The 72,089-nt window shown below is 39.0% G+C and overlaps 2 protein-coding genes across 2 annotated transcripts; one reads left to right on the forward strand and one right to left on the reverse strand.

Annotated features, from left to right (window-relative positions):
- Nucleotides 1-1,275: 1,275 nt before the first annotated feature.
- On the forward strand, nt 1,276-32,662 carry SYTL5 (synaptotagmin-like 5; the record flags this gene model as incomplete). The annotated part of the gene is made up of 14 exons (XM_010015856.1): nt 1,276-1,408; nt 3,318-3,443; nt 8,060-8,216; nt 9,828-9,957; nt 11,707-11,813; nt 15,326-15,418; nt 19,553-19,618; nt 20,538-20,716; nt 21,549-21,651; nt 23,783-23,944; nt 27,133-27,241; nt 29,153-29,288; nt 31,696-31,904; nt 32,520-32,662. Coding segments are annotated over 14 exons (1,853 nt in total), but the record flags the coding sequence as incomplete, so codon positions are not given.
- A 10,098-nt stretch (nt 32,663-42,760) lies between these two features.
- Nucleotides 42,761-62,803, reverse strand: SRPX (sushi-repeat containing protein, X-linked; the record flags this gene model as incomplete). Its single annotated transcript, XM_010015857.1, has 9 exons — nt 42,761-43,315; nt 46,289-46,410; nt 47,342-47,475; nt 47,931-48,110; nt 48,796-48,917; nt 50,009-50,135; nt 55,651-55,827; nt 56,434-56,625; nt 62,744-62,803. Coding segments are annotated over 9 exons (1,295 nt in total), but the record flags the coding sequence as incomplete, so codon positions are not given.
- Between the last annotated feature and the right edge of the window lie 9,286 nt (nt 62,804-72,089).

Here is a 72,089-nt window from a genome sequence, read left to right on the forward strand (position 1 = left end):
TTATATATATAAAAATAGATATAAAATCTTAATTTCATATTTGGGTATTACTATACAGTGATTTGTGAATGATTAATACATAGGAAAAGTATAGTTGAATGAAGTATTTGTGATGATAGAGAGCTGCTTAAAATTTTACTGTCGAAACAGGTGGGCAATATTATTCAGCTGCAAAGCCTGCAGCAGAGGTTCTGAAAGCTCTTTCTCAGTTCCTGCCAAGAAGTTTGGCTATACACAGAGATCTAAATCCAGCATTTTTTTTACATTAGCTCTCTTATTCGAGATGGTGGTGTGTAAGAACTATTCAATTTATCTTTTTCAAATCTGAACAAGATAGATAGATGTTAACTCCTGTACTGTGTGTATCAGCATGGGCTACATCCAGACTACTTGGTATTTCTCAGTTCTCACTTGACTTTCTTTTTGCCTAGATAGCTCCAGTAAATTGTTATGCGCACTTTGAGGTGCAGTAAACAGTACAGCTGTTTTGACCAAGCACAGCAAGTGTAAAATGTCTGTGAGCTGCTGTGGTACCTTGCATGGTACCACAGGACCACTGGTTTAAGAAAAACAGTTTTTCCTTAATGCTTCTGTCTTCGCTTAACTACTACAATCTACACACAGAAAGCATTATTTAGATAGTCTGTTTTCAGATGTAGCATTTACCACTTTCACCAGGAACGTGATGAGCATGAGCACATTGCAGGGAGAGGGACCAGTCTACTTCCATTGGAAAATGCCTGGTGCAAATATATTTGTCATTTTTGCTTGGCAAAATGCTGATCTTCCCAATATCGGCATGCTTCAGAAGCTATTGTGCAGCTTGTCAACTTGGGTATTTTGTGATTTGTTATTTGATAGAAGAATTAAAAAATATGTTTAAGCCATTTTCCTCACACCTTGCTCCTAGTTAAACAAGCATTTTGATTAGGAAAACATTTTTTCATTTACCACAAAAATTAATGTACACTGCAGAATTGTATTTCAAGTCCTTTGGTTATTAACTGTTGTCAGTGATAAATCTGGAAGGATAGTTCAACACAAGAGTTGATAATGAGAAACATTTCAACCTACTTAAAGTCTTTATTCTCTTTTAGTAACAGGAAAAGCAAAAGAACCCTCAGTGGTGTTGTTTGTGGTTTGGTTTTTTTTTTCCCCCCCATGATATTTTATTATAGGGTTTTATTTAGCATTGAAATTTTTTTTGTACATGGTTTCATATATACTGCCTTTTTTGTGCATTCACTTTTTTTCTTCTTTCCCCATCCACTGAAGATACAGCTTCCAGTAAGGATGAGGGAAGAATATTTAAAGATCAAACCCAAGAGAATGAAGAACAAAGGTCAGATGTACAAGTTTCCTCCACAAATGGGCATAAATCAGTCTTCAGTGGACCTAGAAAGATAGGGTAAAGTCTTTTCTTTGGGAAAATGATTAATCACACAACAGCTGTGTATTGATGAATGCATTTTCTTTTGTTTCTTCAGCGTTCCACATCTGCCTCATACTTTCCAGGGTTAGAAACAGCTTTCATTTAAAAGCATACTTACTGTAATTAGACTGCTGTTTCCTAGGAAATGCAACAGTAATTACTCTTCAACTATAAAGGTATCAGAAATAAGGCAATTTTACTCCTGGATTTTTCTTGTTTATACTCTGAACTAACAGAGTGTCTTTAAAGGCAGGCTTGCTCAAGAAGCAAATGCAAAAAGTAGTATTTGGAGGGGCTGTTTTTTATGTATATTGGTTGGTTCTGCTCATAAGTCAAGTTTTCCTTTTGCTTCCAGCTGTGCAAATGCAGCCTAATAGTCAAGCAGTGCCCCTTTCTTGTGTGTGTGGCAGGGAATAAACAGATAAGTTGCTGGTCATTTTGCAGTCTCAGTGATGTGTGTGACACCAGTTTGGCTGTGTCCTTAGAGGAGCACTCACTCTCAGGGGACATGGGCAGATGCACTGAATATAGGATTTCATGAGTGGTGTTTGGAGACAACTTGAGGATATTGGGTGAATCCGATGAAGGTTCATATCATGGCTGGAGCTCCATGGACTGGCAGTTAGAAAACTTTGTTTCTGTTGGAACAAGAACACATTTTATTATGGATCCTAAGTACAGGGTAGGTAGATAGCTTTCTATAGTTTGTTTACTTCTGAGAAGAGCTGAGTATGAAATTACTTGTTCCAGTGACTCCAGAAATTAACATGAGTGATTTATTTCTAATGTTGGGAAAAAGAGCATCAGATCACCTCTGGCTTCTCAAATTAAGGTGAAGAAACAACCAGCTTAGGTAATCTATTATAATAGGACCTAGAAGTTGCTCTAAATCATTCTAATTAATAGGTATAGTAAGAGTGCACTGAAGTTTACTTTTCTAATCCTCTTTTCATTTAAACCCTTTGTGAAAATCCATTAGTTGTATTCCCTTATGAGAAACAATTATTTTTTTATGATTATCTGTTTATTTTAGTGGTTTTCAGTGGCTTTTTTCAGTTTGTGGCCTGAAATGCTTTCTGGTGGTAACATGCCCCATAAAGGCAATTTAGTCTTGCAAGAATTGGGCTTGCTTTTTCTAATATATTTTATGGCCTCTCCTAGAAGTAATTCATTATTCCTCCTCTTCCTTCCTTGCTCCTTCTTCCTGCACCAGGTTCCACATTCATATATCTCATGAATGGATTTGTTTTAGAAAAGCCGTTTTGGGGCCAACTGCTACTGTCATTTAGTGTCCTGCGATAACTTAACAGTCTATCATTGTTTGTAAGTCTGTAAAGAATACTATTACTTCTCAAAACTTCATTTCTTTCATTTCTCTGTCTTATTAGGCCACTTGTTGTAGGATAAGGGGGTGATGTTATGTTTTTAGAAACCAGCATGTTGGGGGCATTGATGCATACAATTGTAGGAACTGCAAAGAAATCTGTAAGAGAAAATAAATATAGTGTAATTTCCTAGGAGAAAATACACATACTTAATAAAAATACTTTGTGTATAAACTATAAAAAAATAAAATTGAGAGGAATTTACACAAAAGGCACTTGCGTTTCAAAGGTTGAAACTCCTTGTTAAGTAGGAGGAATGTTTTAATGTTTTGTCTTAAAAAGCAGTTTATAGGAAATATGATGCTTTTTTTTTTCTTTTGTTCATAGAAATAGGTTTGATAACCAGGTTTGGTGTTGTATTGACTCTTATGTCCAGAGCTGTCCATAGGTCAGATAGATGAAATTAACAAAATGCACACATCATGGTATTCCAGCGAGGCTGTTATTTCCTGGGAAAAACCTTACAACTTCTAAAATCTTTTATTCCCTGTTTTCATCAGGAAGCTAATTAGGGCAATTACCAAAGGAGAAATTACAAATGCCAAAGATGAAGGTGAAAGGAGCACAGGCTCAGAAGCTGAAACCCGAAGTCTGCCCAGTGGCAAGTCAACACCTTGCTCTGAGAGGTGAGCAGCAGAAATCTGGTACAGCTCACGCTGAGATTAATGTAGCGGGGTGTGTCAGTCCTCTGTGTTGTGTTGTTTCTTTGAATACTTGGCATTAATATTGCCTGAGAAGCAGAACTTATGTTTAAAAGACCCCACAACAACAACAAAAAAAAGAAACCAAAAAATCCTAAACATTTTCTCCATCCATCTTCCCTTTCTTTCCTTGTATTTGGTTAGTGATTGGTGTCAGTACGTTGTTGTTTTTTTTTTCTGGCTTTTAATTGATAAGCTGCGTACATGTTGCAGAACTGAGGCCCTTTGTTCCAAAGCTTTTCTTTGGTAATGACATGATAATTGATTATAATTTATATTTTCTTCTTCAAAGACTGTTTGCCCTTCTCTTTCCATGATTATTGTCTCAGTTATCTCTAACAGAGTTCCATTTATCATTCTTCTGTGCTTAAGAGATCTCTTATTATTGCTTCTGATAGCATTTTAAAAGGCCAGATGCAACATTGCTCTCATGTCCCACCTTCAAAACAAAACCAAAAATAGCTCACATTTTTCTTGTTCGGTTGGATAGTCTATGCTGGATGTAGATTCTTTGCTCCTGTGCACACACCTAGAAATTTTACAATCTAGACTGAAAATAATATTCTGTTTAAAAAAAAAAAAAAGAAAAAAAAATTCTGTAAGATCCAATAGAAATTTCTAACTCTAAAGCAGTGCTCCTGGAACACTCCAAGTAAGTATACAGGAACACAGGATATCAGATAAAATGAAGGTCATGAAGTTTAATTCACCTGCAGATGAACCTTCCTGTTTAAGCAAGAACTTGCTTCTCTTTGTTGCCTACAATTCAAAAGCCCAATTGCTGGACGTTCTGCAACATGCCTAAAGTTGATAGTGATAATTCTCTTGAAAGTGATAGATTTATTTTCTTTTTTCACTGGAGGCTGAAGCATTTACTAGCCAAATCAGCTTTAAAACTAGTTTTCTTCTTTAATCCTTAAACAGTTCACTAGGGTGGGTTTTTTTCTTCTGACCTAATTAGGCTTTCTGTATCTAACCAGATTCATACCTGACTTACATGAAACCAGTAGTATTTTTGCTGTTTTTCTAGATTTGTTTTGCTTTTCATGGAATAGACATGGGTGAAAGATCTAAGAGAAAAAAACTCAGAGATCTGGTGTCTGTGCTGCAGAGCTAACACCAAATACAGCTGACACCAAACAAGATAACTTGGCTGGTATCAGCTCTTTTAAACTTGGGTGGTTTTCATTTTTTATAATGTTTTTTTTTTTTTTTTTTTTTTTTTTTTTAGCCCGAAATGTATGCAGAAGACAGGAAGTTTCATCCTTCTACTAAGAAATATAAGCTATTCCTCAATCCTTCCACAAACTAATATTTAGAAAGTGCCATACCTTCCACTGTAAAATAATTCAGCCCCCCTATCAAAAGCATCTCCTAGCAACGCTGCTGGGTTACTATGTACTTTGACACAGGGCACTGATCTGGCCAGGTGAGGATGAGATGACAAGCAACTCAATACCCCTAATTTAATAAATCCAGCACCCTGGCTCTGAGCAAAAGCTAGAAATTGATGCTTTATGTGAAAGTCAAGCAAGGCAATCAAACATAAAGGCTATTTTTGTAGACTACTTGATTCTGTTTGTGCTTCTAAAACTGTACACAGCCCTTACCTGAATTCTATCACCCCAAAAAATTATTTCGCTTCCTTTATGGTTAGCTGCACAAGAACTTTCTTGCAGTCTGGCACATCAAAGCAGCTGCAAGATCTCCCACAAGCATCCTTGTCCTAATTCTGGTGAAGTCTTAGAAAAATTTAATATTGCATAAGCTTGATGTTAAGCAGCAGAACTGAGTAGTAATTATTAAAAATAATAGCAAAGCTTCCCATGCCACCATCTGTAACTGGTTTGAGTTTCAAATTAAAAGAATTTAACAACATCTTGTGACACTGTAGCTGTCCTAGATTTTCATGCATGTTTCTGAGTTTAATTGCCCTCATCTTTTTAGCTGCATTGCTGAAATTGGTAGTAGTTCACCTGCCAGCAAGGAAACTGAAAGAGAATTTTCATTCTTTCTGAACATTTCTGTTTAAGAGAAGACAAACTGGGCTGAGAACAGGGAGTTCCAGGCCATAAGTTCATCTCTTCAACTGATTTATTTTTAACTCCAGAAAAACTGTTTACTGATTTTGCAGCTGAATGAACTGGGAGTCTGCATCAGGATACTTCTAGGAGAAACAGTATAGGAATTTCAGGCTCAGCTACACAGGCGCACTACCCCATTGTACAGAGGTCTTGTCTACCACCTGAAAATGCCTGACAGGGTTATTTTATAACATTTTTCTTTTTTTGTCTACTTAAAATGCATACAAAATGTGCTGAACCTCTCTAAAAGCAGACTGAAATAAGGGATAAGTACAGGAGATGTCTGTTTAGCAGGTTTGATGTGCAGGGGCTTAGTTTGACTGATGACTCCTGCAGAACGCTTTGTAACATGTTTTCAAATCTTTTATCCCAGTCCACTCTTACTTCTGAGCATTCCTGTTGATTTATATTAGTTTGCACAGTAAGGAAAAAAAAAATAATCTGTAACAACAATTTTTGTAACAGAAAGTCATGACAGTCCATCAAAAGTGGAGTGACATGCAGTAGAAGTCAGGTTTTCAACATTCTGGCTACTTTCCGTACACTGGTAGGCTTGGAAATTAAGGTGTGTGCATCTAAGTCCAACAGCTATGCTAAAACACAGATGACAGCCAAGTAACCTTGACTTTTCTTTGCAGCACCAAAATTGCATCTTTATGTAAACAGATAGGACTAAAAGTCGATCACAGCATATTTAGTAGGATTTGTTGATCACTGTCTCAGCAAATTAAAAAGTAGCAGGGCACTTATGTATGCGAAGTTCACATGCAGAAGAGTGTGTTCATTATGCATTATCTACTGTTATCCATATACTGCTGAAACTGGATAGAAATTGTTAAAAAGTTACCATATGCTCACTAAATTACAAAACAATGGTTGCACCATGTCTGTAGACAGCCCTGGTGTTTTGGGGTTTCTTTTATTTTCCTTGTTTTCAGTAACTCCACCAATGTGGATTCAGAGCCTGTGCTCACTGCTTAACGTAATGGTGAGTCAGGAGCCGTTGTGTTTCGGAGTGGTTTTTCTCAGATCGACAGTAGTTCTAATGAAAATTTCCATTGTGGTAAGAAGATTTTTACTTCAGTTGCTCTAAACATGATATGACAGCCTAAACCAAGCGAGGCTGAAATTCAGCTGTTGTTCAGCACAGTGAAGATGCCTGCAAATATGAAATATTTATTAAGCAAGCCTCTTTTGGCTGAAAATATACTGTAAGTTCCAAAAATTTTCTTCAGTAAATTTGCACTGCTGTTGTCCTCTGACACTGTATTTTCCATATGAATAGGGTACAATTCCTCCATCAATCCCTATTTACCAGTTTGGGTTTATTTTTAAGTAGTAAGTAGGACTGTGTGCAGATCTGCTGGGGTCTGCAAGACTTCTTGAGATTCCTGTGAATTGTTAAGAAAAATGATAAAGTTTAAACTGATGTTGTAGGAGAAAGAAGAGTAGATCAGCCAAGATCTTGTATGTTTACTGCAAATTTCAAATGTAAAGAAAACTTGAATGGGAAATGTGTTGAAATACATTTAAAAATAATTTTCCCTGTCAAGAAAGTGCAACAGCTTACCCTTTCTAAACCTTCTCGATGTTCACATTGAGTCAGTATTTTCTAATGGAAAATGTCCCATGGAAAAAATTCTGCCTGTTGTGGTATTAGAAAGTAGTTGAGTTCTGGTATACTGATCACAGGTGCTTATTTTTATTTTTTAGTCTCTTTTACTAACACAAAATCTGGCAAAAAGACTTTTCTAGCTTTCCTAGCTTTCCAAGCTGGTGAAACAATTGACTTGGGTCAAGAGTCATTATTGCAATACAAATAGGACAGCGAACAAGTTGTTTTTTTTCTGGAGAGGATGGAGAGCAGATAGGCAAGGATTTTAGACTTTCTGGAGACAGTGCTGACATTAACATTGGCTGTGGAAGTGGCCAGAACTGTTGTGTCACCGTCGTTTTACTTTAAACCAAGGAGCAGCCTGGTAGGAAGTGTTACATGAGTCATCACAGCTACTGTTGGAATGCAAATACAGTGCAAAATGAACATAGAATCATAGAATGGTTTGACTTGGAAAGGACATTCAGATCATTTAGTTGTAACACCACTGTCATGTGCAGAGACACTTCCCACAAGACCAGGTTGCTCAAGGCCCTGTCCAACATGGCCATGAACACTGCCCTGTTCATGGAGGAATGCAGCTTCTGCAGCCTGGACAAGAGCCGCCCATTTGGGCTTTTTGCAGTTATGGTAGAGGTGCTGAAAACACCTACATTACTTGTATGTATAAAACACAGTGTTTTTCTTTCCAGGTGACCATTTCCTTGCAGTCACACAGTTCATCTGGGGCAATGTTATTCCAGTAAACCGTTACCATGGCTGTTTTCTTGCAGTGGTTTGCTAAATGGGTTGCTTTGGTTTGCTTAAAGCAATAACACTCGAATACACTCTCTCCATTCCAGAGGGAGTACTCTTTCACTGAACAGCAGTGATGCAGAGGCCACTGCAGGGCATATGAAAGGCACTGTGGGTCCCATGAACAGAGGCAATATTTCCATACCTTCCCTTCCGAGGTCTCCAGCACTCAGCATGCGCAGCATGACTGCAGATTACAGCAGGGTAAGTACGTTGTTGCAGAGCTAACACCAAATACAGCTGACACCAAACAAGATGACTTGGTTGGCATCAGCCCTTTTAGATCAATTTTTAGCCTGGAAAGGACAAGCCTTACAGAGAAAATTTTGTTTATTCCTTAATTCTGCTGGGACCAGTGAAGATCTTCACTAGAACAAAATGCGTCATGTTTTATCAGTGATGTGGGTTTTGGTTTCACAGACATTTTTGTTTTGTGTAAGAATTGCAGTCAATGTCCAGCATTACATAATGAGTTACAGATTCTGAACTGGGAAGCAGAAGGACGGAAGTGTAAGCATTTTGGCACTTCAGGGCCTTGAGTAAGTGCTGTGGATGCTAAGGACTATAAACATGCAGAGTTTAAACATGCAGAGTCCAGCATGTTCATGCTGACTTCTACGGAAATCTTTGAAAGCTCAATACTTGCAGAAGATCAGGCCATACTGACTTGAGGTTCTTTTGGCTTTGGGCACTGGGCTCTGCATTGTTTATGGCATAACACAAAATGCATGCTAGAAGCTTTATCAAAATGGAAGGTGGGCTTCCTCTACCTGTTGTTAGGCTTCTTGTGATGTAGATGGGCATGAGTGAGCTAGCTGCCCTTGGCTGTTTCATAATAAGCGTCTAGCCAGAAACCAGAATCAGACACTTTGTTCCCAGACAGCCTGCCTCGTTGTGAAGCAGCTCCTCCTTGCTATGCACTGAGATATCCATCTCATTTCAGTCACCCCCTTAAGAAATCAGGATTGAACTAGCAAGTTATTCTAGTTGCCATGACTTAAGAGTATAAGGAAAGTGAAATTTATAGTCCGAGTAATGTCTTTTACCATTAAAGTTTGGAAAAAAGTATGTAAGCATTTGAGATCAGAGCCCTATTGAATGCATAAACACTTCTTTTCTAACTTCCAAATATATGGTCTAATATAGTGTCTTTCCTAATGAAAAAATAAGTTAGTTATATGAAGGGCAGTTTTGGGAACTGTAAATAAATTAATAGTTGTTTTATTTATATACTTGGTGGCCCAGAGACTGTCTTGATTTCAAGTGCATTAGATTTGGTTGAAAAAGGCAAATCCATTTAATTTAGATGGAGTTATGTTGTTAGCTAGTCCTTTAGAGGAAGGTAAAAAGCCATAATGATATCAGGCATACCGGTTTTATTTAGGGGGTAATGCTGGCGTAATTTAATTAGTTCAAATACATTTGGGTTTACTCTGAGTAAAATCATTATGCTGGTATAAAAAAAAATAGGTTTTATCTTTTCTTGACTTTTTTTCTTCTCCTTTTGATTTCCAAGCTAAGTAAACTTTTAATAGATTTGAGTGTTTCATTTCCCTCCTTTCACTCCTGATGCGTTGCTCTGATTCTTCAGTTGCAAACTCAGAATGTAGGCATGAAGCACATCTTTGTGCAAATTTTATGCATGATCTGTGCTAAGCAAAGCACATTAGATTGTAATATAAATACATTCAGTAATAGACTGAACGCTAAAGTAGCTTTAGAGTTTTGGGAGCTGATAGAAATGATGCTTTTAAGCTGATAGTGAATAAGCTTGTTTTTTGTATTTATGGGATGTGCATTTTTCTTATTGGTCAGGACGCTGGCTTAGACAATGGCATGATTATTCCAGCAAGTGAAAGTGTACCTGAAGATTTAGTAAAGAAGCATGGTAGGAAAGCATCTGGAGCACCTTCCATTGCTGTTTCTAGGGTATCTTTGTCATCAGGCAAGTATTAAATCTTTTCCTTTTTTCTGACAGCCTATATCATCAGGGGATTATTACATTTCATAAACATCATATTCACTCTGAAAACTGTTCCGTTTTCAAAGCAAGTTTATACCACTTAACAAGCATTATATTTGAAAATATAGTAGTCTTAACCCCAGTAATGTTGGCACAAAGTTAGATTAGGTAAATTATATGCTCTTAGAATTGTTATAAAATTTCATTCATAATTGCACATTGTTAAATCATTCTCTGTGTGGTCAACTCTGTGCAGATACCACCTATCTGCCATTACATTTCACACCTGCTTTTCCCAGAAGCATATTTGGAAAACAATGAACTGCCAGAGAACAGTTCCCTTATAGACTTCATGTTCTTTTATTTTTATATGTGAGGCACTGAACCAGTCAATTCGTCTGTAATTTACCTCATTTCATTGGAGGCTGTTAGTTAAATGAAGCTCGCACAGGAAGGTGCTGTGAGGTCTACTTTGCAACAGTGGGTGGAGATCCTCCTATCTGAAATAGGAGGCAGGAGCACCCTGAGCTCTGAGCTCTTCTGCTCCTCGTAGGCAGTCAGTCAACTTCTTACAGGGCTAACAGAGTGGGTTCAGATATACAGGTTTCTCTCCAAAACACAACCAGGCTCACTTTTATTTCACCTGAATTTAGCCTAAAGCAGAAACCTAGTGGTGTATTGCATAGAGCTAATCAAAAGACATAATGTTCTTCACCTTAGATTTTAGAACTTGAAAGATTTGGAGTTGATTTGAGAATATTGTATGGTGCAACTTCAGGCAGAGATGTTACAGACTTCTTTAGGAAGTGAAAATTCTCCTGTTTCTACCTGCAGGGTCTATCTTTCTTTCACAATATATTGAACAGTCACACAGAAGATTTATATGGAGAGGACAAAGATTTTTCTCCAAGACGTCTTACATGTTTTATGCCTATAGAATGGCTGAGAGACCTGTAGGACTTGAAAGAAATTTGTGCAGGTCTTGAGACTTGTTTGCTGCCCCCTCCTTTCTGCATAGGGAACACCAGTAATGGCAGGAGTACTTTCTATGTCCATCCCTAGTTGCTTTATTCTGAAGCAGACACTGGGGAGAGTTTGGTGGTGGTGGTGATGTGTTAATCACCATGAACACTTGGTCTGTAAAATTTGCAATATTCCAGGCTGATAGGCCTACCAGAGAAAGCCAAAAACTGAATCTGTAGTATCATCCGCAGGAGTCAATTACAGCAGATACAGAGGCAGGAGAAAAAATATTGGCCAGAAGGCTGAACAGCATCAGAAATCGTATTTTTTCATAGAGCCATAGAATAGTTAGGGTTGGAAAGGACCTTAAGATCATCTAGTCCCAACCCCCCTGCCATGAGCAGGGACACCACACACTAAACTATGTCGCCCAAGGCTCTGTCCAACCTCGCCTTGAACACCTCCAGGGTTGGAGCATCCACAACTTCCTTGGGCATCCTATTCCAGTGCCTCACCACCCTCACTGTGAAGAACTTCGTCCTTATATCTAACCTAAAGTTCCCCTGTTTAAGTTTAAAGCCATTACCCCTTGTCCTACCATGTCATTCATCATGTTGTTCGGTTGCCATAGCTTGTGACAGATACCTAAAATGTTGTTTTGATTTTTTTTTTTTTTTTAAGATAAAAACCAGTTGGGTTTGTAGAAGATGAAACTGAATGTTTTTTCTACAAATTATAGTAAGCATTTTAATTGCTTTTATATTACAGATCGTAGCCGATCTGAGATAGATTTGAGCGAATCTTTCTCTGAAGGAAATGGGGATACTCTGAGCGTAAGAAGCAGATCTGTACCTAGTGCCTTAGATCAGGAAATGGTGAGTTATAAATACGTAAATGTTTATCAGGTGGAAATCCTGTTTGCTTAGACTAAGAAATCGGCACTGTATGTATATGTATGTATCTATGTCAGGGATATTTGATGAGTTTTTAAATAGCTTCATTTTCTGAGTATGTTGGCTATAGAATGATTCCAATGAACAGTCATGGTTAGAGTTTGTTATTGATTTGCTGGTTTTTGAGTTCACAGGTGAAAGATATCTAGCCTGAAAAGACATTTTAGGGACTATATTACACATGCTCTGAAGTTTTGTTAATTCATACTTTCTTAAATTTTAATTTTGATGCTGAGAAATACTATACTTTAAAGGTTTTTATCTTTGTCTGGTTTTGATTTTTCCTTATATATCTTTTTATCAAATGAAGCTCACCCTTTTAGTTCTGCCACTGTTTCTTGGTGGTTTTTTTCCAGTTCACTGTTTTCTGCCATACGTCTCCATGCATTTTTCCATGTATTCTAGGCTGCTTTTCCTGAAGTGATTCATAACTTCCTTCTTTTCTTCTGCACATATCCAAGATAAACAAGTTGCAGATGTGCATAATTGCTGTAAAAGAATTTCCAAACTTACTAAATATGCAGGGAGGGGAAGAAGAGTTATTAAAAAAGTTCTTCATCTAATTATACTCTTTTCTGAAGTTCCAGAAATTGTGCTTATAGCTCAAGAAAACCAATAGTCCTCTGCACTATGGTTTATACGCTTTGTCTGTTGTCATAGTCTTTCCCTGCCATTTGCTCTTTTCCAGAAGAGCATTAGCCATGGGAGATGTCTTCCCTTCTTGTAGCCTTTGATGCCAACCACTTGTGGCTTGGTGAAAAACAACAATTTGGGATTCCCATCTGTTTCTTGGATTGTAAGTGCTCAGAGAATTTTCCTGAAGCATTGCTTTGATTGGGTTAATCTGTAAAGCAACAAAAAAGGCCATTCCTGTGTGTCTGATTTCTGTGGAAGAAAAACTTTAAAAATAAGTGGTTTATTTTTTAATTGCAATAAAAAAAAAGGATGTGTTCTTGGTTAAGAAGCTGGAAAATGTTGCAGAAAAAAAGCATAAAATAAGAAAATAAAAACTTTAAATATGTTTTTATCAGTTTTCTGCTCTCATTGAAAATGGTGGGATAGTTATCACTTAGGGATTTGTGAGGTACCAGAGACACTAAGTGGTTTTCTCTTCTTTGATTTTTGTCTTCCTCTTACTCAGAGGGGTTTTTTTTTTTTCTTTTCTTTTTTGTTCTTGCTGACTCTGAATGAATTTTCAGATTGCACCTCAGCAACTCTGTAGCTTCTTTGCTAACGCAGATCTCTCTTGTGGTATAACCTTGATTTAGTTGCTCCAGGGTCTGAGAGAGTGCTAATTCCCCTTTAAATTTAATTCATAATGGGGTTCATAGATCTCTTGTAATAATAAATATATAATATATCATATCCTCACTTGCTGTGTCTTAGGAAATAAATCGATTGCGTTCATCAGCCTCAGTGTTACCGTAATTTTAGAGTGTTTAATTATTCAGCAGTAAAAATGTAGTATTGCTTATTTTAAAGTCTACAAGAACGTGTACAACAGTGCAAAGGAAGGAGTTTTGCGTGTGTTACGACAGGAAGAAGCAATTCTAGTACAGGCAAGAAAGAAAATGGTGTATTCCTATACCAGGTTTTAAACTTGAGTACCTCACCTGAATTCTGAAGTCAATGAGGAAAGTAGAAGTGAAGGATGGGTTGGGGTGTTTTGTTTTTGCTTTAGGGGTCTTGGGGGTTTTACTTTTGGGGGTTCAGCTCTCTGTCTCCCTGAAATAGTTTGCTCTGTTGTGCCTGGGTCTCCATGGACTTTTTCCTTAGAGTATAAAATATGTGACTTCTTTTTTGTGTGGGGTGGTAACAGTGCCCTTGAATAGATAAGAAAGAAGAGATCAGCAGAGAAAGCTCATTTTAAGAACATAAAGCTAAGAGAAATATTTGCTTTAGTATGTAAATTTTGGTCCCAAATAGAGTAGTGGCTTGTCCTGATTTTCCCCTGCTCGATATTAAATATGCAGTTACAGTAGGAAAGTAGTAATAGAAAATTTTGCATCACTTTCAGATGCTTTTATTTCAATTCAGTCACTGGAGCAAAGGAGAAGAGATGCAACATCTAGTTCTATGTCTACTAATGAAAAACGCTCTGCAGATCTTGACATAAACTGTGACAGTTCAGCATTCCAGCAGCATTTCTTCCCTACTCGGTTTTTCCTGAGTAGCTTAGAACTCTTCTGAGTTTGAATACAGTACTTCGCTGTTTAGATTAAGAGAATGAGAGCCACAAAGCAACAGAGAGTGAGGTAGCTTACCACATGAGATTTTTATGGTTTTAAAGTGGATATGAGGCAGTTGAACATTTGACTTCCATTACAACTAGAACCAGAGTCTTTCAAAATACCTGCCATAAGGTTTAAGGAAATGCTTGAAATTTCCAAGCTACATTTAATAGCATGATCGTTGTCTGTTGGAGTTTTTTCCTGTAACTTCTACTTAAAGTGAATGGTCCTATTAGGACGATCTCTTAGATTTTAATTTACTTTTTAGATTTTACTCTATTGCTGTGTTTAAATATTTTCTTTCTGTATATGAGCTAGAGATGTTACAGTTCTGTCTTGTCTATTAAAACTCAAGCATATATATGAAGCTATGCAATTACTGATTCCCCCCCTTTTTTAGTTATTCAAGTAATACAGGGATTTAATTATTTTTAAAATATGCACATCAACTGGATTTTTGTTTACACCTTAAATATATTCAGTACATATGATGGCAGAGCAAGCTTTTTCCCATGTCACTTGACAATAACCCAGGGCTTTCAGCACTGCCTGTTAGAAAGTGGGTCTGTGTTAATGATAGTGTTCATGAAACCAAAGAAAGCGGGAAGAGTGTAAGCATAATGCAAATTGTGTCCCGTAAAAACATAGAACCTGGACGGTAACCAAGATATGAATCATCTAATGGCATTTGGCTACAAATGTCTTTGGGTAAACCAGTTTCAATGATCTCCTGGCCCCTGGTATTGGACCTTAAATCAGTCATCTATTTTGTTAAGATTTGAAAAATTCTCAGTTTCCCTCTAAGATTTCCAAACCTGAATTCCTGAATGCAAATAGTAGTAAGTAGAATAAGGTATTTCACATGGGATTCTTAGTAGGTATGGAAGTGGGTTTTGTTTATATGCACAGTTGCTGGCTAAGCAAAGGTATGCATGTCCAGAATAAGATATAAAATACATCTTTAAAGTTTTTCAGTTCTTAAGCAATTGAACCCTAAAACTAGAACATCATCTTTTCCCCTTATGCTCTGTGGCTGTGCAAAGATGTGGAAAATCTAAAATGAAATTCCTCTAGAGATCAGAATTTTGAATGTATTCTGTACTGTCTTTCAAAAGTGAAAAATATATGAAACAAAACTACATGGCAGAGGCTGACCAAATACAGAGTAGAACATGATGACTAAAATGCGTGTTTGTCATTTAGGATTATCTGGATGAAGCAGAAGAAGATATTGATGACATAGTGGCTTCTAGTTATTCAAGGAAACATGAACATTTGACAAGTGGATTATCAACAGTAAGATCTTGAGTAGAAAACATATGCTTTTTCTTCCACAAATAACCACTGTTCCTCCAAAAAGGAGTTTAGCTTCATACTAGTTAGCAGCAGATCATCTTTCATCCTGCACTTGAGAAACATCCTTTAACATGTAGATAGTTTTTCTGTTATGTTTTTAATGCTGTTCTGCGTAGCACATCAAAGAGAAAACCACTTTGCATACACATCAGCAGATTTCCTCAGATGCTCAAGTTACTACCAATCTGACATTTGGAGAAGGCAAAACATAGGTGTTTGCAGTATGTGACTGCTCAGCTTTGGAGAGGAACACTTAATTTACTTGAAATGAAGAGAACAATGCTGTGGTGGGATCTTCCATCTCAAACCACCTTCTGGTTGTTTGGGTTCTTAGGACACAAATACTTGCCTGTGTGTTTGCACACATACCACTTCTGTGGCTTGACTGTCCATCCCCCAGCCCAGCTTCTCCCACTCTTCATTACATGATTGCTATGCCACCCACATCTGAAAAGTATTTTTCTTTATAGTGTGGAAGGCAGTACTTGGCAATTTCGGTTGGTGATGACTTTTCTTCCTTCTGCAATAATTGCGGTACTTTTCTGATATACACTTTTGTTTCTTGTCATACCCACAAGCTATAAACTGTAGATCAGATGCCTGAGTCTTGCAATTGTCTAACTGTTGCAACTTAATGTTAGCTTTAAAAGGATGGGTACATTTTCAGGTTGCTTGAGATGCAGCAAAATGGATAGAACAAGCCATATGCAGTTGATTATGTAGTCTGTTATTCATTGGGAAAGAAATCAGATTATAAAAGTAGCCTTTAACATGTATAGTCTATGACTGTGTCCAGCATTTTTGGTATCTGACACTTACGATGTGGGCAACTGATAACATCTTCAGGGAAGTCATGGAGCCCTCTCTGGACAGTATTCTTTGTGTCTTGTGCCTAAGAGTAGATCTGGTCATCATACAGAGTATCAGAAAAGTGTAACAGACTCCAGATAGAAGATGAGAGGATTGAAGAGGATGAAGAAATGAGGAGTCTGTATGCTAAAAAGGAAGAGAAAATTTGGTCTGTGACAATAACCAATGAACTGTCCTTTCTAGACTGCATCCCCATTAGTACCTATGCAAGCAGGGCCCAGGAAATGCCTACTTAAGTTCTTGATCCCAAAGAGATGGAGCTTGGCTTACCTGGGGAGGAGAAAGGGCTGAGAAAATTGCTGACACAGTGCATTTTGGTATCTTAGATCTGGCCATATCCAGACCCTTTTCCTTTCCGGAACATGTAGTTCACAGACTCAATGGATGCGGCACTTAATACCAAATCAAACTTGAGCAAATGTAGCCTGTTGACACTGATCTAATTAGACCCATTTACCTGAGGTTGGCTATGACTCTGTCATATGACGCTCCCTCCAACGCTTGCTGGTGCCATGTATTTTATAGGCAGACTTATTTTTATTTCCTCTGAATATTGGTATAAGGGTTGCAGGTGCTTAAGTGCTCTCTCCATTTAGGCCACTAATAGAGGAACGGCATTTAGAGAGCCTTCCCTCTATGTGCTGTAGGCAGCATTCTGTCTATGCATTGGGTTTTGTCCTTTGCTGTAGATTTCCCTTTGACCTTTTTCTTAAGCAGAGCACAGCTTTTCCAGTGCTGTGGGTTTGAGATAATCTCACATCTCTGTGCACTCATTTCTCTGTATTCACCATGACATGATTTTTAATGTCACTGCATGCTATATTAATGGTAAAGTTGCGAATGGCAAGCTGCTTCTCCCTGCAAGAACAAGTGAATTTTACAGGTTCTTTTTTTATTCCCCTTTAGTGTGTGTTACTATTTACTAATGTTCCCTCTCTCTCTTATTTTTGCCTTTAGCCTGCTTGTTGTAAGCCTTTGAGCCTTCTGCACTGTATAGATTTTTTTTCACGTACTTATCTGTCAAATGACTGTGTACTATTAAGTCGCACTGAAACAACGTTATTAACAGTAGATTCTAACTGCACGGGGGTTTTCTTTGGGGTGTTTTTTTTCCTTTTTCTTTTTTTGAATATGAGAATTTAGAGTATAGCATGGGTACTCTGACAATGAGCATTTGAGGTAAAGGAAGAAATATCTCAAAGGATAAAAGTATTTGAAATCTGCCTGTAACATGAGGGAGCTAAAATGGAAATGGAAATTACATTGAACAGGAACTGTATCTCAGCATTAGATTATTTTACTTTGTGGTTTTCCAAAGCTCATATATGAACAGTGTATTTAGTTTTCCCTGCATCCTTCACTGATTCCTTTCCTAAACATATTAATGTGTTGTCAAGAACCATCATATCAGTAATACTGAATTGTTCCAGTGCCTTACTGCAACAGTAAGATATAATGCAAAACAAATATAAATCTTAGTGAGGTACTAAAATAAGGGTCCACATCCTCCATATTTGTTAGTTGTTTACTACTTATGAAACTGGAAAATTAATACATCTCATAAGAACATTACATTTAGCATATATAATGTCCAGTGTAAATGCCACAGAACAGAGTCTGTGGTGAAAAAAGTGAAGTATATAAAATACTTCTATTAAATTTGTGTTTTGTTTGTGGTTTGAAAGCAATTTAGAAATTGTGTTTGGGATCAGAGGTCATCTATTTGTTTAGGAGTTTCTGGGTTGGTTGTTTTTGTTTTCCCAGTTGTTTGTCCTTCATTGCCTGCTTACCTAAAGATCAAGAAAAAGAGTATTTGGATTCAGCAGAGAAAAACTCGTCCACCTTCTCATGTTGGCATAACTTTATTCGTTTTCTGAATGGGCACACAAATTTTTGCTTTTCTGTTATAGGGATAATTTAGGCATGTTGGAGCACATAGTGTGACTGTTAAGTTCACTAACAGTTTCCAAGTATGCACACTTTCATGTATGCTAGAGTTGGAAATACATAAATGGTAAAGGCAGGAATTCAGCTCAAAGTTTGAGGAATAGGAGGAAATATGACATCTTTGTTGGTGTGTGTGGCTAATTCTCCACTAATCTTAACCAGTTCTGGTCATGGAATTTCAGCTAACTACACCAAGGATTAAAAGGACAAGCATTTTATTTTTTTCTTCTATTTGTTTATTTATTTAAATTGAAGATAAAGAAGACCAGCAGAAATAAAAAAAAACCAAAACAACAGCCCCCCCCCAACAAAATCCCCAAAAAACCCAAAAAAACACACAAGAAAAAAAGAAAGGGCAAAATAACCCCCAAACCCAAACAAAACCGAAACCCACAAACCACAACATTTTTTCCTGTTTTTTATTCCTACATGATGTATAAAATGAAGTTTATGGGTAATGACTGCTTGTTCTGTTTTTCATGTCTGTGTCATATTGACACAGGCCTGCTTATCCCTCCAGCTTTCTGTGCTGCAGGGCCCTTAGGCAAGGTCCTGGGAGAACTGAGTTTTGCCACAGACCAGTTCTTTTTGTGTGGCTCTTCCCCTTGACTTTGCTCTCCCTTCCTTTCTGTGACTGATGAAGAAGGAGGGAGATCAAGATGCAGTTTTGCTTCATATCACTGGTGAGATTTCCAGATACTGCCCTAGCAAGCAGAGGGAGAAAAGTGATCCCTCCAGTATTCTGTTACTGTATTTTTTCCCCAAAGAGTGACTTGGTTTAATATTTTTGTGTGTTTTTCATCTGTTCTTACAAACTCGACAGAGAAACTGCAATTTCTTACAAAGGTGCCAATCCAGCAAATACATGAACGCTTAGCTTTTGACTGGCTTGAGAGGATTGACTTCATAGACATAAATGAGGACAAATCCAAATACAATCCAATACAAACCCAAATCTGTGGAACTGGTGTTCTAAAATATAATTTGTTTTGATACAGCAAATAATTAATTTCTGTTTAATTACCACATGTTTTAAATTTCTATTTAAAGCCATGTGTCTTTTGATTCTTGAAGTATATGGAAAGCACTTAACATTTCTCTGATACGGTGATACTTTTTCCTTTCTTGCTATGGCTTTGCAATACAAACTTCCGTTATCTGTCTGTATAGGTAAAGATTTATTTCTGTACTTATTCTTTCTTACTGCAGCTGTCTAATGCTTTTTTCTCTTGATGTTTTGTACTACCTACTTTAAAGATCTCCCCAGAAGGCTCTGACAGAAAATGGACATATCTAAATGTTCCTGAAACAGATGGTGATACTGTGAGTTTTCCTGAACTGTCTGCTTAGCTTACTTTTAAGGTTTCTCTCTCTTTTTTTCCCCTTTTTTTGAAGACTACACCTGTGTGTCTTGCAACGTTCCTGTGTCTTAGGATTTACATAGCTACATATATTTTTGAGCAATTTCACTCAATGACTCAAAAGAAAACATGTGCCAGATTTCACAAATGCCTTTTGGCAATGTGAATATTGCTCTGGTTTTCTTTAAAAATATTTAGTTCTTTCTTAATTGTAATCTTCTGGAAGAGGAAATCCTCATAGCAATACTCTGCATGGTATGAGTGAAAAAAGAGATTGAGGGGTGATACGTTACTTTGCAGTGGAAAAATTTGTGGGATTATTGCTAAACTTTTTTGGCTTTAGGGAAGTTGCAGAAGTGCTGTCTATTGAATTTTGCTCATTCTTTTAGAATTGCTAATGAGAAGTAAGTGTCGCTTTAGACAAACATAGTTTTATACTGTCTCCATATATGGGAAGCTTCCTTACAACTTTTTCTGATGGTTCTGTCAGTAGTTGTCCTATGAGACTCAGTAAAAATTCGGTGAACAGCTGAGCCAAAGAGGTGATTTTTTTTCTGCTTGGAACTTATGTGAGCTTACAATTTATGTAGCCTGTCTGCTCTTCAGTTCATGCATGAATTACATGGTGGTGATTTAGATTTAGTCATGTTCATAAATAGGTTTGAGTCCTGCATGGAAAAACATCAACTGTCTAGACATTAATTCTAGTTCTTATTCCCATTTACATCAAATAGTGATATTTCTGTTCTATGGTATATCTGTTTTCACAGCAAGTCCTAACAAGTGTGATAATATTGCAAGGCTGTTTCTATGAAAAAAAGCAGATTCTTGAAAAGACTAATTCGTTTAAGCCTCTAAGTCCTTTTTCTCTCCCCCTCCAGACTAGCATTAACAGCATGCTGAGTGTATATAGTGAAACTGGTGACTATGGCAACGTGAAGGTCAGTGGTGAAATCCTTCTCAACATCAACTACAGCTACAAAACAGGTGCCCTCAACATCCTGGTGAAAAGTTGTAGAAACCTGGCTGTTGCAGATGAAAAGAAACAAAGGACCGATCCGTAAGCACAGAGAACTGTTTCCTTAAGCTCTGCTAGGACTACTGCACACACTGTAGTCTGGGGTTGTAATATGAGCCTAAGAATTCATAGGATCCAGTTGCTACAAGCACCATTCTGATGATGGATGGTTTGGGATTCCCTGTGGGAAATGCATTTTCAATATGTTTCTTAAGGCAACATATGCCTGTTCTGGTGAAACAATAAGATTACTTAAATTATTAACCTGTTTGATAGTAAAAGGGCAAAAAATGTGAAGGATTGGGGTGGCTGAATTGTTTTCTTCTAGAATAAAAACTAAAGTATATGAGAGGAATGATGGTTTGGAGGGAGAGAGGGATAAAGATAACTTTGGTTTCATGCACCCATAGATTCACTTTGTAAGGACCATGTTTTCTGAGCTTCTCATTGTAGTTCTCAGTATGATAAGTAAAATTTCTCCTCAGAAAATAATAATCAGTGTCTCTAATCATGTATAATGCTGTAGTATGCAAGGTAAGAAATGTTTCGTTCTCTTTTATCATGTTGTCATACGTAACCAGTCAGTAATCATATGCTACATAAAGCAAAGTGTTAGGAAAGCTTTCCGCATTTCTGAGAATGAGTAAAGTAATTTAACTGTCTTCAGTTATTCTGATCCTATCTGACTAACATTTCTATGTTTTTAGATAAAGACTATATCTTTCTATGTTTCATACATTCTCTGTTACATGCATACATTGTTTAGACTGCAAGAACTAATTTCCTTGCATGTGTTGCTGATGCAGCAATGTCAGTGCTTTGCTCAAACTGGTCTTTTCGATTCCTTTCTAATAATTTCCTACTTGATCTGCAGATATGTCAAAGCGTACCTTTTGCCTGATAAGTCCCGCCAAAGTAAACGCAAGACCAAAATTAAAAGTAACAGCACCAATCCAGAATTTAATGAAACACTGAAGGTGAGAACAGTGTCTCTCTCTCAAGCTGTAATGAATGTTCCACTTGTGCTTACAGGCATTTTCTATATGTGTTCCAGTACGGGGATTAGAATCTGGGAGAGATACCTCAAAAGGAAAGGTATTTAAGCAAACACATCTAGCAATCCTATGAGTTGTAATTCCTGGCTTTCAGCATTGAGGAAGTGTTTTTGTTGGTTCTCCCCATTATGGGTGAAACTTCTATTAGTTTCCACAGATTTCCTTCAAAACTGTTGATGTTCCCATTGAACCTGAGCTCAGAGTTGCTAAAAGCACCTTAATGATTTTGTGCACCCTAAGTTAGCAACTGATGCTGAAGTAAAACTAGCTTAAAACTTCCCATCTAACTGGTTTTGAAGAGACAACAAACGCAGTAAGATCTGAATTCCTCTGGAGGCTCCAATTTATTTTTAAAGCAGAATTGATTTTGGTAAGAAAATGCCAACAGTGGCTTCACTACTGCCTTCCTAAAAGGCTATGGTGAAGTTCATTTTCTGTTGCAAAAGGCAATGACGGATTACTTCCTTGAGAACTGGTGGCATGCAATGTCCCAGGCTCTTTCCTTCCTTAACTTTTACCCATGTCCACTACAGAGGCAGAACTATTTTGAGCTCTTCACAAGCTGATCATTCATCTCCTTGGCTCTGTGGTGCAGGTGGGAACGGCAGAGTTTCTGCCCAGTTCACTGCCTGTTCAGCACCTGAACCACAAGGCTTCTGGTGATTCCCCTTCCTGTCAATAGATGAGAGTTATCTCAGCTGGCAGTCATGAGGCTTTAGTTTGTCCTGACTTTTTTTGCTCCCCCAATTTCAGTGATGTTTTAAATAAGTTTCTTAGATGCTCCCTGGCCAGTATACTTGGCTTAACCTGGTTACAAAATCATTTTGCAGACACATACACTTGGTCTGGCCAGACTGTGTGCCAAGGGAGAGTCTCTTGTACAGCCCCATTTTTAAATGGTTTATAGTAAAGTTCACACTTGCCTGAACTAGGTTAAAAAAAAAAAAAAAAAGAAGTGTTAGACTCTATTTAGCAACAAACATAGCACTAAACATGTTTGCTGGTAGGGAACTTGGTGAGTATAGGACCTAGCAGTTTGCTAAACATGTGAATTGCACCAAAGAGGGCTTACTTGAATTGTGGGTACGTAAGCAAGGGCTACATCTGTTCATCCCAACTGTAACTACTGTTAAAAGTAAAATAGAATTAAAACAATTAAATCTGTCTGTATCTGCCCTCTTTCCATTGTTGCTGAATATGACATCTCTCACAGTGGAACTGTTGGCATTTAGATTAAGCATTATAGACATATCTATACATGGCTTGCCAACTGACTTGACTGTTTCAGCTTTTGGAGAATATGTGTCTGTGTCCAGATGTTGTTCCTAATGCAAAAGAGAAGACATCTGGGTCTCTTCAGCTAACACCAAGAGAAGGGTGAATTTCAGGGAATTAATACACCTTTTGCTAAAAGCATATTATGCAGAGCTAGAATTCCAGATGTTTATAATTTTCTGTGTATTTGCTAGAATATGATTTTTTTCAGAGGAGGTTTTTAATAGCTCTCGAAACCAACAACAGTTACAAAGACTGCTATGCTTGGTGTATGCTCTGCAGATGCAGTTTTACTTCGTTTTGGAACAATTTTTCATGTTACAAAAGTACAATTGAAAAGGAGAGGATACTATTTGTAAAAAGTTGTGTACAGCAGACTGTCTTTGTAGAGATGAAAGAATCAGTGGGGTTTCTTCTTATAAATTAAACTTTAATATTGATCTACTGCTTTTATATAACCTTATCAGTAATTAACAGGATCATAGTTATACACATCATAATTTACTTTATAATTATAAATACCCAGTAAGTAATACAGAAAAAAACACAGTCATGATAGTAACATTAACAACCATAGGATGCATACTGCAAAGAAAATAGATTTAACATTTGCATTATGAGCTTTCTGGCTACATCGATCTTGTTTGCAAAGAAAACCTCTCTTTCATGCTTCATTTGTTAGCTGCTGTGGGCTTCATGAAATTGAGCTAGAGTTGTAAAAGGCTCCATGGAAACTATTATTTCTGCTTATTCTGAGAGTTTCTTTTTCTCTTGGTAGTATGTCATCAGTCACACACAGCTAGAAACCAGGACCCTGCAGCTTTCTGTCTGGCACTATGACAGATTTGGACGCAACAGCTTCCTTGGGGAGGTGGAAATTCCATTTGATTCTTGGAACTTTGAAAATCAGGGAGATGAGTGGTTTGCTCTCCAGCCCAAGGTAAAGGATTCCAGCGGCCGGTGAAAGTGCTGCAAAGCAAATTTAGCAAGACTTCATTATTTTTCCTTTGGAATGTGTTTATAGAATGGGACATTATGAGTTTCTAATATGGCAATAAAAACATTATCTTTGTTCTTTATTCAACCAAAACACACTGGTTTTAAAGTTTGCATAAAATCTTTACACATGATTGGCTACTTAAAAGGTGGTTTTTTGTTTGTTTTATAACTAAACTGTAAGTTCTTTTTGGTAACAAACCACAGCAGAGACATGACCTAGTAAAGAAATTAATTTTTAAAAATAGCATATAAAACTTTTCTACCACTCCCCCCTATCCAATCCTTAACAGTTTATTAAAGAAACAGACCTTTTTTGTTTCTGGTCAAAGTGCTTTACACCTTTCAGCTGTGACAAAATGACTTCTCAATCTCTTATTCATCTTAACTAGGAAGGTACAAGATAAGGCTTATCAACAAGCAAATCAATAGGATGATTTCTGTGTCTAGGGTACTCCCTGCTTTGACAAAGGTGTGGTCTCCTCTTTAAACACACACCTTGCACTTTATAAGTGGCAAAGATCCTTCCCAGTTTCCTAGTTCAGCTTTGTTAATAAGGGTGACCACCAGCTCTTCCTTTGTGGTCCAAACAAGGTGAGACCTGAAAGAGAAAGTGGATAATGATTGCAAACATGTTTCAGTCAGCACTGTGTCCAGGCCAGGATGCCATCCTCCTCACAAGCTTGCTTCATGTAAGTTACTTTTTGTTGGGTCTGCTCTTGAACTGGAAAAAATGTCTACTACATCGCTGTCATAGCTCTGACTGGTGTCAGATGTTGCTCTTATTTAGTACCCACCCGTCCACAACAATAAGATACGCATCTAGTATTTGTTTTGCTTCCAGTTAATATGCAATGTTGGTCTGAAATTGAGCTGCTTACCATGTAGCAGACTCTATCATTTTATTTCAGTCTCAGGATTTGTGTGTGTATGGGTGGTTTCTTTTAATCCTAACAGAGAAAAAAAATCTGACAGCCATGAAAGTCTCCTCCTCAGGAAAAAAATGAGGTGCTAAACATTTCAGCCATTCCAGCTGGAAGGTGTTGTCTGGTTACTTCCAAATGCATTAAAAGTGTTTTAAATTTAGTTCTTTTTTACCAAAGAAAACAAACACCGAATTGGTCTTGACTGTCTCCTAAGTTAGAAATAATGTTTCTAAACTTAAAACACTGCTAAGATTTTTGATCAACAAAGATAATATTTTTAAAAAATATCAGTTATTGTGTTTTGAGTTAAAAAAAAAAACCCACGGATTAATACACATGCACATTACATGGTGTTCTCCCGTATGAACTGCCTGATAGAGACAGGAATGGCAGTCAAACATTTCCCAGATTATATTACAGCACTTTATTTGTTCTGTCATGAATCATTTAGCTGCTTTAGTGAAAAGGTTGGAGACATTAAGACCTATTTCTTCTATGAGCATTGGATGTCTGTTTTCAAGAGAAGTGTGTTTAAATTGGAAAAAGAAGAGAAAATACTTCTGTGGTTAAAGAGGGGGTAAAGTAGGGTTTGGAGGGGGGAGAGGGGGAGAGGATGACAAATTCTAACTGATCTAAGAACTTATACTATCACTTGTCCACAAGTAGAACAGAAAAAAAAAGCCTTGCTGCCTTTATAGGAAATCTGATCCTAAACTTGCACAGTTTAGACCGTAAGTGAGCTGCCTGACTGGCAAGATTTAGATATTGTGGAAATTATTCCACAGTCATTTACTACAGGTTTTCTTTTATCCTTTATTGTAGCAACTGGCATCAGACACTGGTGGGGAGAGGACAGTTTTTCTTCAGAGTCAGCACAGGAACGCCTGTTGCTGTTAAAGTGCTTCAAAGTCACAAAAGGGCAGTGTTGTTATCACTAAAATTGCTTTTTTCCCTGTCCCATGCTTGCGTACAGGCTTAGCCCCACTAACCATGCTTAATGCCTTAGCCTGGAATCTATGGTATGGTGTGCCTACTCTACATATCAGCATATGTATTTCTGGTGCAGGCATTTTGTTTCTGTTTTCTCTTAATAGAATTTAGCCCTTCCTGGGAAGTCAGGAATCAAGCTGAATGCATCTTGGAGACATACTGCCACAGATCAGACATCTGTCTATAAGCATACTTTAAAGGCTTGTATGGTGCCTTGGCATGCGTCTCAAGGATCCTCTCCCTTTATACATGTGCTTTGTCCATATTAAGATATATTATTTGTACCCAAACCTAATCACTGAAGCATGTACAGAAATGCATCAGAGTAGTCCCACGTCCATTAGTGGACATCACTGAGCAAGGTTAGGGTATGCTGAAGTTTTTCATAGACCGGATCTCTAATGCAAATATACGAGACTTCTGGTTTTCACTGCAATTGGTTTTTTTAGAAGTCAGTTTGGGCTGCTGTAACATGTTCTTTCTGTGTTGCATCTATTTATAACATGTAGTTTCCCACTTCTTATAATGGGAATCGGAATTCAGCATATGTCAGTGAAGACCTAATGTTCTTATAACAGGGATGCTCTGAAGAGCACTGAATGCATTCTTTCTGGGCAAGTTTCTAATACTTACAAAACAAAAAGATGCAGAAATAGTAGTTGTGTAGAAAAGAACACTGGGAATAACAGTTTTCAAGAAATTCTTATATTTCAGAGCTGAACTCTGCTTTTTTCCCTTGCCTTCATTCCCCACGCCTCTATTCCAAAAGTGACTCAGGAGTGACTCCTCTGAAACACATGAAATTAATTACAGTTTAAAATCTTCATTGAGGGAGACAAGAGCTGAATGTCATCTTGTCATCTTAAATTAGCTACAGTTTATATGTCCAGACATAAGTTTAAGGGTTTTTTTCTGTTTGTTTGCTTCAGTTATTCATGCTAGGTACCTCTCACCTCTATATGTTTACTGGACAATGTGTAATGCCCCTTGGCTTTACTCTTTTGAGAGTTTGCATTCCCTAGCTCAGAAAGTTTTCTAAAATGTGATTGCATTCAATCTGGAGTGCCTAATTATCTGAAAATGGGCTGACATGTCTTGATATGTCTAAGAAGTGATTCAAACACTATGTTGGTACAATAAAATTAAACTTAAAAGAAGGTGAATGATTGACCTTATCTGGATTTCTGGTTGGTTGGTTTGTTTTTTTTCTTTTCAGATGGAGGTTGTGACAGATGTTGGGCTTCAATATAAAGGAGAACTGACAGTAGTTCTACGTTACATTCCCCCAGACAGAAACCTAATGCTTCCTCTAGGGCAGTTTCAAGGTAAAACTGTCAGTGGCTGCATGATTACATCACTCTGAGTGTTAAAAATCCTCATCTAGGGTGAAGTAATGGTACTAGTGAAGATTGAAATCATACTTAAATATGCGTGTTGTCTTTGTCTGTAGAAATTTTGAACCATATGTTTGTCCTGCTCCATCCTCTTCTCTTACATTGCACTTAAGGAGAGAGAAGTGGAGTGTGCAGTCTAGTGTCAGTGCACGACTGTGACCTAATTAAAAAAAAAAAAAAGATGCATTAGATAACACGATTGAAGGCACCCACATAGAAATAAGTTGTCTGCATCATAGTCTGTGGGTTCTTTGTTCAGCTAGTTATACACGATGTCTACCTGATCAAAGTAATAGACTTCACTCACTTCTTCATGCTGAATTGTCCTTAAGCTTACCTGTCTTCGCTTTTATTTTTTTTACCCTCTCTTCCCTTTTTTCACACTACTTTACCTCTGCTCAGTGTTACAGTATTACTGCTGTAGTTCAGTCCTGTGAAATACTATTTGAATTCTTTAGGGTAAGCCATTTTCATCACCAATGAACAGGGGAAAATAGTTAGTAATACTATTGTTAGTAACTGAGTGTATGTGATGTGGATATACCAGACACGGGTATATCACTGTCTTAATGACAGTACTGCTTGTTAGTATTAAGATTTGACAGATATATTAGACTTCTTTCCTTTCTTTCTTCTTTTTTTTTTTTTTTTTTTGACAGATGACATTCGCTCTACTATCAGTAATTCCAGGGTTTTCTCTCTTAAAAGCTGATTGCTGTCTGAAAAAAAAACAGTTATACACTATCTGCATTTTTTTAAATCAGTACATTTTAACATCACTCCTGATCTTCAACAAGGCAAAGTGCAGGGTTCTGTGTCTGGGTCAGGGCAACCCCCGCTATCAATAAAGGCTGGGGCCTGAAGGGATTGAATATCCCTGAGGAGAAGGACTTGGGGGTACTGGTGGATGAAAGGTTGGACATGAGCTGGCAATGTGTGCTTGCAGCCCAGGAGGCCAGTCGTATCTTGAGCTGCATCCAAAGGAACATGGCCAGCAGGTTGAGGGAGCTGATTCTCCCCCCCTGCTCTGGTGGTACCTGGAGTACTCCATCCAGTTCTGGGGTCCTCAGTAAAGGAAAGACATGGACCTGTTGGAGAGGGTCCAGAGAAGAGCTACCAAAATGATCTTTCTTGTAGGCCCCTTTTAAGAACTGAAAGGCCTCAATAAGGTCTTCCTGGAGTCTTTTCTTCTCCAGGCTGAACAAGCACAACTCTCTCAGCCTTTCCTCATAGGAGAGGTGCTTCAGCCCTCTGATCATTTTGTAGCCCTTCTCTGGATCCTTTCCAACAGGTCCATGTGTCGATAAGCTCTTGGAATCTGCAGCAGCAGCAAGTACATGTGTCCTCATGCTTCTGTTCAAAAGCATGCTAGGGGGCACTGGGTTCTTTGTGTGGTCTCTAAGGAGCAGTGCGTCCTTACACATTGCATACATATGGTATATTTCAGCATTTTAAGCTCTGAAAAAGAGTTTTCATACCTTGATTGTGGTATGTCTTAATATCAGTGGTGGCAGTGGATTCTGAAAAGAGGGTGGGACTTACAGGGCATGCAGTTCTTTGTGTTCAACATAGTGATCCACAAAGACTTATATTTGGACACATAGGGCACCCTGTTGTGTCCAACAAGGACTAGCTACTTACGTGGTCAAGTTCTTTAGCACATATGGAATGATTTGTCTGCCCTGCCATAGAGATAAGCAGAATATCTTCGAAAAGAATAGTTTAATTCCGTTGCAGTAAATGATAAAAAAAAATTTAGGAAGTCAGTTTATGCTTCCAAATCAGTCTTGCAGTGTATATATAATTTCTGATGATGGTGTTTCAACTCTGTTCTATATATAGGAAAGAAGAGCTTTAAAAAAGGAAAAAAGGGAGACTCTCACATGCCATCTGGAGGTATATTAGAAGTCCTCATCAAAGAAGCAAAGAATTTAACAGCAGTGAAATCAGGAGGCACATCTGACACATTTGTGAAAGGGTCTGTGGTTTTGTCTCTGTTTTTTTAATGGCTGCACTGAATTGTATTTTGTCCGACCCAATTTTTTTCAGTATATCTGTGTATGGAGTGTCAGTCTTGAAAAGCAGCTGGCACCTTGAAATGGTATGCTGAAGAGAAGGATGCTGTGGAGTAAGGGCAGAGAGGTACGAATTGTCCCAGTGGTTAAATACAAAAGTATTCTGTCAAAGAAACAGAACCATTCATACATAAGTATCCAGTGTGCTAATGTGCATGCTGTTACAGAATATAACATTTGATAGAAGAAAAACACTTCCAATGAGCTGCAGAGAGAGGTAGGTGAATATTTATCGCTCCTAGAGGCAAGAAGTTGTAAATTAGGGCTCTTACACTGGAGGTGATACCTACTCTGACAGTGATGTTTACAGTTTCAGAAAATTGAAACATTACATATTTTATACTAAGAGGAATGGCTAAACTATATCCTGAATATGAAACTTATTTTCAGGAAGATGTAAGTCTGTTTGGATTTCTTGTAAAACTGCAAATAGCACCTCTAAAACCTGGCATGCTCCATCCAGGTGAGGTTGTTTCTAACGGACGTCGGCTGAAACACAAAGAGAAAACTCATTATGTGAGTGAGGAAATCCTGTTTTGATTCAAGTAAAAATGCTCAATGAGAAAAGATTTTTTTCTCTCATACTATAAATAGTTTTGGGTTTCAGTGATTTCCCCCCTCCCTCCCCGTAATGCTTAATTGGGAAAGCTCTTTGGCATGTAGCGCGGTGTCAAGGAGCACATTTAAAGTCTATCACTGACTTCAAATGTAGCATCTTAAACCTGTGTCTTCTTAACATTTAATATTCTTTCACAAAAGATGTTTAAAAAATTCTGCTCTGCGGACTTTCAGGTTTCATTTTAAAGATAAATAATTCTGAAAAATGTAAGGTCTGTGCCATTTGTATGCCTGTGGGCATGTGGGTACATTAAAAAAATACATAGTTATCTGTTAGAAATGCTACATTTAAGATGGCTTGAAACATTTTTCTTTGCCATTTTTTGCTCTCAATGCTAGCTTTCTGAATTGCTGATTTTTAGATATGTTCTTGTTCACTAGTAATGGTTTGAGTGTTATTACTTAAATGGGGAATATAGAAAACATCCTGGCTTTAATTTCTTGGTGGAGCTGAGAATTTATCATGCTCTTGTAGCATGCTTCAAACTATCATTAAGCTCATAGACTTCACGCAGAATAAGTTTGAGCTATTCTTCCTATGTATCTGTTCTCCCTTGCCATCCCTCTCTTTTTTTATATGTGTGAAGACATTTACTGAAACTAGACTGAAACTAGACTGTCTGATCGCATTATGGCTTATTTCCACCTGCAGCTTGCAACAGACTTTAGGGGGGAAATGTCAAAGCCTTTTTACATTAGCAGTAGCAATGTGTTTCCAATAATTCTCTGGACTGTCTTTAGTTAGTGGTGTCTGCTGTTGCTGACATGGATTATTCAGTAGAGTGGAACACAAGTCTGTTTTCCTAAGACTATTGTTCTGTTACTTGTCATGGGAAAATTCATAATCAAGTTACCATGAAGCAGTTGAGGTGCTGCAGCAGTCTAATCTGGACTGTCAGTTTGAGGTAATTTGACATAGATAAGCCCATAGTTATCCCGCTGCTGTAAACTAGCTCATACTTACTGTCAAGGAAAAGTTTGCACAAGAATCCTGATTGATGTCTAGTGATATAATTTGTTTGTGTGCCTGTCCCTTTAGTATTTATGTGCAACCAACCACATAGTTATTTGTTTCACTTTGCTAAAGGGGGAAGAGGCACAGACTATGGAAATTTGTAGAGAACTCTGATTTTCAACTACAGTGTTAAGTTCTTTTAGTTTTACTAAAGGAATTGTCCACTGAAAGTAAAATGTGAAGAGCTTGTCAGGCTTCATAGCATTTGTGTTTCTGCACCCAATAGGGCTTTAGGCAACAAAAAAATAATGATGCTAGCCAGGTGAACTTCCTTCTTTAGCAGTCATGTCCATTTCTTTGTGGACTATCTCCTGTCCTGCTATGAGGGGGATACTGGACAAGTTGACTCCAGAGGCCCCTTCTAGCCAACGTTTTTATAATTCTATCTGTATTTAGCCTCACTGAAATATGTTTGTAGTTAAGACCCAAGACATGGGGCAAGGAGACCTAATTCGAGTAATTCCATTTTCTGCTGGTGATAACTGACATTTTAACTATAAGAACAAATGGAGCACAAATGCAAAATAAGTACTTCAGGTGCTTAATTTATGCCTGATGTAATAACAGTGGGAGATGGGGTACTGATCCCATTTGAGCCTCTACCTGATTGTAATTCCTTGTGAATATTATGTGACAGCGTATCAACATACTCAATTTCCCTTTTCTGTATCTCCCAGATACCTGCTCCCAGATGACAGCAAAGCTACAAAACACAAAACTCCCATAATAAAGAAGAGCGTGAACCCCCAGTGGAATCATACCTTTGCTTTCAGTGGCTTGAATTCAAGGGATATACATAATGTCTGCTTAGAATTGACTGTATGGGACAAGGAATCACTGTCCAGTAATATTTTTCTGGGAGGTGTCCGTTTAAGCACTGGAAATGGTAAGGTCCCATCTGAATCATGATTGCTTTTCTTATTCTGCTCTCCTTCCTCACCCGTGTGATTCACATATATGAAGGATGGAAATGTTACCATATGTATGGAAAGTATATCAGAACTTGCAGAAATTGGAAAGAGAGAGAAGGCAACATGCAACCTGTAGATGATTTAGTTCTTTCCTCCATTGAGAGAGATGCAAAAATTTGGTTCTGGTTGTACTTCTGTGCAGTCTAGAAGAACTATGAAGACTTTGGAAGTGTTTCTTAGCATCCCAGTGAGAAAGAGACTACTTTTGTCCAGCAGCAGCCTTTCTCCTGACAGTGGTGTGATCTGGAAGTAGTGTGAATCCATTCCTCCTCTGTTAGGAGGATGTTGTTGTGGTGCAGAGTGGGGAGGTTTATGTTCATCTTTCCATGCACCACAAAGGAGTTTAATGACAAACTGGTGCTCTCCAGGAGCTACCTGTTTCCAGTATAACTCCATGTAAGGTGATAAAGTGTAAAGTGTATACAGCATAAAGTGCTTGTCATCTTTCTCGTATGCTGTTGGAGCAAATAAGCAAGGATATTAAATACTTACTAATATGGCAAAATGCCTTGTGTTTTTATAATTGCCAGGTGTAAGTAATGGCAAGGAGGTTGACTGGATGGACTCCCAAGGGGAAGAGCAGCATCTCTGGCAGAAGATGATTGACAGTCCGGGAGCTCCTGTGGAGGGAATATTAATGCTAAGATCAAGCATGGGAAAACGGAGGCTCTGAAAGACTTGAACTACTGAGGGGTACCACAGGTACTCCCAACTTCAGTGGTGTTCAGGCTCTTGTCATTTTGCCCATTTGAAAGTGGAGAAGGGTTGTATGCTTTGCCTTAGATATTAAGGCTCTGAGATTGTAATGCATTCTGCACTTTCATGTGCATGTTTTTAACCTAGGCTTCTTGTATGGATTATGTTTCTCCTGAAGCCAGTGAGAATTTGACCTTGTACAGAGATCAAACCAGCTTCCTCTATCCCTTCTGGTGACTGGTGTGCAGTGGATGAACACCTCTGCCTGTGAGGGGCATAGAGTGAGCAAATTCTCTAGTGTGTCATTTAGCAAGTGATGCCTGGTTTACATATCTCTTTCTGGGTCAAAGATGGCCTAGAAGATAGCAGTGATAACTGTACAAGCAGATTCAGAGTGAGTCTGTGCTTTGGTATTTCAAAGAGAAGAAGCCATAATGTTATGAAGTGTAACAACGTTTCTTTACGTTTGCTTGCTGGGCTGTGCAGCGCGCAGGATGGCAGGCTTGGAACCAAGCAGCCTACCAAGGCAGGCCAATGCATTGAGTTGCACACTAGAAATAGGCAGTAGGTGAGCTGGTGTACAGTGTTGGTGTTTAGGCATTGTCTGGGTTACTTTAATGCACTGTATAAAAGGCAGACTTGGTTCAACATACTCAAAGAGCCTCTAATGAAAATAAATCATATCAAATCCCTAGTTTCCAGAACTGCATGGTATTACTGTGTTTCATTTGGTTAACAGCTCTAGCTAAGATCTTCTGAATGCAGTTGAACAGAAAGAATATGTTCACATGAGCGTCCCCATCTGATAACGTTGCTAAGATGAGACACATACTGGATTTGGACATAGAAAGCTAAAACCTTGATTCAACAGATTGTGTAGTAAAGTGTCATGATTAAAGTACATGCCAGAATGATTTGCACAACTTTGGAATTTTCTCTGAATGGGCTGGGATCCCATTCAGGTGTGCCTATGCGTGCTAATTACTAACCAGAGTAGGACTTTTTTTCTCCTGAACATTCCCTGTGAGTTAACAGTGGATTTAATGATAAGAGCAGGTTTTGGCCAATTCAGTCATTAATCTTATTAACTGTGACAACTGCTCAACAGTAATTTTGCCATTTCGTTTCGTAAAGTGATTTTACACCTAATTAGATCCCTCATCCTTTGGCGACTTATGCAGGTCACATGTGAAGAGCATGATGTTTTGAAAAGCTGTTGTGTGGGCTACTCCTACCATAATGAAATAGAATTATAAGCTTTTTCCAAGAACAGCACATTTCTGATTGCGAGATTGGGTAATAATATAATTGCATGGCATGTGATTGCTTAGGGTATAAGACAAAGGAAGATCAGTAAACTGAGTAAACAATATATCTACTGAGTTTTCCAGAATTAGAACACAGTTTCTTATTTGAACTGCTAAATTTATCTATAGCAAGTCTTACCTTTTTAATTATTTTTTTCCAAAATGTTTTATTTTTGGAAGCAATATAGTATAATAATAATGAAACAAACTGAAATATATGGGAACATAATCCTTACATAAATTACTGAAAAAAAACAAACTTTCAAAGAATTTATTATTCTATGTAGATTGAAACAACAGTATCCAAAGATTTCAGTGAAGAATAAAGACCATAAGATCTAACTTGTTTGAGAGATACCTCTGTTGTTCTTCACAATCCAGAAACTGCAAGTAATCTAGATTGAACAACAGAATATGAACTGATAGCTAAGTAACTACAGCTGGAAATTTTGACATCTGTAGCTGTCCTTGTGTATAATTATGTACATGCATTTAGAACTGAATGCAAAACCTTAACATTTAATGTCCATTCCTTTTCCTTTTGTTTTTTTCCTTTGGATTTTTCGTAGTGGTTTTGGTTTGAATGGCTTGAAACTGCAGGGAAGTTTACAAGCAGTCTCTTAAAATCCTAATATTATTAGGTAAAAGAAAAAAATTGTTAAAAATAATATCTTAGTTTTATTAAACCAATTAGTTTAATTATTAGTATTTTCTGTTACAGTTCTGATGAGACTTTAAAAAGTCATTGGAAGTACTGCTTTCCCAGTTTGAGACCCATCATTTTCAGAAATTACCAAGTCATCTTTGAAAATAGCATTCCCTTACAGAATCTCAGTTTGGCAACCAAAAGTCAGTAGTTGCTCAAGAAAACTGACTTCAGTTTAATTCTTTATTCTTCATTTTCTTCTGAAGCCCTGCTCAAACTGGGCAGTGAAGCAAATCTAGTCTTGTTTTAACTGGTTTTGCATTTTATGTTGCAGATGCTGTGAGCTGATAAATTAAAGCACAAATATCAAGAACATACATTTTATGACCTTTTTCTTATCATAATAGTCTGTCTTTAAGTATTAGGGTGGTTTGGTTTGGTTTTGTTTTTTTGTATCAGCATTCCCCAAAGTGAAACTAAACCTAACTTTTGGCACTTAAACTACCTCTCTAACAGAATCTGAGTTGTCTTGGCTGTTTATACTACAAACCTGCATTTATTTTGAGAATTCCAGCTAGGCTTGTAGAGGAACACTGGGCAGTTGCATGGTTTGATTTTGTGTCATTTTGATGGTGAAAATGGGAAAAATAAGAAGAACAAAAAAATCTCCAAGTTGGACCCCAAAACAAACACCGTTTTCTTTTGCCAAATCGAAAGCCTTAAAATAACTTTGAACTGAACTAAAACTTTTACATGGAGTACAAGAGCTTGTCTAATTTTTGAATGGTATTTTCTAATCTTCTAAGCATGAACATTTTAACTAAATGAAGTCTTACTTTGAAAGGAAAAAGCCTGTGCTTTACTACTTCAAATTTGCCCATTTTGGTCCTATGGTAGAGTTTGTGATGAATGGGCTCATTTGGGAAGCCTCAGTCAGCTCATTTGCTGAGTTCTGCCTTTTCCTTCCAAAGGGCCAACATTTCATTCTGAGCCTGCACCTGAAATTATAGGCTGGGCTACAAATAGACTATAGATGTGAACTGCAGTTCAGCATATGAGATGAATCATTTTACCTGGAAAGTAATTTTGGCCAAGGCAGTGGTGGTTGCCATAGGTGGGATTTGGAGTAGTCCAGTGAGATTACCTCCTAGGTTAGCAATGACAATTTCATATTATGGTAGCATATAATATGTATTGTACTCTCTGCCTTAAGTGAGCCTTGGAGAGATGATGCGCATTATATAAACACAAGCAATTTGGAAAGCTTTGTTTATCTGTGATGTTATTGGCACATTTATAGGAAGCGTTTGATTTGTGGGAAAAGTCACATTTAATTATATCTCTTACATCTTTGTTCTCTTCCTTTACAAAAATGATTCATGGTTTGGAAAAAGCACAAGATGATTAACTGCAGATGTGATTTCTTGTTTCCCAGATATTTGAATTAATTGCCTATAATTGTGAGTCATCATGTACTGTGTGTTACCAGGCTGAACAAAAAGACAGAAAGCCAGGAATTAGGCTAAAGCCTTCCTTTAGTATGTATGTATGTTTATGCTATTGAATGTGGACGAATGGTTCAGTCAAGGCTAACTTCTAGGAGAAAATAGCCACAATTTTAGCATTGATTCATAAACTCGTGCCCTGAGCTGATGTTTCTAAAGTATTTTTCCACACGGACTTGAATAATTGAAGATGTGTCAGTGGAGAAGCAATCTTCCCTACAGTGGTTTTTGAAAGTGTGTTGCACAATGCATTTTACTCTGATACATGTTTTTCTAGCAAGGTAACTACATGGCTTTCATCACTATCTTTTCCCCTTGTGATCCAATTTTGAGGGTTTGAGGCATTACAGTGGAGTAAAAGTGCAGCTTTTGCTGTAAAAAGTCAAGTGGGGCCAGTAAATATATATTTAGACAGTGTGGTTATGGCCAGTATCCATCAAAAAGAGCTGATGCTGAGGGCTCTCCAAGCCCTGCCATCAAACTTTGGTATCCAGCCCTGTGCTCCAGATGTTCCTCTGCTGAGTTTGTCAGCTTTATGGGGACTTTAGGCTTCTAAATGTTGATGCTCTTGCTTGCATGCTTAGATGTCAAAAGCAGGCTAAAATAGGTTTGAAATGGCCTCCCCATCTCGTCCACCTCCATTGTGTTATGTTTGAGTGAGGGTGGGAGGAAAGCTAAGACAATTCTGAGGGACACTTGCCATCCTTCCTTGAATGCCTTTTACATGCCACATTTTGATCTTTCTTTCCCAGCTGGATGCTTTAGCAGATGTTTTAAGAGCAAAGGCATTGGGATGGTGAGTATGTTTTGATCATGGTACATTAGGCTAGAAGCCTGTTCTTCTGTGCCTCTTTCAGTGCAAGTTATGCTAAGGTAGCATCAAAGAAGCATTTTTATGTATTAAAGTTTTACTTTTCCTGCCTAGTTAGGCCCTGCCAAGTGCAATTATTCTAAGTTGTGTTCTGCAAAATATCACCTAAACTATAACAGCAGAGCAGGCATTGAGCATCCACTGGTGCTAATTGAAATGGAAAGGTAAAAGGAGGGTTGCATCTAGACTGGCATAATTCTGGCTTCTTGAGGAGCATGCATGTTGCCCAGCTTCAGGCATGTAAATTTTGCAGTTTGATCTGTAACATCAAGGAAGAGAAAGGCTGCTTGGAACTCCTACACCTTTGGAAAAGAGCCGAGAGTCCTATTTCCACAGCTGTCTTGTTTGTGGATACAAGATAGTAAGGGTTGTACTTGAATCTTTGCAAGGGTGTCTCTCTTCCCTTCATCCCTCCCTTCAGTTCAGCAACCCTCACCAGAATGTTCTACCTGAACACTAAGCTCCACTATTTGGAAAGAGGCAACATGCAGCACTTCAGTGATAGACCCACTTCTTTTCATTCATACAAGGTAAAACCTGAAATTTTACTTGCCTAATGTAGAGTATCGATTTTCAGCACTTTGCAGCAATGACAGAAACGGCCATCTCCTGAGAGCTGGCCATGCACTTTTGTGAACTCTTTTAATTATTTTATGTATATATATATGTATATATAATTTTTATTTATTTTTACACACAGAAATGTTAACATTTGAGAACCCTAGAGAAATGGTGGTAGAATGTGTGATGAATTCCAAAAGAGGATGCAGACTTCTATTTGCAGTGATGTCTTTAACCATAAATCAGCAGGAGATGCTGAGAAGCACGCTAGCAGAACCTTACCACTGTGTCCCATGAATTTCCTGCCTGGTAATTTCATGTTTGCAAATGCTGTGTGATAAGTTGTAATAATACAGTATTAATTATACTGTGTATATTGACACTGACACTGGGAAATGGATCTCAACTTGCTTTTTAGGTGTGTTTGAGGTAGCTTTTGAAACTTGCCCTTGCAGCATCTTGGCCCTGAGATTAGTTATTTTAACAATTCTACTTTGTGGCAATAACATATATATGGCTACTGTTCCTGACAGCTTGGTGTATACTTTTGAGGATAGTTCTAATTGTTGAAGTTTGCCTAAAGCCAAATGTAGTCATGTGTTACAGCAATTAGAAAATGTCATGTATCCCTCATTCTGCCTTTGTTCTGTATGAAATCTGTTGCTAGCTATTTGTGTAATTATTCTGCTGGACGCTAACTGTAGTAGCAGTAAATGGCGTTGTAGTACATTAAGTACCTCCCAAATGTAGACAACCCAAATGTTTCCTGCCCAGAACATTTTGTACTCTGTGCTGTATGTTCAGGTTTGTGGACGAAGATGGCTGTAAATACATTTGCAGCTGTTGTCAAGATTACTGTTCTATCTTTTAAATTAAAATACTGAAATGTTGCTGTGTCCTTGTTTCTCCTAAAATGCATGACAGCAAGCTATGAGCATGTTTTCTAGGAATATCCATATTATCTCACTGAGGTAAAGACATTACTCATATCTGATGAATAATGCAAGAGGCCTGGCATGTCTTCAGAGGTGGGACTCCACAGTGTCTCTGCTTTTTTTTATTTGTCTTGATTTCTACATTTGAAGTGGTTTTAAGCATTTTTTTATTTCGTAAGCATTAAACCTGTTTCATTTTTAACGTGCAGGTTTAAGAATAAGTGTTCTCTTTCCCCTAGCTAGAAAGTTATTTTACATGTGCCTTAACCCTTCATATTCAGCAGGTCATCCCTTCCATCTCAGAATCTCCTCTCTCTTTCCTAGATCAAGGTCCTGCCCACCTGAAAATCCAGGTATGCTCAAAATGTAGTTTTTCTGTAATTACTGGTCCTCATATATATCTATATATATATATATGAAAAAAAACAGAAAGCATTTGATCACTGAGTTTGTGCTTCCTACTGAGTCACCTTCAACTTACCTCTTGGAGCTGAGGGCTCTCTTGTATCTTCTTTTGGTTCTCCAGTTTCCTGGGGTGTTGTGTCTTGCTGTTACTTCCTGACCGTTTTGAAACTAGGAGGCAAACAATGCTGCTGGGTTCTGGGACTGTGCTTGCCTCTGCTCCTTTTGCAGTAGTCTGGAAGTCTGGTTTGGTGCATTGAGTTCCTGTACCCAGGTTAAAGGGAGACCACCTCAGCAGGCTTCACTGGTCTATTGGTGAGTTTTAGGCACAGGCAGCTGGCTTTCGCTCTCGCACCACTCGTGTATAGCTTGTCCCCATGTGGGTTTTGGCCTTTATGGGGGTGGGAGGCCAAACACCCATAAACTGGAAGGCAGGTGGAGAAAAACCCTCCTGCCATTTCTCTGCTCCTTGTGCTTTTGCCTGGGACCGTACTTAAGGATTTGCTCAGGGTTTTGGAGACACCTCTGTAACTTCTGTACAATTGAACTGCAGTCTCTCCTCCCCTTCTTTTTGAGGAGATAGGTGCCAAGTTCTCCTTGTAAATTTGAAGCATGGGCCAACCTAATTACTGATGTTTGGGTCTTGGTTACTTTGGGTGCCTGGGTGGCAATAGGAGATAGGTAACTAGATATGCACCAGCACATTCTGCACAGACACTGGTTTTTGTCATCTGTTTCTCTTGCATTTTACAGAGCATGCAGCATCTGGATCACCACTTTGAAGAGGGCAAAGAAATCCATGTACTATCCACGACTGCCAATGTTCTCACTGGCTTCTTTAGCCCAGGCAGCCTTGCTACTCCCTACCTTCCAGTGTCTGAGAGTGCTTTCCCCACTGAGCCACCATAAAAAACACCCTCCAGCCACAAATGGGGACAGAGAACAGCCAACAAAAGCCATGCTGTTTCCTGATGGTGTGAAGCACTTGCTCTCTTTTCCTTCTGTGGATATACAGCACCAACAGCGACTGAGGTGAGTGGCTAGAAGTGACCTAGTACCAAAACTGCACAGCCTAAGCTCTGTTATTTCACCATGCCGATTTAAAGAGTAGGTTGTGATATTAAGAGCATTTAAATGTATTTCAGGTTACATTTTAGCCTCTGCATTTTTACTCATTATGTGATGCAGTCTGACTCATGCTCTTATGCAAGTCATTTAATGCAGAGCTATAAGGGTCACTGTGTTTTCATTAAAACGTAATGCTTTCTGTCCCAGAGGGGTTGGCTTGAATTTCAGGAATAGGGATGTGCAACTTCAAATTGGTCTCCTCCTTGTGCGTGTTAGGAGGTGTGTGACAGCAGGGGTTGTTCTCATCAAATTAGGTTAATTCTTGAGTAGGAACTGAGGAAAATCAGGCTGTTTACAAAATTATTTTGTGCTCATAAGAGATTGCTGCCTCTGACAGCCTATCCCAGTAGTTTTGTTTGCAAAAGATGTTGTGTGACAGAAACATGAAAACATTTTAGAAAAGAAAAGAATTCATCTTTTGCTTCGTATTCAGAATTGAAAAGTATCTCCAGATCCATGCAGGAACCTCCAGCACCTCCAGCCTGTGGCTGTATCCACACACTGTGATCTGTTACGTCTCCTGCCATGAATAGCCTGGAGGTGGGACTGGAAAGGACAAGACTCATTCATGGCAGGTCTTGCTGCTTTGAAACTGCCTTCAACCCACCCAGCTAAAATTCATGTTTTAAACAGGATTTGCATTTTGGACCAGAGTAGGATTCGAGTTATGGCAAGAAGAGCCATGCTGGTAGTACAAGACTCCAACCTTTATGACATTGAGGGAGATGTATTTTCTGTTAAACATTCAGAAAAAGAAAAATGTGCACTAGTGTAGATACTGCATCTTATTTATACAGTGTTACTTTTCTGGGACCAAATGTCTACAGGATAAATTATTGGAATATATTTGAATATTCGGAGTTTATTTGAATGTATAAATGCTAGGCTAAAGCCAGAAGTACCAAGTCCTTTGTTCAAACACTCCTTTTCCAAAAGGCCAATCTGCCTCATCCTTGCACACCATACGTGCAGGCTGATTTGACTCTAAAACAGAGATAGCACATGATGTTTTTCACTGTTGCTCGCAAAAACGTACAACAGACAACACCAGAAACCTCTTGTCACTAATCAAGAACAGCCTTTCTTAATCACAAGATTTTAATAGACGTTCTATGTAGAACTATAACTAGTAATCCAATCACTCATGCACTCTCCTCCACTTAATTCTATTTCCTGTAACAGCCTAGTGATTGCAATGGCTTTCCTGATTGCAGCAATTGCAAAGCCCCATTCCTGTTCACCCAGCCATGAAAGATGACTGGATGCACTGATTCTCTACTGAAATCAAAAAGGAGCAGCAGCAGATTGGAATTGCAGCAATACAGCAGAAAAATCAGACCTATCATCAGAACTTTTTTCATTTCTTTTTTCTTTTCCTTTCTTTTCCTTCTTTCTTTTCCTCCTTTTTTTCCCTTCCTTTTTTCCCTTCCTTTTTTTTTCCCTTCCTTTTCTCCCTTCCTTGCTTCCTTTTTTTTCTTTCTTCTTTTCCTTCCTTTTTTTCCCCTTCCTTTCTTTTTCAATTTTAAATCATTGGAAATCAGTTGAGGTCTTTTTTTTTAATGAGGAAAGTGAGGGGGGAAAATCCTTTTTCACCTGTGCATTCATGCTATAAACCTATGCATGTAAAAAACCTGAGCCAGAGAACTGTGGCCACAGGATTATGTGGACGGATGTGTCCTCAGGCTGTCTCTTCCATGTGCAACACCTAAGGCATGAAGTGACGTGGTGTGCCTGGTTTTAACCACTGGTGTTAGGTAGCAGAGGAAAGGCAACTTGCAGCAGAGCTATGTCCATCATCATGCTGGCTTTTTTACTCCTTACTCCTTTATAGTGGATCCATGACTGACTTTGGTTTTGGTTTGGTCAGGTCTAGAACAGACATGCTGTTTCTGTGATTTTTGTCACCAGTCCTTTTCTTGCATCTTATTCCTAATGGCAACACTTGGAAAGCGCAGTCAGGGAATCCTTGCCCTTCGATTGCTCATCCTTGCAAACCTGGCACCACTATCTTCAGAATTCAGATTGTATCCAGATCTTCTTTGCCTTTGGCATCAACACTGCAAGATGTACATTCTTTGCAGTGGCTTGGGAAAACTGTGGGCTATAGTAAAACAATAGAAAATGCTTTCCTTTTTTGATTGCCTCCTAACTTTTTATTAAGCAGGGAACTTTTTCATTAATTTTTTACGTAATGACTTGCAAACAAGTATTTTCACAGATCTGAAAATGATAAATCCTTTATGAAGTTTCTCTGAGGGTAATGTTCCCCTGCCATCAAATCAACAGCCCAGTCTCTCCAAGATGGAAGAGGAAAAGAAATCTGCTACTCCATGTCCACTGGACATGAAAAGCCAGAAGCATACCAGGTAAGAGTGTATTTTTCTATCAAGCATTACAGTACATGGCCTTTCTTAATTACTGCCCATCTTCTACACTGCTCACTCTTCCTTTATCCTGTATCTTCTGGTAATGGCTTCCATGCTCCTGCTACCAGCTGTCTTCTCCTGTCTGCTGCTCAAAACAGGTACTTGTGTTGCCTTCAGCTGATGCTTTGTTTCTGTGATAGTCCATATTTTTAGTGGAATTGAAAGATACCACTGGTTTGCTTTTACATATTCAATCTGAGGCTAATGTCTCTGTTATAATGGTTTGCACAGAGGTATTTTAATCACAGAATTAATTAACTTTAATCTTCAAGAGGAATTTTAGAAAACTATGCATTTGCAAAACAATATTTTATTAATAAAAAGACTTACAAACAGTAAGAAAGAAACCCCAATTTTACACTGGACGAAAAATCCAAAATAAACTCCCAGAAACATGCCTCAGTTCTTCGCTCTCTGTACAAGAAATTCCATTGGGTAATAATCCTACGTACACATTTATCTCAAGATGGCTGAAAGTACAAAAAAGCACGATGAAAGCACCATGTATACTTCTGTGCAGAGTAGCTACACAGCCAGACAGACTTAATACACACAAAAAATCATTATGACAGTGATTAAAAAAGCCATGCTTTGTGTAGCACCAAAAGGAGAATTATGTGGACTAAAAAAAAAATTCACTGACAACTGCAAGCCCTACAAACCCTGTATTAGGGACATGACTGACCAATTTCTGCTTGCAGCTTCATCTCTTCTTTCCTCAGAGGAAAATTGTCAATAAGTGCAAATAGCTCAGCTGGGGTTGCTGGGAAAGGATAGCGTTCCTTGTCCATTCCGTGCTTGTCCATTACCACGATGCTGAAACTGTAATGGGGGATCCTCAACAGCAGCCTGCAAAATAAGGAACTTGTTAAAGCCCATCACCTACTGCCTGGGCACTTCAAACTATTAAAGTGGCAGAACCAGCCTGTTGGAACTCAGCAGCAGGGATGGTCAACAGGGGCTATACAGGCTCTGCTTTGTTCAGCTGTAAGAACAAGGAGTCAGCTAGAGAGCAGGTGCCTGCACATGCTGCATGCTGAACCTCTGCATTAGGGAAAGGTCAAGGTAACTGCACTCAGCAATGTTTCCTTCTCAGACCTGACTGTCAGTATAGCACATGCCATTACCTATTGCTGTCACAGGAGGGGAAAAAAAAACCCAACCATAAGACAAAAAAAGTGCTATATGCATCGCCCAAAGAAAACCATTGTGATGCAGCTAGAGTTACAAGTAGGCTATTCCTGTTCTTGGCTGCCACATGGTGTAAACCCACAGTGAGATAAAGCAGGACAAAATTACTGGAATCAGTTATCTGGTGGTAACTCCAATTTAGGAGAACAAAAGCCACTGCTAATCATGGCAGAGCCCTTTCCTTCCAAGGGGTAAAAGGAGTGATTTGAGCTCCTCTGGAGTGTGATGGTTACAAAAAAAAAAAGCACTCCCATGTTGTGCTTGGAGAGCCTTAGATGTGCAGTCAGTCAGTGTCACTGGTGCAGGGAAAACAAATTCAGGCAGCTGTGAAAGAATGGTGTCAGGACACCACTGGTAAGGTGCAAAGCATCAAAATTGACCTTCCTTTGTCTTCTAACACGTCTGAGTGCTCTATGTGACATCTTGTTGCGGTTAGGAAGCTTGGCTATTAAATTCAAACTAAAATAAAATTTGAAGCTAAGCTATGGCGATAAGAAACTACATTCCTCTTGTGCTCATCCCACCTAAGAAAAATCTTACCCTCTATAAATCCTAATGCTAATCTTCTGAGGTTTCAAGTTTTAACTAGGGTACCTGTGTTCATTAGTTTACTGAATGCCAATTCTGGACAGCATCTTTATTCAAGATGTTTAAACCCCATGTGTTTCATTTTGATTTAAGTGCCTTGCAGCACTGGAATGCTATAATTCACACACTGCAGTAACAACAGAGGAAAAAAAAATCAAATGGAGAACTAACTTTCACTGAGCATGGCAGGTCATACCCGTTTCTGAAATGTAGCTCCATTAAAGGTTGTAGGAGGTAATGAATGAGGTATTACCAGAGCTTATTATTTTCTATAGAGACACAAGAAAACCTTTTCAACTTTAGTTAGTGGATGAAGCAGCTTGCCAACTCTGGGAATATAAAGACAGTCTCTCTTCCTCCCTTGTCTCAGCTGTGGAGAAACAAAGAGGTTATGTCCTACTCCCCACCTGTACAGACCCACAATCCACACCTTTCCTGCACTGAAAGACTTTTATGACAGATGGAATAGAGTTAATTTTCTTCCTAGGAGCTGGTACAGTCCTGGTTTTTTGGACTTAGTGCAAGAACAGGGTTGATAACACACCAGTTTTTTAGTTGTTGCTAAGCAGTGCTTAATTTAATCAAAGCCTTTTCAGTCTCTCATGCTCTGCCAGTGAGGAAGGGCACAAGAAGCCAGGAGGGAGCACAGCCAGGACAGCTGACCTGGACTAGCCACAGGGATATATTCCATACCATAGAAATTATGCTCAGTTTAGAAACTGGGGGGAATTGGCTGAGAGCCACCAGTTGCTGTTTGGGGATGGGCTGGGCATCAGTCAGCAGGCAGTGAACAAATTGCGCATCACTTGTGTTTTTTGGGTTTTATTCCTCTCTTTTTCCTTTTTATTATTGTTTTTATTATTATCATATTTTACCTTATTTCAATTGCTAAACTGCTCTTATTCCAACCCCATGAGTTTTACCTTTCTTTGATTCTCCTTCCCATCACACTGGTGGTGGGGAAATAAATGAATGAGCAGCTGTGGGGTACTTAGGTGCTGGCTGGGGTTAAACCATGATAACTTTCTTGAATAAAAGAGAAGCTCTTTGTGGTCTCTTTTCCCTTTTATAGAGAAAAAATGTTTTCATTTTTTGCAATCCAAGAAATTGTCTGAGTTGGAGTGAGTTTTAATTGGCGACAATAAAAAATGCTGACATGTCTTTAGGCATATCACAACAGATGTTGCCTAAAACACCCCTGGACTTTTTTTCCTAAATAACTACCTTTTTCCCTGCCAATGAGGCCTTCAGTTTTGGCTCTGGTAGTCCTCCTGTCCCTAGGAAATGCTGGCACTTGAATCCTCCCTTTCAAGTGAAATCGTGTCTAAAGCCAAGTCAAAACAGTTTAGGCACCTCAGTAAAACTGCTGATGGTGTAGTCAGGCTGACGAGGCTGAGATAATTTCCCCTTTGAAATATTTCCCATAACATTTCTGCTTGTGAGACTTCAAAGAGCAACCACTGCTTTCCCTTCCGGTCTGGCCTCAACCCCCAGCAGCACTGCAGAGAAGATAAGCTGCCACTGCTATTTGGGGCTGCACTGGCAGCTGTGCCAAGGCTGTCCTTGCACAATGATTGTAGCCAGCCAGGACTGCATCAGACCAACTTTGGCACAAATACTTCAAGTGTCTTCAGCGGCAGCAGCTAAAATTACAAACCTCTAACATGATCATAGGGGTACACAGGGAGTTAACATAATTCAGAAATTCACTCTGAACAAACAGGCAAGGAGGACACGGCATTTGAAAGAGTGGCATAGACGTCAGCTTGTTTCATGTTTAAATGACTGTGACCCATTTAAATGTGAAATAAGCTGACATCTATGCTCTTAATTTCATAAATACCAAATGCCCATGAGTTTCAGTAGCTGTTACATAGAAAGCAAATTAATCCTAAAACTTACTCATCAACATCTACCTTCCAGTGTCTAGCTACGTACATTAGGGAAAAATATGTATACTTAGAGAGCAAGATGCAGGGAATCAAAAGCAATACATCTCACATGCTAAGGTGCAAACACAGCTGTAATGAGAGCTTACTTTACCTGAGTTGCAGGGCAAGCGATGGGGGCAGCAGCTTTACACCTATTCTTCCTATCTGTGCTGGGAAGACACCAACCAATTCAACTACAGTAACATGTCGGAGGTCTAACCCACACTGTGCTGGCTGAAAGGGTTAAAAAAAGACAGAGTTGTCAGTTATCAGTGAGAGAACAGGAAGTTCTTTTGAGCCTGACTTTGAAAAGTCTCTAATTCACACTGTAAAGAAGTAGATCCTCATTACTCCAGGGGATGTTAAACGACAGATTCTTTACCACTCTAAGAAAAACAACACACAGGGACCACCTAGTAGAAATATAAACTTGTCTTTGTAATCACATGAAAGATGCCAAGGTTATTAAGCATTGTGCCAGGAATCTGGCAATCAAAGCAAGGTATGTGAAATGGAAGTTGACTGGGAGAGTTTTCTTTTGGGCCAACTTGTTCAACCACCGTCAAGCAGTGGGAAAAGTACTATAGCCATCAAATTTAGTATCTTAAACTATTTCATTTTGATCAATAGATTGAATTTTCTTGCCAAGTTAGTTCAGCACTCTGGATTATTTCTGTGCTGAGTCTCTTTGCTCCTTTGTCTGTTGGTGCACTGATTATGTCTGAAGCTATTCACGCTTCCTTATATTGTAGTTACAAAGCCTGTAAGCCTGGTTTGCAAGAACTACAACCACTGAAGTGCTGGATAGTTTGGGTTCTTTACAACTTCTTTAGGACCTGAGTTAGGGAATTATTATTGAGCATAAATTAATATTAAATTAATTTGGGGAGGATGGATGAAGGCCAAAACTGCCTGGGATTCAGCAACTGGTCAGTCAGAGGCAGCACAATCTAGCAGAGAGCTGAACTAGAGACTGGAGAGATGGTTCAACTCAAATCCATGAAAAGTGGTTCTGGATTAATTCTTACTGCTTCAGCCAGGTCCTGTAGTGGCTACAATATAATAGCTGTCATTTGTGGATTTATATTAAACAGCAGAGCTTGTCTTCTTGTCTTTCTTTAGAGAATAAAAATACTTTCAATCCCACCCCTGAAATGTGTTTTACCTGCAGCATTCCCAACTGCAATCTGTAGAAGAAGTTGGCTGCAGTAGGAGTTGAAATAATTAGCAGTCTTCGCTTCTCATAAAATTGGTCCAGAAGTGCTGCTGCAGTCCTCACATTCACATTAAGATTCATGGCTAGAATTAAAATTAAAACAAAAGTTACACAGCATACTGAAAACAGGTCTGTTTCTAAAAGCACACATTCAGATAGCAGAAGCACAAGAACAAGAAATAATAATAAAGAAGATATGGGTGAAATAGTGGCCTCATTGAAACCAATAATTTAATCTTAAACTCCTCTGGTTTGCAAGATGGATTGACTCCAGAATGTGAAGTTTTGAAGAAAGCTTTGATCTAAAACACAATATCAGTTCTGAGGTATCATCATCATCCTAGGGAAGAGCAGCCAACTGTGGCAAAGGTTTCAGCTGCAGAGTGCAAATCGGCAGAGGAGATAAAGATCTTAAGTTTCTTACCTCCAAGGCAATAAAGTCAGCAGCTGCATTCCACCCCATACCCCCTTCACAAATTCTCACTGCCACAAGAACCATTGCTCTGGCAGCTCTCTGGTAAAATAGTAAAATACTCACGTGCACAGGTTGGCTCCACTCCTGACCACCCCAAATTGTACTGGCATACTCTAGCTGGGCTTCCTTGCAGCTCATAGCCACCAATGCAGGAGAACTCACAGGTAGCACCATAGTTATTTCCATCACCTGAACACTTGATGTAGCCATTATCTGGGGCATTTAATTTCACACAGCGCCTGACTTTAAGCAAGAGGACAAAGAAAACACAAGAAGACAAGGTATGAATCACCCTGTTTGTTACTAGGGTAGCATGGCCAGTGGAATATCAATATAGAAGATAAGGTATTTTTCTGTTGGCATTCTATGTTACTAGTCATGTACTTAAAAACTCCAAACAATCAACCCCATCTTAACTCACATGTAAACTAAAATGATTGATATAGATATATAGGTGATTGTGGTATCATGATGACAAAAGGTCATGGAGCACAAAGAGAGCTGAAGTTGAAACCTACAGGTTTCATCTCTGTATATTCACCTGCAGATTTGAAGATCTGGACTTGTGGAAGGGCGGCCCTACTTGACGAATGTGAGTCACAGCTGAAAAAACTCCTTTGCATACTTGTTTCACCAGCTCACAAGCTAAATATCAGGGAGAAGCCTGCAGGAGGGAAGGGGTGCAGAGCTGGAGACAGGACAGATCAATGAAGCTCTTCTCCAATGTGTGGAGTGTAGGCTGTCCCCCCTGCTGCAGACCTGGCCCCCAGGGTCTTGAGCAAGATGGCATTCTCCCTTTCAGCATCAACATAGCTTATATACACGTACATTTACATACAAGTAGAGAAATAAGGACATTTCTCAAATTGCCTACTAAGCCAGATGCAACTCAGTCATTGTATTTATAGGGTAAAAACATCATTCTTACCTCTGACTTTAACAAGAAATTTGCAAGTGCCTTTATTTTCAGCTCTGTCAAACACGGTATATTGGATTTTGTGGTTGCCTTCTGGAAAATGGGACCCCGGTGGCAAGCCTTTCAAAATAACACTAAAACAGGAGATAAAACAGGACAGACATTCATAAAATCGTTGGTATTTTCTTACTGAGAGTGGTGTAAAAGCCTGAGAAGTGACGTTTTGTGGGCTGGGAACAGTTGCTCACATGACAGTCTATGTGGAATAATCACCTTTTTTTTCACCTGCCAGACATTACATCAGTAAGACTTTGGAATTTCTTTATTTTGACAATTTTAAAAGTTTTTATTTTATTAGGCTTCATTTCTTTTAATGCTTTTAATTGCCATAGAATTATAACATCAGACCTTAACAGCAATCTTGTTTTTAATTGTGCATTTTATTCTTCTTTCTGATATTATTTCACTGTAGCAATAAAAAGGCAATGTCACTGTCTTTCAACAACTTTTTTATATTCACATAAAACTGTAAGCATCTTTAAGCTTAAAACTTTGAGCTTTTAAGCTTAACCAGTCCACTAATGTACTGTTAAAAGATTTAACTTGCTTACTAAATAAAGTAGACTTTCTATACACTTACCATTACAATAACCTAAACAAAGCGACATAAAACCTGCATGATAATGACAGGAAAATCAGACACAGTGGACCATTACAAGTACACCTTGCTCTTCAGGTAAATGGGATTGTGAAACCGTAAACATTGTCAAGGAAATTCTGAAGAAAATGTTAAGTTTAAATCCAATGTTTAAAGCTACCAAAGTTTCAAACAAGAAATGTTACTTTAAAGGTAACTGCATTATGCTGGGACAGCAGTAGCTAGCCCTACCTTAGGAAGAAGCCTGAAGGCGATTGCAGATACTGTTTTGTGACACAGTTCACCTTGGTTTTTCTATAAGGCAGTCAAAATGGCTTCTGCTGCTATCTCTCTTTTCATTTTTATGTACAAAAGATAACTTGCTGTAAGAAAACTTCACCTCCAGGCTGTCAACTCTTTTGGTTAAACATACAATTCTTTACAGTCCAGTGACACGTGACAGCTAAAACAAGTACCTTGGATGAATTAATGGGAAAGGGCACCTGGCCATCTTCATCAGCTGAATTGCTAACCAGGACCCCAGCAATAAAAAGGAGAAAATACAAACATCTACAGAGTTGCACCTACTCTGTCAGAATCCCGTCAGCAGTGTCCCGTCCCTCCGGGGTGTCCCAGAACACTCTGGCCGTCAACTTGTTGGGCTCTGCAGTTTTTTCCTTCACACTTGGGCACTGGATTCTTGGAGGTTCAGTATCTGTTGAAATAAATATCAGAGAAATAGGTACTTGTGAATCTGTTATAGCTATGCATTTTCTTCACAGCTCTTGACCTTCTGTCAGCGTAACCTGGGATCACCTTCAGCTGACCTCCTCAACACTGGAGCCGTCCCAGCCACGGCATATGGAGCCTGTACTTCTCACTTTGTAAGAGTAAGAAATGACAATAAGCAATGCCTTGCAATGTAAAAAAAAGTAATTAAAAGTAGTTATTGTGAATTTCTTTACACAGTCCCCAGCTTTGAACTAAGGAGGGATGCCCAACGTTGTACTCAAGCAGCCTGGATGTTCTGCTTTTCCTCTCTTTGTTCATCTGTGTGGTAGACTTTTTAGGTGTAACTCCCATAGAGTCACATACCAGCTTTAAAAATGAACAAAGACACAGGACTGCTCTTTACTTGCAAATAGAAAGCAATCCCTAAAACACTGCATAAATTTCAAGGGTGGCAGGCCTTGTCTTTCCATTTGCAGGACAGATCTAAAGCACAATCTGGCTAGCTTTAAAAAAATAAAAAATTGAGACAACATTTAGGTCTTTATGAAGTATGAGATATAGAAAATAACATCATAGACCCTCATATTCTACAAGCAACACAGAGCAAGTGCAGCCCTGCTATAGTCTTTTCAAGGTATTCCAAGAATTTGGGACCCTCTAAAGCCAGCTTCTATTTGTTCTGCAGGAGTTTTCCTCCAACCCCAAACACCACAGCTTTGTGAGACACTTCCATAGGAAGTATTAATTTGGCAGAGGAAGGAGTGGGAGAGGCACAGGCGAGTAACTGTCATACCAAAGTTATTCAGAAAACATCAGGAATATTGCAAATTACCTTACACAAATGCTATTTTTTGTGGGATTTCTTTTGGTATATAAACAAACAAAAAATACTTCTCTTCCTGTAGTACTGGGAGGATAACTGCTGATTTTTCTGTAGATCCTCCTGGAAGGTGAAACTAGCAAGAGTGGGTTTCTTCTACAGGGAGTGGAGCAATAAAGAAAACAAACAGCAGAATCCTCTAAGCAGCTTTTAAAGCTTCCCGTACTTTACAAAACCTTTCATTAAAGATACATAAGACACTTAGTTCTTCCTTATGGATCCTTTATCACTCTGAGCTCATTCACTCCTCCTTCCTTTATCTGCTATGGTATGCAAATTGACAGGATTTTCAAGTGTCCACTCTGGCTGTAGGTAGCACTTTGTCTCCTTTCCTCATGTGTCTTATTCACTCCCTTATATTTAGAGTACCTTCCCACTACGTGTGGGAACCTGCTCACACTAGAGTCAGTGAGTGCTACAAGACTGAGTTGCTCTCAATACTTCCCTGGTGTATCTGAATTAGGGTAAGAAATAACCCAGTCTCACAAAGCCTGCTTCTGGCTCTGGTTAGTTTACTGTGGCAACAGCTCACTACTGTGCTATGGACAGTATACACTGAATGAACATAATGCTGGAATAAAAGAACGGCATTTAAGGACCCAGTGTTTTAAGCACTTAATTAATCAGAAAGCTCATTACGCTATTTAGCACAGCAAAGGCTGGTTCGTATAAACTGGCTTGGACTTCCACATGATAGAGACAAACAATACAGTTACTGTGGGAACCTACTCACCAAGCACCCAGGGACCAGGCAGCCTTTTGAGCTGGACTTAAAAATTCCTGGAAATAATATTTTCTCTGGTCATTTCAGCTGCGCCTTCACATTCAACAGGCACTAAATGAACCCCACCAGAATAACTCTGCTTTAAAACGGACCAAGAGAAAGCAGCTTTCTACCAAAAAGGCTCTTTATCTCCAGTGGCCACTGGGATATGTTAAACCAAACAGCACTCCGGTCTTTTCCCCTGTGCCTTGTACAAAGTTGCAGCTGATCTATAGCACATTAAGCACTGTGGCCACAGCTTGGCAGAAGAAAAACAGGTCTAAACAAAAAACAACCCATATAAATGCAGAGAAGGCAACCACAGAACATCCAGGCAAATACATAAGTGACAAAATTTAAACACAACCCCCAAAAAACCCTTCAATAAAATGTATGATTTGAGCAAAGTGCCCACCTACAGACTAGAAAACTAAACAAAACAAACCCTAGCAGAAGAACCCACAAGGTTGCTAACTAACTGCTGGGAAGGCTTTATCAGGATGAAAAAATCATCCTGTAAGCAACAGACTGTCCGACTTCCTTGCTTAATAACTATTTCTGGCGAAAGCTGGAGCCAGGACATGCTGCAAGGTATCTGACCCCGTACAGCTAGTCTTACTACAGTGTTACTGCTGAAAGACCAATGCAAAGCCAAGTGGATTTAGTTAAGCTGTTTAGCAGGGCTATGTATTACACAGGTGAAATCTCACCTGCAAGGTTTAATTCATGGGCAGGGAAATTGAGTTTTCATTAAAAAATGTGGTGTTGTTCAGCCACATTCTTGTAAGCTGTCACTTTTCTTGTCCACCCAGCAGCAGCAAATGGTACTCTGGCTCCACACAGGGAAGTGTCATTGCAGACATGGCATCAGGAGGCCAGCACTGGAACACTAAATTTTAAAGCAGCCTTTTGAACCTTATGGAGAAAAATGCTAAGTTTTCAAATAGGTTTTAGATTTATATTTTTTTAAGCATGCTCCTGGGATTGGCCATATTTACCATTTCCATAAAATTTAAAAAGCTTGTTAACTGCCTTTCTCATGCTTTGTTAAAGGTTTATGTTCAATTGCTTGTCAATTTGGGAAGACAAGAAGAAAGAAACAGGGATGGTACTGAATGTCCACTGGTTGCTTATTCAAGAGTCCTATGGGAAAGGTAAATGGTTTGCTGCTACATAAACATGCTGTTATTGCTAATGACATTAAACAATGGCTGGGAGTTACTTCAAAACATTAGTCTGTGTAAAAAGCATAAAGAGATGAAGAGACTGGAAATCATAACAGGCAGAATGAAAAACATTGTCTTGCTCTCCCCACTGCCTTCCACAAGGCATTGCTCTGTATTTCAAAACATCCATTATCAGGGCCTGTGTAATTAATGACTCAGAGTGCAAAGCTTGTTTCAGGCATCCATAGTTGGAAACTGTTAGTTAACTTCCTATCCATACAGACTTAGGATGTGACAAAAGGATGACTTAGCATGGTGACAGCCATTTACCACAATGTCTGTTATATAATCAGAAGGACGATGAAACCTTCATAGAGGAAAAGACTGATTTTTCAATATTCTAGAGGAAAATACCCATTTCTGTGTTACAGGGCATTAAGGATATAATGGAAATATTATTCAAATGAGTATTGGCATTTTTAGCTAACTGATAACCAAAAGCAGCTGTACATTGATCTTTTTTAAACATCTTTCCTCTTATAAGAGAGGGACAGGGGACAGACAGTCTGCTTTGTTAGGACAGAATACTCACTGTCTGTAAGAGCTGCCAGAAGTGACTACTAAAACATACCTATTTTTAATTAAAAAAAAAATATTAAAGAAAAAAAAATCTGTTTACCCCCTTTTAACGAGTACCACATGCAGCAATGATGTTTGCCTTATGCCCTTCCCGTATGGATCTTCACCACTGCGCTGTGAACCCCCCAGTTTTGTGAAAAAATACTAAGTGCAACTGTAGTACAAAACGACAGAGGAAAGTGCCGTGTTTTCATGAGGGTGATAAATTCAGGTCTGCAGTAATTTTGCCGTACTTGATACCAATAGCTGCAGTGTTCCCAGGCCACTTCCCTACCTATATCATGAACTTTACAAGCCTGTGCCTGTGATTACACCTACCATCCCTACTGTGCAACTAATTGCTGCCTTTGTATTTCAGCTTAATTTTACCCCTCAGCTGGAAGTGAACTGTTCAGCCAGTTCTCTCCTGGCCACTGGCAAGCTTTTTAGGCTGCAGTTCACTGATGACTTTTCTGTAACTACTGAATTACATACAGTATGGGATATCCAATTGCAAACTGCATAAACTGTTACAGTCACATCTTAGGGTCCTGTCTGGTCACAAAAAAGAAAAATCTCTATCCTACCTATCAAAAGGTTAAAAGATAACCTTATTAAACAGTTTACTAACTGCGTAACTCACTATTTGCATAAAGAAACTGTGTGCATCCAAGATTTTAAGGTGTCTTCTCCTGTGTGGTATTACCAGAACTTAAATAATAATATTACTTTTACTGCATTACTTGGGACTTGCAATCATCCCTGTGCAACAACTATCCAGCATTTTTGGAATCAAAAGATGTGATAGTGCTAATTTAGCCTCTTTTTTTCTTCTTTTTTGCATAAGACATACTTGCTTATTCTACTCTGCAAGACAGCATCCTCTGTAATAAGCACCCTGTTGCTGCAAACAGATGAGATTCTGAAAGTGCCAGGAAATACAGAGGACAACATTTTATCATTCCAAAATTTCAAAGGGTTTGTTTTTCTTCCTCTGCCCACACCACTGAGAAGGACAAGGCTTGTTTTTGTAAATAAAAAACAAGAGCCACCACAAACAGTCTAGATCTAAGCAGCAGACTCGTTTCTACATTTGTACACCACCAAGTAACTGAGAACCTGAACAAAATTCTATGAGCATCAGGCCACAGTGGAGAGACTCCAAAGCCATTTGCTAACATATACTGAGCCACAGGCATTCTGAGGTAAACCAAGTTATCATACACCGAGAACACTGAGCACAAATACTCTACCACCCACAAGTTTAAATTACTGGTAGCCAATTCAGATGGCCAGAAAATACTTTCCTTTGTGGGTGGCTGCTGAAGCTTTTACAGACACTTCCTAGAAACAAGAGCAGAAGCTGAGACTTCACTATCTGCTGAAATCTCATTAGTAAGAAGGAAAGTTAAATCTCAGTATTTGTTTATTTCTCTTTTCATTTATGTAAAAATAATTATTCCAGCCAAGGTTCCCAGGAGACAGGTGACTTTTAATTAGATAATTAAAAATGCTGGTGTAACTAATATGAACTAGGCTGAAATTTAGTTTAGCTCACTGCAATCATGCTGATAGCTATAATCCATTCATATTCCCTGGATACAGTTGAGGACTATGATCCCAAGAAAGAAAACCAACAGATCAGGCAAAGGGTTTGGCTTCAAACCTGTTTTATCATTAAGCTGCAGAAAGCACGACAGACTCCAGCACAGAGAACATGCTAGAGCAGCACAGCAATTACAGACTCCCAACCCAGGAGTCACCCAGGAGACCAGTGAAAGCTGTTACAAGCATTGTAAAGCACTGACCATTTACACCAGCCTCATCTTAATTAAAGAGAGAATGCTTAGAGCTGATAGCTTGTGTGTAAGGTAGTCTGTCACTTGGGACTGAAAGAAAGCACGCTGTATCCCTTGGAAAACTTTTCTCTACTTCCTCAAACAAGAGAGTTGCTTTTTCTCCCCAGGAGCTGGATGAAAAAAGCATTTTGGAATTTATTTGGAGGACTCGGGCACCAGCAGGTACCTCAAAATGTAGACTTTCTAGGATGAAATCCAATAATCTTACTTACCAACACAGGACGCTGGTCGGCCACTCCAAACCTTGTTGTCCATGCACGTTACTATACGGTCGCCTTTCAGCTGGTATCCTGGTGAACAGTAGTACTCACACCTTGAGTCAAAGTAGGCACCATCTAAGCACTTGAAGCCCCCATTGGTGGGCATGGACAGTGTGGGGCAGCGCTTTTCTGGAATAGAAAGCAAGGACTTCTAGAAACCTGTTATCCCCCCTTAGAGTAATGTGAATGTGGGATATTACATAGAAATAAAGACAGGGCTAGTAAACATCAAGTGGGAGAAAGTAATTTGCCACATGAGGTTTTTCAGACTGTTCTTATTAGCTGTATTTCAAATTTAACTTTACGTACACATTAGGGGCCTAATACAATATTTATCCAAGAAAAAGATGACGAGTACCTATTCTTCTCTTCTCTGAAAATGTTGTACTTCAAGAGCCCATTTAAACAGCCAGTACAAGTTGTGTCAACTTATAAAATCCAAGATGGGCAATATTTTAAAGCAGCTTTATGGCTCTGTCATAAATCACACAAATCAAAATCCAATACTCATAAAACACTCCCTACCTGCCAAGAGTATTTGTACTGCTCACGATACTTACCATGCAATGTACCACACTAAGATCTTCAACAACAAGCCAATATACATAATCAAGTAATATTGTCAATGCTTAAAATACCAGTAACAATCCGAAGATCACCGTTTCAAAGGCAAATAGAGTTTGTTTGCCTTTGCCTGCAGTGCAAGCATCACACACAGATTTCATAGCTACTTACGTTTGCACAGTACTTTCCCAGACCAGCGTTTGCTTGACTGACAAATTAGCTGCTGAGGGCCATGCAGTTCGTAGCCTTTTTGACAGCGAATATCACATCTCGTCCCCAATACATTCTTATAATATTCCCCTTGAGGTGTCCTGCAGTTTGCATAACCATGCTTCACTTTAATGGGGGAGCACCATGGTGTTTCTGGCATAGAGAACAAAAACCACATATAATATTTTGGAACATGTAAAAGGTCAGACACGTACACAAAGTCACTTTTCTTTACTCAAGGTCACAGAGAAGAAATGGGGGGAAAAAAAACCCAACTTATTTAAAAAGCCACCAATCCTCAAAGTGGAGAAGTAACACAGCAGCTAAGTACGCTAAATCTTATACATCAGAAGGTCAGCCCTTCAACATCTGGCAGCTCTCTTCTATTACAAACATTAAAGACTGTAGTCATTAATCTGGGATGGGGGGGTGGGGTGATCTATCTTTTTTTGTCCATAGAGAAGTGATTCAGAGCAGCCCTGCAGAGAAGGACTTGGGGGTGGTGATTGATGAGAAACTCGACATGAGCCGGCTTCAGTGTGCGCTTGCAGCCCAGAAAGCCAACCGTATCCTGGGCTGTATCAAAAGAAACGTGACCAGCAGGTCAAAGGAGGTGATCCTTCCCCTCTGCTCTGTTCTCATGAGAACCCACTTGGAGTATTGTGTACAGTTCTGGTGTCCCCACCTAAGAAGGACACGGAGCTGTTGGAGCAAGTCCAGAGGAGGCCATGAGGATGATAAGGGGGCTGGAGCACCTCCCATATGAAGACAGGCTGAGAAAGTTGGGGCCCTTCAGCCTGGAAAAGAGAAGGCTGCGTGGGGACCTCATAGCAGCCTTCCAGTACCTGAAGGGGGCCCACAAGGATACCAGAGAGGGACTCTTCATCAGGGACTTTAGCAACTGGACAAGGGGGAATGGGTTTAGACTTAAATGGAAAGTTCAGGTTAGATATAAGGAAGAAGTTCTTTACAGTGAGGGTGGTGAGGCACTGGAATGGGTTGCCCAAGGAAGTCATAAATGTTCCATCCCTGGCAGTGGGCAAGGCCAGACTGGCCAGACTTGGGTGACACGGTCTAGTGTAAGACGTCCCTTCCCATGGCTGGAGGGTTGCAACTAGCTGATTTTAAGGTCCTTTCCAACCCTAACTAGTCTGTGATTCGATGATTCTGTGGAGTAAGCGTGCCACCATGTGGCCAGTTTGATGACAACTGGACCTTTTCCCCCTCTTGTTTTTAAATGGGTGCATCTAATTTCTATTTGGTAACCAAAGTTTGCATCAGAAACACCTTCGATCTAACTGCAGTTTTCATCTTTACAACATTTAGCTTTCTTACTGCTCATTAAAAAAAAAAAATAAAAAAACCTTCCATGATAGTATGTACAGTAGAGAACATTGCCTTGGCTGAATGTGACAGTTCAAGCTCTCCCACAGTTAGAAAACGTGTCACTTATGTATTGCCAAAATATCATGCCTGTCTGTACATATCTTCCATGTATCAGAACAACCATTCAGGTTTTAAGTACAGCTTCAGTTTTACAAAGTTACTTTCCAAGTCAGCACCCAGAATTAAGCCAGAACTAGAACTTGGAATTGTGCAAGAACAGCAGTTCCCTTACTGTTCTCAGTGGTTCTGAGGTGCCACACTGAAACATCCAGATATTCTTTATAATGCCAACAAAATAGCCTTCTATCAGCAAATGGGCATGTAAATTGCCATGATTAAATCTGTAAGCAAGTGTCCAACAGACTAAGTGAGGTGCATTCAAGAAAGATCTGACCTTATTCCTTTCTCTGTGATAGTAATTTGTAGCCTCTGATGGCAACATGCATGCAGGCAGAATGAATATATTTGACAGCTCAAACCCCTGCTCTTCCTACTGCAAAATCGTTCATAAAGAAGTGTTGATGTTCATTCACAAGCACACTATATACTTTGCATATATCCAGAAAGGGGAACCCAAGCTCCAGAAACTTAAATTCAGCTCTAATGTCCTTGAAGATCTGGACTTCATGTGTTGTACTTTTCACCTCGAAAGATGGGTGGAAGACTAACTTTCCCTAATATCATGGAAATGGAGCCTGAAGTACAAGAACCATCTTCTAGTTGCCCCTGGATGCAGGACAGTTACCTGGATGAACCTGCCAAGTCAGAGAAAAGCTGGAATTTGGCTGGGACTACAAGGCTAACATTCCTACCAAACTCATGGGGAAAAAGGGAAACACACGTACATTAAACTGAAACTTTAACTGGTTGTCAGGGCTACACTTCAAAACACTCAGGACATGGGTACCATCTTCTTGTGAGGATTTAACACCATACTGTGATAGTGATAGGTGCAGTATCAAACAGAGACTGCCATTCCTAGCCAAAGCCTCAAAACTATTTCTTGAGCTTTGACCACAGGGTGCACCCAGAAAGCTGTGTTTTTTCTGCAGTGGGCAGCTTCTCAGTAGGAGTTTCCTACACAAGGAGTGACCAAGTCTGCCCTTGTCAACTCCAAAATTTGAAAAAGACATATTAAGAGGGAGAGAGGGAGGGATTGCAGAGTAAAAAGAGAAAGGTCCTGAAATCCTGTGTGACTACGTGTGACATGCAGTAGGTACATGACAAAAGTTTCCAAGTCTGCAAGAAACAGGAAAAAAACCCCAATAAATAAATATCTTGCATCTTACAAAGTCACAGGAGATACTTAAACTTGATTTCTAGATAATTTTTGGCAGATGATCACTTCTAGGCCTTAATTCCTGTAGTTATATAAAATTTTCTACACAATTTGGATCAGCTCCACACATAAATACACAAACCCCAGTATTTTATTTCTCATACATGGGCTATTTATACTCAGTGAGCAATATTCTCTAGGACATATTTGCACTTTCCCAATAGAAACTACATTTTGCACCTTCATTTTCCTGTGCTGGTCCTGAATTAACACAAATAGCATCTGAAGACTAAAATCAGAGACTAAATGTCGAGCTTTTGACTAGACCAAAAGGACAATCCTCTACACTAGTCCATTTCAGAAGCAGTCTTATTGTACTGTGACATGCTTATTATTGTATTTCACCAATACATGTGAAAACCCTTTACAGTAGTGTGCAAGTGGCTTCTAGTTGCCCCTGGATGCAGGACAGTCACATGGGCCTTCCTGTAGTATTGTGACAGCTATGCTGGTCTATAGTGAGAAGCAAAGCAAGGCTCCTAGAGAGGGGAAATACATCTTTTACCGGACCACATGATACTGTGAGGAAGAAAAATAGACATGCTTTCAGATGCAGATAACTTGAAGAGCTTAGGAAGAACATCTGTTTGATCCAAAATGTTATTATGCTTCCTCTAGAACTGAATGTGATTAAAAGAGTGGGTGAGGCAAGGTTTATAAAGGGGCAAGTATCTGGATTTAGACCAAGTGATACCACTGGGGAAAAAAAAAAACAACAAACAACCCAAACCCAAGTAACTTGAAAAGCTTGTGTGCCTGAAAGCACATCAAACAATACAACAAAGTTTTAGATCAAAGCTTGTTTATTTTTAAGTGAAGACACATACTGGTTTTCAAAGGCTAAGGAGCTACATAGAGTATTGATGGAGTATTAGGGCTGGGTGGGGCTCTGAGAGGTCACACAAACTGTTTCCTGCCTCAAGACAAAATCACCTGTATTCCTGAAGGCATTGGGAATAAGAAAAGCTACAGGTTTCACAGGCACCACTTTTAGAGCTTCACCATCTGTAAATTGTTCTGTACACTTAACCAAAATTTGAGTTTTTAGGTACCAGAACATATGCAGGTGATTGCCACAATGTTGCCTCTACAGCTAAGGCTATCTTTTGATCTTTAGAATATTAGAGAAAACATAAGGAATGAGGATCATCACAGCAGTAGCACTAGAGCAGTTATGAACACAGGAACTGCTATGTTTTGTAGAATCACAGAATTGTTCGGGTTGGAAGGGGCCTTCCAGTGCACCAGGGTTTCTCAGAGCCCCATCTAGCCTGGCCTTGAATGCTTCCCAGGATGGGGCAGCCACAGCTTCTCTGGGAAACCTGTTCCAGTGTCTCACCACACTCACAGTGAAGAATTTCTTCCTAATATCTAATGTAAATCTGTCCTTTTTCAGTTTAAAACCATTCCCCCTTGTCCTGTCGCTACTTGCTCTTACAAAAAGGCCCTCTCCAGATTTCTTGCAGGCCCCTTTTTAGGTGCTAGAAGATTGCTGTAAGGGAAGCGCTTCCTCATCAAATGTGATCTGATACAACCATGCCAAGTGGCTGGAAAGAAAGTATTTTCTAGAGCATCGTCTCCCCCAGCCCATCTGTTCTGTTTAAACACCAGCCTCAGCTGAGCATTTCCTTCTGAAGTAGCATGGAAAGTGTCTGGCTATACTGTTGCTTGCTGGTACACCAGCCAACAGAGCTGAGGGTTCACCAGGGAGGAAGGAAAAAACTCTTAAAAAAATGCTGTAGGCACTGAAAGTCTCAACAACGTTTCTCTGGTAAGCTGAGCAAGTTGAAAAACATCCACATGAAGACAAAAGAGTTCGGTAGGAGGTTGATTCCTCCACCCCCATAAACTGCAATGTTTTCTTGCAGATGCCAAAGAGGATGAATTTGTGTTCTCACTTGCACTGTTTAGTGACTGTGTGTGCAAACAAAACCCAACGCTGCTTACATATGTAAACATCAATTAAAAAACATTTTGTTATTTGTTACTGGGAAGTTTTATTTGCTGAGCAATGGGCCATACCCAAAATGTTGGAATGCTCGCATAAGGAGAAGCTCTAAACGTAGCTACTCAGCTCATTTTCCCTTGCTTTGTCTTTCTCTGCCTCCTTCCCCCCAATACCAACTTAAATAAGTATGCTAATGAAGAGTGAGCCTTTTCTGCTCCGACCCTTTATACTTCTAGATTCACATTGTCTGATCTTCAACATTTGGCAGTAGCACTTCCAAACTCAGGGCAGTTTCTAATATCTGCGTGAATGAGTCATTATGTTTCACTTAACCCTGGTGACATTTTGGCTGACATGAGTATAATCCAGTTTGTATCACCATATAAAGGGATTTTATACAGAATCTGCATTTTAACTACTTGCCTACCCTGGCATGAATTGGCATCGATCTACCTTTGTGATCTCTGGAATTCTTTTTCTATGTGTCTGCAGAGAGCTACATGTTAAAAGGCAACAAAAAATGAGTTCACCTGAATATAGCTTTAGACAAATATTTCTGCATGTGTCTGAAAGCAAAATTTTACACTGAAGTATTTTACTGGGAGGAAAATAAAACATTTATGAAAACAGCAACATAGCCATAACATCTATGCTGTCCTCTTTGTTGTTCATAAATGCCTGAATTACTTTATGACTTACCTCTCGTAAGGCCCATCGATTCTTTTCAGAGAATCAACAACATACAAGACAGCAATGACCAATATTTTCAAGTACTCAAAATGATTACATCACAACTTTAGCATGTCCACAGATTAGTTTACTAAAAAGAAACACAGTTACCATTTAAAGTGACAATACTAAATTTCTTTACTGTCCAGGCTTCTGAGGGACTGTGGCAAAGAAAAGCACATAATAATAAAAAAAAAAAGATTGAGACAGAAGCAGATGTTTTAAGAAAACAGACATAGTAGATGGAAGATTTACTGGTAGTGGCAAAAACCTTTTCAATCTTGCTGAACTGCAAAATCTTACAGAATAGGGAAGAAAACCTGAACTGGCTTTATAAACACACCAGTCCACTCACTCATTCATCCAGCTGCATGATTTGGTTTTGGAATGTACACTTTCATTCATTAAACACATTTCACTTGGCATTTCAGGTAGCAGGCTAACCTGAAATGCAAACAATTTTTTTTTTGGGGGGGGGAAAGTCATGAAAATCAAGTTCTCTTGCATGTACTTCTATACATTACCATCAGTAGGCCCCAGTTTTAAGTTAGCATATCAATGATGGGTTTGTTAGGATGTATGAAGAAGAAAGAGAAGCTCTTCCCAGATTTTCATGATTTAACCACCTGATCTTCTAAGAGCAAAGGCAGTGCAAAAGTTACTTACTCAAGTACATGAGAGTGGTGATCAGTACTAGATCTAATTTCCACTGTTTAAAAAAACAGTAGAAATTAAATCTTGATCTAAAAATCCTTAAGAAAAATCATGGAGCTGGGTCACCAAGATTTTATAATCCATGAAAAGAAAAAGAATGAAGCTTTCTCTCAGAAATCTGCTAATTCTCTTTAGCACATAAGCAAAGCATTCACCTTTATATCTATTGCGTGCATACACATCTTCATCGTCTTCAAGGGGTGAATATCCCGACCCTAAAATACAAAATAAAAAAAAAAAAAGTGCGGCAAGAAAGGGAATACAAATTAAGAATAAAAGAAAGCTTTGCAAAAAGACATGCAAGATTAGGATGCAATAATCTATGCAATGCCATCAGCATGGGCTTCTCTGAAGCTCAGATTCATAGCAGAACCAGTTTATAGTGAATTTTAAAGGAGTAAATTGATTTGCTAATTAAATGAAATAGTAAATCTCTCTCACTGCTCCTGGAGCAATGGTATGTAATGCCATGTTGCACGTCAGGTCACAGCTCCCCTGTTATGAAATGCCACCTACCACGAAGTTGATTTATTCAGCAGAGAGAACAGAGGAGGTGCAAGTGAAGGGGCACATCAAAGTTTTCACTATAAAGTGGTTCCATAGTGTCAGTGGCTGTCAACAGCCATCAGGCCAAACAGCAGAAGTAAAATGTGTATAAAGTCAAGAACCCTCTTTCACAACCTGTATGATCGTCATACTAAGAACAAAACATTGAGGTACATTACCTGCAAACACAAGTTACACTCAAATAAAAAACACAGTTTGGTATCAAGCAGTCTTCTGGGTTGTTCAAAATAAAGAGAGAGTATAGTTCTGTACTTTTAAAATCCTGTACAACAGTTAAATGCTTCAAATAAAGGTAGAAACTGCTTATAAGAAACAGAAATCATTTGGAGCACCATCATTCAAGTAATTCATCAGTAAAACACAGCAGTCAGGAAGAAAGCCTTCGAAATATCCTTATGGAACATTTATTTAAAATCAGCAGCTTCAGAGCATGAAGTCCATTCTAACTTCTACATGTCTTCTCCAAGAAGAGACTCACACAAGAAGAGAGTACTCATACTCTGATAAATCTTTCCAAAAGCCTTGCAATCAATAGGCAGGTACTAAAAAGGTTCAGCATTGCGCTACAGGAGCTTCTCATAGTTACAGCTATGGGGATATTTCATCACCATTTGTTGAGGTCTGAGACCATGGTCTCTACAAGCTGCTGCTTAAAGTTAGGTTAAATTAAATAACTCATGCTCCTCAATAAGCTAGTAATTATAATTTGATGTGCAAACCACACATTTTTTGCAGAGATGAAACCTGAGAGATGTTAATGGTTTTATGATTTAGCACAAGAATAAAAGAGCTACCAAAATGTTTGTATCCCCAGGATTACTGTCAGCATCTGTCAACGGATTCCACTTTCAAAAAACAAAATAAACTGCCCAGACACCAGTAATACTTTACTTGTTACTCTACCAACCTCAGGAAAACCCTAGAGAGAAATCCAGCCCATGGACTGCTCCACCCAAGTAGCTTTAGTGCATAGGGCTTGTCTACAGAAGGGCAGTACCCTCCACACGTCCACTGCAGAACTGCTTGTGGAGGGTTCAAACCACCTGAAAATGAGACACTTTGCATCTCCTGTGACCCTCCTTGCTGCCTTAGCTGCACATTGGGCACCATTGCCCAGGACCCATGACCAGCCTGCAGCCCTCAGCAGCTCCTCTGGGAACTGCAGGGAAGCAGCACATGCGTGAGCTTCATGTCATACCAAATTCTTGCACCAACACTGCAGCTATGTGAACCCTTCAGGCTCCTGCATATGAAAAAAGAAAAAAAAAATAACTGAGAGAGTTGTGTTCGTATGTACCATCAAAGTTGCAAAACCCCACAATTCACCTTGGGCCCAATTCAAAGCTTTCTTCTGTCGCTGAGAATCCTTCTACCAATTTTCAGAATGCTTTGAGCTGGGACCTTGATGAAGTCAATTTCAAATGGCTTCTTCCCTGAAACCAAGGGATTCATGTATAGCACAGGCTTCTTATCACTTAAGAGCCATTTCTCTCGACTTCTTGCATTTATTGTTGTGGTTGAATTTTTGATGCCTAAACACTGACATCTGAGAAACTTCTCAACATATGAACATTAAACTGTGTGGCACTTGGACTCTGACTAGAAAAGAAAGAGCAAGCTGTGATCCCCGAGGGCTTTGTGAAGACCTTGATATGTAAATGAACACTTCTCTAAGCATCAATTATTATGTCAGAAAATGGGACACTTAGCTAATTACTCAGTTTGAGGGTTATATTGTTAGGTCAGTGTTATCACTCTTAATTGTCCACATTTTAATGTGCAGTGACTTTAGCATTTAAAAATCAGAAAAGGAGGCTCAGGGGGACCTTATCACTCTCTACAACTACCTAAAAGAAGGATGAAGTGAAGTGGGTGCTGATCTGTTCTCCCAAGTAACGAGTGATAACACAAGAGGAGGTGGCCTCAGGTTGTGCCAGGGGAGGTTTAGACTGGATGTTAGGAAAAATTTCTTCATTGAAAGGGTTGTCAAGCTTTCGAACAGGCTGCCCAGGGAAGTGGCAGAGTCACCATCCCTTGAGGTATTTAAAAGATGTGTAGATGTGGTACTTAAGGACACTGTTTTAGTGGTGGACTTGGCAGTGCTAGGTTAACAGTCTGACTTGATGATATTAAGGGTCTTTTCTAACCTAAATGGCTCTATGATTCTACTAATTTACTTGAATGTGTGTTTCAAAAAAGATCACTGCATTTCTGACTTATTGAACATTGCTGGGAAATGGAAAACAACAAAAAACCCAGCCTTAAAAATACAGTTATTATTTCCAATTTCAGCTGCATGGCAAATACCATAAAATAACCAAAAGGACAGAAAACAAAGTGGCTTAAAAAAAGAAATATACAAAAACCAGTTGTAATAACACTATGTTGTGCACAGGGAAACAATGGGAGTTAAATGAGCTTAGATGGCATCTTTTCTGGTCAGCAGGCACAGGCTACTCTTGATACTGGGAGGAAAGGAAAGGCTCATTCCACATGTGCTGTACCCTTCAAAAGAGAGTAGAGCACTTTGGAATTCCTTCAATATTCAAACAACTGATCAGTTTAAGCATGTGTAAGAAGAGGATAACCAGCTTCCACCAGTAAGTCTACAACATCTGGATTTAGTTCCTCCAATGTTTTGCATCAGAGTTTTACATTCCACAGTACCTGAAGTCGTATCAAATATATGACTTTAAAAACTTAGCTTTACTTGCAGCAGATTGTAGAGCTTCTTGCAGTACAGCAGGTCTAGGTCATATAAGACCTCAGAAGTCAGGAAGATGAACACGAGGAGGCAGAAGAGGCACCAAAACCAGTCATGACCTCATTAGAGAGCTTTCTTTTGTGTGTAAAAATACTTGCACTCATTTTATGATGATACCGGTTGAACATTATGCACCAGTTCTGCAAAGTTTATGTTTAAATACCATTGGCTTCAGTGAGATTTCAGTATTTGCTTAAAAACTGCCTGCACACTCGACTGTTTTATTGCATCTGGTCTGTAAAGCTAAAAAAAAAAAAAACAACCCCAAACCAGCAAATATAATTTATTTTTTTTGTTAAAGAAATCTAAGTAGAAAAAATAGCATAGGAAGAGTCAGCAAAAATCAATAGACAGAGATACTGATTTATCTTGAACCTTCCTACAAATCTATTTGTATTAACAGAGAATATAATGGCAACTGCTTATATTAAGCAGTCTTCAGCATGTATAGTAACTCAGAAGATACCATCTGCTCTGCTTTTTCCTCAAAGGATATATTACACTGGCCACACCACTTTTCAGTCCCCTGCCTGTCTTTGCAATGCACAGGAAAGCAAGTTAAAGCACAGAAACCTCGCAATCCCGTGTTCAGCAAGAGTTGTGCTGAACTGAGAAGTAGAGGGTATCAACACAGTCATTGCATGTTCCTGAATCCACCCACAGCTCACCCATCCAGACCAAGTTAATAATCCTATGTGCAGTTTAGTTGCCCAGATGATTATGATTAACTTCCAGAAATGTTGAAAAATTTCCCTGCCTGTATTTCATTGAATCAGTGTTAGGTTGGAAGGGACCTTAAAGATCATCTAGTTCTAACCTCCCTACCATGGGCAGGGACACCTTCCACTAGACCAGGTTGCTCAAAGCCCCATCCAACCTGGCCTTGAACACTGCCAAGGATGGGATAGCCACAACTTCTCTGGGCAATCTGTGCCAGTGCCTCACTGGAAATTTACTCACAGTACTTATGGAAATACACATGTGAACAGCACAGATTTGAGCTTGCATCCACACCCACAAGCTCCACACCACTGTTGTGCTTCTATTCCTTGCAGGCATAAGGTCTTTCAGACACAGAAAGTAATCCCATACCAAGTAGATCTCCTCAGGGCTATAATACAGATTAATTCACTGTGCATCAGTATTGATTAAGATGTAAACACCTTGTTTTAAAGCACAGGTTTTAACTTGCTTCAAGAGTGATGCCTCATACAAGATTCCATCAAAGAATAGTTCTTTCAAAGTTGTCATAATCAAAGCACCACTGAAATTCAAAACAGAAGGTTTCAGAATTAGCAAGTTCAAAAGAGGTCAGACATGACTGAAGTTTACATGCCAGTAGTAGCTTATGCTTTGTGAAATAAAACTGTCCAATTACATCCAATTACACAGAAATCAAGAACCTGATTAGGAAAATGCAGGCACAGGCTCTTTTTCCAAAAGATAATCTCTTCCCTTCTCTCTTGCCATCTGTGGCACCAAGTCACGAAGAATCTGTTTTGAAACAGATTAATTACCCATGTTGGGAAAATCATTACTTTACACAGAAGTCAGCTAATAAAACAAAACTCCTTTCATGTGCTAGCAAATATTGTGTGACAAAAAGTACTACTCCTGGAATAAAGTGTCTCGTTCCCGTCAATGACACTGCATATCCAGAAGTAGTCAGAGTAAACTGCATGAGTGCAGCTGCCAAAAATCGGTGGGATGGAAACTGCATGGACACAGAAGTTGTTAGTCCTGGAAATCTCTGTAAAGTACAATTCAACTCTGCTTCCTTTTATGTACACACATAGATGTCTTAGATACAGAAAATCCAAAGCAAAACATTTTCCATCACTGATTTTGGTTTATTTTTCCCTCTCCCGACTGGCAATAAAAGGGGAAGTTGTTCAAGTGGCTCTGACTCAACCCAAGCAGAAGTCCTGTAACACAGCAGCAGTCAAGGGAAAAGCTGGCAGACTTAATGAGAGGCTATAAAACACCTTTGCCAACACACATGTACAGTCCAGGAACCTCAGTGCAGTTGTAGGCTGCTCCCAGATACCTCGCTCTATTGCAAATGCATCTGCTTTTCCCATACCTATGTGTTTAGTCTTAGGACAAGCAATGTGTTCAAATACTGTTTGCAGTATACACACATAAAATGACCAAAGGCCTTGGGCAATTGTTTTTAAATACAAGTCACTTGAAGCTGTAAGAGGTAATATCCTTCATGAAAATTGTGTCCTTATATTAAATGAAAATAAATGAGGAAATTCTGGAAAATCTAATTTGCTCTAGATTGCTCTTATGATGCGACATTTTGAGGGATTCAATGGAAGTGAGGATTTAATCAAATTTTGCTTAAAGTGCAATTTCAGAGTTGCAAAATATATATCTACATATATATATAGCTGGTTTTCAACAGAAAATTCATTTAAAGGATTACAAAAAAGTGAAGCATATAGACAAAAGGCCTCTGTTATTGAAATAAAGCGTTGATTTCTGTCGGGAAAAAAAAAAAACCACCAAAAACTAAAACTCAACAGGCTAATGAAGATATACTTAGGAGCTGACATGGGTACATCTTCAAGAGAAATATCAATCACGGCCTGTGTTGTTCCTCATTTCCCACACAGGCCACATTCCCTTGATTGCTGAACAACCCACAAGGTGCCACAACGATTCATCAAGTAGATGGGCTATCGAGGTCAAGCTGAGAGCTCGCCTCAAAGGGAAAGTCTGAACAGTGCTCTCGAGAAATGCTGATTTTCAGCATGACCCCACATTTCAGTGTGGGTTTTTTTTGTTTTGTTTTGTTTGGGCTGATTGTCTTATTTAACAGTTAAATAACTAGTTGCAGAGAAGGAGGAAGAAGTTAGTTTCTGTGATTTGTCTTAAGCTGGCAGAAGGTCCAAGATCATTTGCCCTCCCTTTTAAAGGGCTCCCCCTGATAAGGATTTTGCAGTAAACTGAAATCCAGCAAAAGAAAATTAAAATCTCAAGGAGACAGATGAACAAAGGAAGTCTGAGTATTTGCAATGCAACTAGTTATATGCCAGCAGGACACAAACAGCGAGGAGGTTGGAGAAAATGCTTCCTTTGTTCAAGCCATGAGGAACTCAAAGTTTGATTTGTGCTTAAGGAACTCTTCAATAAGTAATGCTAAAAACCCCTAATGGCAGAATCTCTCTTTATGATCAGGAACAATCACAGTATCACAGACTGTTACCAGTGGAAGGATGAAGAGTGTCACAAACACCAGAATCTGCGTAGGTTTAAGGTGGGTAAACACACCACATTATATCTACATAAAGCACAGCTACCATAGCTGCATACTGCATAATACATTTGCTATTCTGAGCACATACATGGTCTAAGCCAGAGGTTAAGCATATCATGCAAGCATCATTCTGCTGCGCACAGCTGGTCTCACCAGAGTTTCTTAAGAGCTGGGATGGCTGGAGCCTCCAGGAAAATGGGTAAACCACACAGCAGTGAAGTCAACAGCCACCCTCATGCAACAACCACACTGAGTAGTCTGCCTCCAGGCTACCTGAAAGGGTAGAAGACTACCTCAGGCACGGGGATGAAACCTCCTTGAGATAAATACATCTTGATGCCACAGTGGTTTCTATCCCTGATGACATCTCCACCAGGAAAGCAGATCCTGAGGATGAGCCCCCACCTGTGGTACAAACTCTTCTAGCACCAAGGGGTCTCACAGGCCATTGCTACCTTCTACACTAAGCAGAAACAACTGGGGTTTTTCAGACTCTTCTCATGAAATTATGTGTAAATCTCTACACAAACAAGGTGCTTCAGAAGCTTCTTCAATGGCGAAAGGATGAGAGGACTGGGTACATTGTGGGCAGGAACACCATTAGATGCATTAGAAGGCTGCAAGATGGAAAAGCAAACTGGGACTCTGAAGAGGCAAACAAATGCTACTGTTTATAGATAAGACTGTTATCTTTTATGATCCAGAGAAATAATTCCTGTGAACATACTTCAATATACTTTTTTTCACCTCATAATAAGATATTTTAGGGTCTTTAATGTAAGCCTACATTTTAGGAACAGATAGAAAAGGCAGAAAAACAGGAGGCCAACTACAGAAGGCCAACAAAGGACAGAAAAGAGGTATTACCACTGCTAACTAAAAAGAGGCAGAACTACTAGTAACTGGTTAATTAAGTAAAGAACATCTAAGCCAAAAGTCTCCTTAATGGCAAGTTTCAGTGGGATAACTTTCCAAAGGAAGAGACTGAAAACTAATCCTGACCTGGTCTGAACTCGTCACAGATGGAAGAATTTTATTTTTCTTCTAAATACTGACACTGGAAACTGGCACATCTTAGTATCTAACTTTGAATACTACAGCACCAGATGCGCTTTCCTCTCTTTATCCTTGAGTCGCACGTTATTTCTGAAGCTCTGCCACTTAAAAAAATATTGTTCAGATTTTGAGGAGACTAAAAGAAAGGCCCCCTAGGAAAAAAACAAACAAACAAACAAACAAATCTCTGTCTTATGTATCAGACAACCAGCACTTGAAAACTAGCATCAGGAACTGCCTGTAATCCATAGGAAACTCTCCAACAACTTCCTAGAAAACAGAAAGGCAGTGGGAAATTGTGAAGTTACTGACTGTGATCTCCTCTTGCTCTCTAGTAAGTGGAGTCACAGAGTGTCAGAAGCAACACAGAACTACTGTAAACCTTATGCTGGCAGTGAGCTCCATTGAGGACTTCTCCCCTGCGCAACAATTCTTAGCGTTCTCTGATTAATTCATCACTTAAAAGATCAAATTCTTCTTTGTGGCTCATTATCCCCAAGTGGCTCCAGCAGGACTTCTCCCCAGGTCAGCTTCAACTTGTCAGCCAGCATTTTCTCACTAGTTATATTCTTATGAACAAATACAGCTGCAGTCCACAAGTCTGTCACAGCATATTTTATATCTCACTTCTATGTGAGCAGCTTCCTTTTAGAGAAACCACAAGCATAAACATTGGTTTGCAAAGTCCCAGCTCTAAAAAAAATGTTTTTTTTATCCATGACACCTGCAAACACCCTGCAAACAGATGAGGGCATTAAGGGCTATTGGTATTAATACTGGATGCCATTCCTGGAAGCCAAACAGAGACTTCTAAGGACTCCAGGACTACTCATGCTTTACTAGTGCTCTGTAAGGATAGCTTAAAGGAGAAGAGGCAGGCATTACACTAGGGTGGCAGAGCTGAAGCAACAACTCAGGGCCATGTAGGGCAGTCAGCAGGTCAAAAACTAAGCAAAGATGACAGAAAAACACATGGAACTTCAGAACAGAAGAGAGGAAGAACAGATGAGACAAAGAGTTGCAGAGGAACTTGAAATTTAATAGCAAACTAATCAATTAAAGGAAAAAGTAAACACCTGCTGTCAAGACTCAGGAGATAGGAATTTAATTTATTTCTGAAGACAGTGTTATAAGCAGCCTCAAAACAAACAGAATTTAATATGGAGTTCACAGCCCAAAGCACAGAAGTTGTATAAACCAACCGATGAGAACTGGCTTGCTCATTTTGTTTAGAATAATAAATGTTAATCATATCTTACGGTAGATTCAAAAGGTCTTTTGAGACATCCAGCATAAAATAATGCTAATTAGATTTTAAATGGACATTTGAGATACTACCTCCAAACTCTTGCTCATTTTTCATTAATATTCATGTCAGTGGCAACTCCCAATCAGAAGGATATTCTCTAAGTTCTCATTTCCATCAAAAGCTTCTGACAGAGTGGCTACCAAGGTCATTTGTGGGGATATTGGCTTAGGTGCTTCAGTTTCACTAATGATACATGTGTATCACAAAGGTCATAAAAGCATTACAAGAAATATACTGTATTGATGGCTTTTGATACAATAGACTTTGACCTTTTGATAATCCTTCTAAACTATATCTGCTGAAATTACATGATTTGTGAGAAGCATTACCTTTTTATGAAAAAGGTATCTAATGCCATACTGCCAAAGACAATGCTCAGAAACTTCAAACACCTCAAGCTACTAAGCAAAAAGAAATGGAACACGAAACTAAATTCCCTCAGTCTTTGGAATCCTAACTGCTGGTTTAAGGCAAAGAGAAACCTGTCAATACCAATGTAATAACTTAAACAAAATTAATAACCCACACACACTGAAGACA

Source organism: Nestor notabilis, unplaced genomic scaffold (genome assembly GCF_000696875.1).
Source record: "Nestor notabilis isolate BGI_N333 unplaced genomic scaffold, ASM69687v1 scaffold5816, whole genome shotgun sequence".
Taxonomy (NCBI): Eukaryota; Metazoa; Chordata; class Aves; order Psittaciformes; family Psittacidae; genus Nestor; species Nestor notabilis.